Source organism: Cryptomeria japonica, chromosome 5, assembly GCF_030272615.1.
Source record: "Cryptomeria japonica chromosome 5, Sugi_1.0, whole genome shotgun sequence".
Lineage (NCBI taxonomy): Eukaryota > Viridiplantae > Streptophyta > Pinopsida > Cupressales > Cupressaceae > Cryptomeria > Cryptomeria japonica.
Window position 1 is genome coordinate 235,751,843 of NC_081409.1, and position 72,089 is coordinate 235,823,931.

Sequence of the window (72,089 nt, forward strand, 5' to 3'; positions counted from 1 at the left end):
TTCAAATGTTGAAGTGGTATTTTAGATTAATTAATCAAATAAGAAGATTATTTAATTAACCAATGATATGTAGATGTAAGAAATTATCTTAATTGAATAAATGTGATTTATTTAATTAATTAGTGGTAAGGTGATATGTCCATGTGGATATAATTAACTATGATGGTGTTGAAAATATCATCAAAATTGGCAAATTAGTGTGGTGATGATGTTGGCATGGAATTAGAATTGTGTTACAGTGCAATGTTAGGTGTGTTGTTAGGTTGGGAAATTTAAGTATATATTTTTTCTTCTTTAAAATGATATTATGACAAAAAAAAGTAACAACATTTTAAAAAAATCAGATATAAGAATTCAATGGGAAGACGCTAGTGATTTTGATTTTTTTTTTTTTTTAAATTGACTTAATTTAGATTGATTGATTGAATTTGATGAATTGGGTTGATTGAATGATGATTAATGATTGGATTGGATCATTAAGATTGGTTTTGATATTTCTGTTAGAGTATTCGGGTATTTACTTGATTAATTAAACAATATTTGTTTAATTATTTAAGTTCCCTTTATCTCTTTTACACTTAAGCTAACTTTAGGTGCATATAATTAATTATTTTAATTAATTATTATGTGCAAACCTAGGTTTTCCCTTTTAGGGTTTCTTGACCTATTAAAGGTTGAGTTCTTTCTTTTCATTGTATGAAGAAGGATTATTATTGACAATACATTTTGGAGATTATTGAGCTCTCATCTTTTGGAGCATATTTTTCCTATGTTTTTGTTCCTTCTATGATTTGCTTCCTTGCTTCTCCTTGTAACAAGTTTTGCAGCTTGCAAAGATCATTTGGGCTCCTGTGGTGTTGTATTTTCTCAACTCCAATAATTTCAACACTTGGATATATTTTTGATAATTTGGTTTAGAGATGCTCTCTCAAGAGGATGGGGAGGTTTGAAGTACATGGGTGTGCTCTTGAAATGGATGAAATAAATATTAGCAAAGATGTTTAAGGATGCATGGAGAATGTAGGTTATAGATTAATGATGGATGAGAGGATTGGTGATCACATATAGAGTTAGTTGAAATATAAAGGTTAAGGATGAAGATAAATAACAAAGGAATAGAGTGGAGAGATATGTAAATTAAATATTAATGATGGACAAATAGAGGAAATAGATGCATGATGCAAAAGGAAATGATTAAATGTAATGGATATGATGAAGGGTGAATGGTTTTTATTTTTTAGGTACATGTCAATAATCTTGCATGAGGTCTTGCTTGTTTCGAGCAACCTAGTGTTTGTGATAGTATATGACAAAATGTTATTATATAAAATACTTATGATTATACAATTGCTACATGTAGTAGGAATTCCCCTCAAAAAAGAGTCATAAGTAGACATATGGCATAAGGAGGCATGATATGAAATATCATGATGACATTTTTGTGATAGGTTATAAGAATTGATTTAGATAAAAATAATAAAAAATATCATTAAGAAAGAAACATATGAAAGCAAAAATAAAGCAATAAATAAAATAATATTTTTTCTATAGTCAAGCTAAAAACTAGATTTGCATGATGATTATGATGATAACAATGTTAGATTAAGAATGATATATTTTGATGATATTTATTTTGTTGAAAAATTCTATAATGACTGGTCTAAACTTGAACAAGGATCAATTTACAATAAGATTAAGGACAAAATCTATTAATTCTTCTTTGTTTTGGGTTTATTGGGATTGTGTTGCTAGGATAGATTTGTCAAATTGTGTTGTGGATTTGGATTACTTTTGGGTGGTATTTTTTATTTTTCTACTAGATGAGATTATTGTCTCAATGTTTTAATCAATGATAAGAGAACATCAAGTCTAGTGAAAAGTGGTGGATTGGATGAATGAAATGGTCACAAGATTTTGGTATGGAAGATGGAATGGATAGAAGGTATGATCAAAGGATTCTAGGATGGAGGTAGAATGGATGTAGGATTGTAGGATAGACATGGAAGGATTAGAGATGGGATGATTAAAGGATTCCAAGATGTGATCTCTAAGGACTTTTTCAAATAAGTATAGTGTGGGCTCACTCTATTCATATCATACATGATATTGCACTACAATAGTCACTAACAAAGGTATCAACTTGCTCCATAAGTTGTGATAATATACTATAACTTGTGAAACTAAAAAATATTGGTTATATCAAGAAGTCTTGAATAATGTTTTGACATTTCTCTTGTCCTTTTGAAGGGCAAAAATGGTCATAGAAGTTGGGTATGATGGAATGGATACACTGCCTAGAATGTAATGTATATGTAGAGAACTAATTTATGTGTGATTTTTACAAATGAGTTTTAATCATTGTACTTTCGTAAGTACCATATGAAGGGTTTTCTCTATTAGAATTTTTTTTCTCTTCATTCTTTTATTTTTTTATTACTTAGATAAAACTAATAAATTTAAGTAGAAAATTTTTTATAATGCATAACATTCAAGGGTTTTTAGGGTCTAGTCTATTTGGTGTAGCCAACTTATATGCTCCTATCATGAAATGCTAATAGTAACCTGATGGGTTGGTGCTTCGGATAGACTAGCCTAGCCTATGCTCTTGGATCCTTTCCTTGGATCACCTGGTGTTCTCCTCACACCCTAGGGTCTCTAGGAATTCCTTTGCTTGAGGAATCCCCTGACCTTGCCCAATCCACCCACCAATGAGTTGCTATGCTGCTTCTAAAGTCTCACCTACTCATGAGACTCAAAATCCCTTACTATGGCTAATAAGGGCTAAGGCTTGTTCCACACCTTCCAAGGTCTTAGCAAGGTTAAATCAGGTCTTAAACCATGTTTTACATCCCTCCATGTGCCCCCAATAAGTTTCTACCTTCATCCTTTCTACCAATTTCACTGTTTTGCATTTTTGCTTACAAAACAAGGCTACAAGAATTAGGACCAATTAGGCCTCCTACCCGGTCCTTTAGGGCTTTCTCTCACAAACGATACATACACAACCCAAACTCCCAAAATAGACTACCATTCAATTGGAAAGGGCTCAAGGATTTTCTAGGTTTTGGGTCTCTAAGTGGTCGTACAATGCCTTGGGTGAATTTTGGGGTTTTTAAGGGTTTTGTGGTCTACCTGGGTCATATTGAGTCTTTTGTGTTTTAGCCACCTTTTTTGGATTGGTGGAGGCTCCTCCTTCACACCAATGATGCTTTGAAAACTCCTCTACACCTCCTCCAAACGGTGTACTTTCCTCTATCCAACCTTGCTTTCCAAGACCTCTGCAACTTAACCTCTCCTAGTCAGGCACTGTTCAGTCTCACCTAGGATTGGGTCTCTTGATGGCCTCCCTACATTTTCAAGGGCCCTGCTTGTTTTTAAGTATGATAAAAGGTTTAAACTCTCATTCCCCATGGTTTCATGGTGGTTCCACAATGAGGAATGGAGTTTTGCAACCATTTACACAATCTTGTCCAAAACTGGACAGTAAGAAGACAATTTACAAACTATTTACAAACACACTCAATCTGCAAATAAACACCTAAACTAATTGCTTGAAATGAAATTAATTACACCATGAAATACATTCCACATATTTTTGGACGTATCTCAATCCATTAACTTGCTTGGTTGCTTCATTCAAATTGACTAGTAATAGTTTTATAGTCTCAGTCTGGTCTTTTTGCTAGGGTCGTACAATGTTTGACATCCAACCCATTAATTTAGGGTTTGAAAATACTTATACTACCCATACCTCAGTCAATGTGACAAAATTAGGGCTATCCATGCACAACAAGGGTCTATGACCATTTTGGGTGGAAAAGTTGCTTGACAACTTTTAAAAGTTGTCATGCAACTTTTGCATCTTTTGAGAAACTTTGCCATTGTTGCTTTTCATGACTCCTAAGCCTATTTTGGGCTATCCTAAGGACATCAACATGCCAATAAGGCCTAACACACATTCCAAGCACACTCAACCTCTCCTGCACAAGAAATCACAACAAAAACACTAAGGACCTAAAACTAGGACCTAGTCTAGCATACATGAGCGCATGGCTCTTATTCATGTACAATGGCTTCTAAAGAAGAATAACACCAACAAAACAAAGAAAGAGAAAGAGTTTGGAAGGGTTCTCTTGCACCATACTCCCCCTCTGCACACAAATAAGAAATAGAAGAAGAGATGAGAGCCGGGTCTATTCAAAGTGTCTTGAACCTACTCTCCTCCACCCAAGTTGCTTCCGACTCAGGCTGGCCTGCCCACTTCACCAAGTGTTCTATGTAGACCTATTGTCTAGTGGACTTCTTCACCCTTGATTCCAAGATCTCCTCTACTTTAGGCTTCTTCACTTGTTGTAAGACATTAACATCAAGGTCCTGCAGTACCTTGGCTTGGTTCTCAATCTGCCCTGCTATCTCTCCCTTGTACATTACCAGATCAGCAACATTAAAGACTGGTGAAAGGGCTAAGTCTGAAGGTAAATCAACCTTATAGGCATTCTCACCATATTTTTCCATAATTTGACAAGGTTCTACTCTCTTCATCTACAGTTTGGTAGGCTTACCACTTTGCATCCTTGCTTTGCTCAAATGTACCATCACATAGTCACCCACCTTGAACTGAACTTCTCTCCTTCTCTCATCCACTTTGGCCTTCATTTTTTGAGTGGATTCAAGGATGGCTTTCTTAACTTTCTTTTGAACTTCCTTGATGGTTTGAGTGAAGTCCTTTGCTTTCCCGCTCTTCATCTCCAAAGTACTAAGGTCTCTCAACTCACATACTCCCCTTGGATGTCTACCATACACAACCTCAAAAGGGCTTCTACCAGTGGTCCTATTCACACTGTCATTATATGCATACTCTTCTTGAGGAATGATTAGGTCCCATGTCTGACCATATTCCTTAGTTAGAAAGCTCAACAAATTGCCTAACACCCTGTTGATGACTTCAGTTTGACCATCTATTTGTGGATGGTAAGCTGAGCTAAATGACAAGTTAGTTCCTAGTCTCCTCCATAATCTTTGTCAAAAATGACCCATGAACTTGTTGTCCCTCTCTAAAACAATGCTTAAAGGGATTCCATGAATCCTAACAATCTCTTTGAAGAAGAGATGTGCAACATAGCTAGCATCATGTGTAGGCTTACATGGTATGAAGTGACTCATCTTGGAAAATCTATCTACTACCACATAGATGTTGTCCATACCTATTTTAGTCTTGTGAAGTCCTACTGCAAAGTCCATGCTTATACATTCCCAAGGTCTGTTAGGGACCGGTAATGGTTGATAAAGACCAGCATTGCTTGATCCTCCTTTTGCTCTTTGACACACTCCACATTGCTCTACATACCTCTTTACATCTCTTGGCAACTTTGGCCAATAGTAGTACCTCTGTACTAAATCCAAGGTTTTGTTGACTCCAAAGTGTCCACTTAAACTTCCATTATGTTTTTCTTGGATGAGGTTCTCCCTCATGGATCCTCTAGGTACACACAATTGGTTACCCTTGAACAAAAGACCATTTTGGAGAGTGTAATCTGCATACTCACCATGGAAATGGTTCTCAAATTCTTTACAAACCTTGTAAGCTGATGAGAAGTCTTCATCTCCTTCATAGAGGTCTTTGAAACCTTCTATTCCTATGCTCTGCATATGTAGTTCTTGAACTGTCAACAACTTCCTGCTTAAGGTATCTGCCACCTTATTTAGCTGCCCCTTCTTATGCTTGATTGTGAAGGTGAAGGATTGGAGCTATTCCATCAATTTCAGATGTCTATTGCTGAGGTTCTCTTGAGTGTTAATGTAACTCAATGTCTAGTTGTCTGTGAACACTACAAATTCCTTTGGGAGTAGGTAATGCCTCCATTTCTTTAGTGACTGCACTAATGCATACAACTCTAGGTCATAGGCTGAGTACTTCTTCTTTGCTTCATTAAGCTTCTCACTGAAAAATGCCACAGGTCTTCCCTCTTGACTCAACACACCACCTACTGCAATTCCACTTGCATCACACTCCAAAGTGAATAGCTTATCAAACATAGGTAGGAGAAGGATAGGTTTTGTGGCTACTTCATGTTTCAATAATTGAAATGCTTTGTCAGCCTGCTCAGTCCATTTAAACTTAGTTTTAAGGCCTCCTTTTATGGTGTCAAGGACTGGTGCACATATGCCACTGAAGTTCCTCACAAACTTCCTATAGAATTGAGCTAATCCATGGAAACTTCTAACCTTAGTCCCTGTTTTAGGTGCAAGCTAGTTTAAGATTGCCTCCACTTTGCTTGGATCCATCTTCAAGGTTCCTTTAGACACCACAAAACCTAAGTAGACCAGCTCTTGCTTCAAGAAGTTACACTTCTCTAGGTTGATGGATAGCTTCTCCTCATGCAACCTCTCTAAGACTAACCTCAAATGCTCAAGATGCTCCTCTTTGGTTCTACTATAGATGAGAATGTCATCTAGGTACACCACCACAAATCTGCCTATGAAATCCTTCAACACTTCATTCATCAACCTCATAAAGGTGCTCAGATCATTGGTGAGTCCAAATGGCATCACAAGCCATTCATACAATCCTTCTGTGGTTTTAAAAGCAGTCTTCCACTCATCACCCTCCTTAATTCTTATCTAGTGATAACCACTTTTAAGGCCTAGCTTGGTGAAATACATAGCCCCTCCTAAACAGTCCATTAGATCCTCTATTCTAGGAATAGGAAACCTATACCTTATGGTAATCCTATTGATTTCTCTTGAGTCAGTGCAAAGTCTCCACTTACCTCCTTTTTTTTATGCTAGCACTACCTGGACTGCACATGGGCTAATGCTCTTCTTAATCAGTCCTTGTTCCAATAACTCCTGCACTTGCCTTACTACCTCCTTATTCTGATCAGGTGTGAGCTTATATGCAGCCTTGTTAGGTAAGGAAGCACCGGGAACAAAGTCTATTTGATGACTTATAGACCTTCTTGGTGGGAGTGTTGCAGGTGCTCCATCACTCACTATGTCCTTATACTCTTGTAACATGCGCTTCACCTCCTTGGGTATCTTTGCCTGCAACTTGTCTTCTTCCTCCTTTGGCTTCACAAAGATGGCACACTTCACTATCTCCTCCTCATGTAGCAAGTTTAAAAACTCTTTACCGGTAGCCAATAAAACACTAGGTGTTCTTGAAGTTCCCTCTTCATTCTCTGTCAAAGACTGAATCTTGAAGGTCTTGTTGTCCTTCTTAAAGGAAATGGAGTTCTCCTCTCCATCATAGATCACCTTCCTATCAAATTTCCAGGGTCTTCCTAGCAATAAGTGACATGCATCCATAGGCAACACATCACAAAGGATCTTATCCTTGTATCCTCCAATAGAAAACTCTACCCAAGTTTGCTCATTGACTAGCACACTCTGCTCATGATTCAACCATGTCACCTTGTATGGGTTAGTGTGGGGTATCCTTGTGAGTTTCAACTTCTTGACTGCCTCTTCTATTATGATATTGTCAGTTGAGCCTGAATCAACTATCACCTTGCAAACTTTACCAAGAATCTTGCACCTCACCCTAAACAATGCTCTCCTATGCTTAGGTTCATTCTTCTCTGGCTATCTTATCAAGACCCTATTGAACATCAAATTTTCTCCAATCTCTAATTCAATATGGTCCACCTCAGGTGTCTTGCTGCTTGAAGAGTATTTATGTGCATATGCAACCCTCTTTCCACTGTTTGATGATGTAGGCTTGTCATGGCATCTATATGTTGGGTGTCCCAATTGTCCACAATTGTAACACTTGATTGTTGCAAAATAAGAGTTACCTCTGCCGGTACCTCTACCCCTATTTGGACCACCTTGTGCACCTCTTCCTCTAGAATGTCCTCCTCTAAGATTGGCTTCACTGCCATGCTCAGTCAACTTGGTTTCTCCTTGGTTCCTTGGCTCATTTGCCTTGCTTTGATAACCACCTCGGTGATTCACTTGATCTCTACCTCTGCCTCTACCCCTATTATTGGAGTCTCCTTTCCTCTTGTTCCTCTCTTCTACCTTGGTAGCAAGCTGATGACATTTTTGAACAGTATTAGGAGTCCATAGGCTTATCTCCTCTTGAATGTTCCACTTTAGGCTGCTTAGATACCTAGCCACCTTAATAGATTCATCTTCTTGGACTTTGGATGTAAGACATAGTTTTTGAAACTCTTTGATGTAGGAGGTCACATCAAGATCCTTCTACTTCAATCCTTGTCTCTTTTATGAATTTGGACTTCATAATCCTCTAGTAAGTAGTTCTCCTTAATCTTACTCACCATAGCTTTCCAATTTGCAATAGGTAGCTTTCCCATACTAACTCTTTCTTCTTGCAGGTACTTCCACCATGTCAAAGCTGCTCCCCTTAATCTTGATTTGGCAACTTTAACCTTTTGAGCCTCTATCACTCCTTCACACTCAAAGTGGTTTTCCATGCCCTGAATCCATTCCATAATAGTGTCTATGTCCATTCTTCCACTGAAATGTGGCAATCCTCAAAGGCTTTGGTGTTCAAGGCCTTAATAGCCTTCACAAAAGGTTCTTCATTGAACAAGGGATCTGGTTCAAGGATAATGTCATCTATGTCTATAGTCTTCTTGCCTTTACCCTTGGTGTCTTCATCCCAAGGTCCTTGTGTCCTCTGATCCACCACTTCCTATAGTTTATCCCTTATCTTGCTCATAGCTTCTTCAAGGAGTCTATTATTCTCCTTCTATTCTTCTACCTCTCTAGCCAGCTCTGCATTAGTGACCATTCTTCTCTCCCCTACTAATTCACCAGTATATAGAGACATACACAGTCCAACAAGTCTTTTACTTGCTCTGATACCAATCTGATGGGTTGGTGCTTGGGATAGACTAGCCTAGCCTATGCTCTTGGATCCTTTCCTTGGATCACCTGGTGTTCTCCTCACACCCTAGGGTCTCTAGGACTTCATTTGCTTGAGTAATCCCCTGACCTTGCCCAATCCACCCACCAATGAGTTGCTATGTTGTTTCTAAGGTCTCACTTACTCATGAGACTCAAAATCCCTTACTATGGCTAATAAGGTCTAAGGATTTTTCCACACCTTCCAAGGTCTTAGCAAGGTTAAATCAGGTCTTAAACCATGTTTTACATCCCTCCATGTGCCCCCAAGAAGTTGCTACCTTCATCCTTTCTACCGATTTCACTGTTTTGTGTTTTTGCTTACAAAACAGGGCTACAAGGATTAGGACCAATTAGGCCTCCTACCCGGTCCTTTAGGGCTTTCTCTCACAAATGATGCATACACAACCTGAACTCCCAAAATATACTACCATTCAATTGGCAAGGGCTCAAGGATTTTCTAGGTTTTGGGCCTCCAAGTGGCCGTACAGTGCCTTGGGCGAATTTTGGGGTTTTTAAGGGTTTTGTGAGGGTTTTGTGGTCTGCCTGGGTCACAGTGAGTGTTTTGTGTTTTAGACACCTTGTCTAGATTGGTGAAGGCTCCTCCTTCACACCAATGATGCTTTGAAAACTCCTCTACACCTCCTCCAAAGGGTGTACTTTCCTCTATCCAACCTTGCTCTCCAAGACCTTTGCAACTTAACCTCTCCTAGCCGGGCACTGTTCAGTCTCACCTAGGATTGGGTCTCTTGATGGCCTCCCTACATTTTCAAGGGCCCTACTTGTTTTGTAGTATGGTACAAGGTCTGCACTCTCATTCCCCATGGTTTCATGGTGGTTCCACAATGGGGAATGGAGTTATGCAGCCATTTACACAATCCTGTCCAAAACTGGATAGTAAGAAGACAATTTACAAACTATTTACAAACACACTCAATCTACAAATAAACACCTAAACTAATTGCTTGAAATGAAATTAATTACACCATGAAAGACATTCCACACAGTTTTGGATGTATCTCAATCCATTAACTTGCTTGGTTGCTTCATTCAAACTGACTGGTAACAGTTTTACAGTCTTAGTCTAGTCTTTTTGCTAGGGTCGTACAATGTCTGACATCCAACCCATTAATTCAGGGTTTGCAAATACTTATACTACCCATACCTCATTCAGTGTGCCAAAATTAGGGCTCTCCATGCACAACAAGGGTCTATGACCATTTTGGGTGGAAAAGTTGCTTGACAACTTTTAAAAGTTGTCATGCAACTTTTGCATCTTTTGAGCAACTTTGCCATTGTTTCTTTTCATGAATCCTAAGCCTATTTTGGGCTATCCTAAGGACATCAACATGCCAATAAGGCCTAACACACACTCTAGGCACACTCAACCTCTCCTGCACAAGAAATCACAACAAAAACACTAAGGACCTAAAACTAGGACCTAGTCTAGCACACATGAGCGCATGGCTCTTATTCATGTACAATGGCTTCTAAAGAAGCATAACACCAACAAAATAAAGAAAGAGAAAGAGTTTGGAAGGGTGCTCCTTCACCATAACCTAAATTTAGTAATTACTTTTCTAATAGCATGCCATTGGTATAAAACTAATAAATGTTGTTGTAATCCTCATTGATAACTAAGTTGTCTTATTTGAATGTGAACATCTAATCCATAAAGTATCATCACAACCACTATGGTAGACTGTTGCTAGAAACATAGGTTGGATTTTAGATTTTTAAAATTTGGATTTAATTCTCAATATGGACTTATGGTTGTGCAATGTGGATTCAAGAGTTTTGAATATAGGATCTCAATATTTGAATTGTGATGGGGGATTTTTGGATTTAAAGGTGGAGATGGATTTTGGATATGTGACTTTGGACTATGATTGGGACCAACAATCTTATAAACTATATTGGATAATACAAATTCACATATTGGGATTGATAATAGTTTCAAATCTAGCACACGCCCTTTTTCTGAAAAGTGATTATTTTAATATTGCATTATCTTTTGATTTATTTCTTTCTTTTGACATTTTTCTCTACTTGAATTTGTTGTTTCTCTTTCCTTCGAGATCCACTTCATTTTTTTTTTCCTTCCTTTTGATTTGTGGACTTGTGTTTCCCATCAGACCCATTTTGATTTTTTTACATGATTTTAATTTTGTGTTTTATTTTGATGCTTTTCTTTGTGGTGATTCTTGGACTTTTGGAATATTTTATTCATATGATGGTGCATATAATTAATTTCAAATCCTTTGTGATGATCCATTGGTATTATTTTATTTTTAGGTTTCATGATTTTTGTGATTGTTTTATCATTTTGAAATAATTTAAATGATGCAAATTATTGTTGTCCTAGTTCATGGGTTTAGGATTTTAGAAGTTAAGATTGATGGCATAGATAGTGGTATCAATGATAGGATTGATGGCATCAATAGTTTTTACTAGGATATGGATATTTTTGTTATGCCCTGCATATCTAACCCCATAAATTCCTTGTCTTGAAAATATGGGTCCCCTTTCCTTTGCTTTTTTTAGTTTTGTTTTTTTTTTAGTTTTTGCCTTTTGCACCTCAGAACCCCAAAGTTCCAAGGTGTTCTTTGTTTTGTTTTCAGTTCTACCCCAGAACCCTAGAACCCTAGAGTTCCAAGGTAGGCTCTTTGTTTCTTGTCTTTGGTCTAGACTTCAGAATTTCAGAACCCTGGGATCTCGAGATCTTGCCTTGTTCTTTTCGTTGAAGCCTTGGAATCCCAAAATCCCAAAATTATGAGTTCTTCATGTTTTGTCACATGTTTGTTTGTGAACATCGGAATTCTGGAACCTCAGAATCTCGAAGTTGTTTCATGGTTTACCTTGGGACTTCGAAATTTCAGAATCTTGAGGTGCCCTACTTGTTGTTGAAACACACCCTAGAGTCCTGAGGTGTGTTCATGTTTTTTTTCGTCATCTCAGAATTCTGAAACCTCGGACCACCAAGGTCGTGTTTAAGGCAGTTGTACGGATGACTTATGGGGGCATAAATAGGGAAAATGAAATTTTCAAGGTTCATTTATGCATTCAAGCTTCTAGTTTTTAGCTTTGACCTCCTGAGTTTGTGCCTTTGTGTTACTTGGTTTCGTGCATTTTCTTCCACCAGGTTGGTGGATTTCTTTCATCTTGTGTTTCTTGTTTAGATTTTCTAGTTTTTCTAGTTTAGATTTTATTTTTCTTTTCTTTTTCTTTTCATTTTACGTGTTTGTGTTCTTTTCATGGGCCCTAGGCTCAGGATTTCGGGTCTTTTGTTTTGCCCAAACTAACCTTGGAACTTCGGATGTCTAGGATTTTGAAGTTTTTCCCTTTAGCCACCTTTTCACCTCGTAACCCCAGAGTTCCGGACCACCTTTTGGACCTTCAACTGAGCCACCCCTGAACTTTAGAAATCTGGAGTTCCATGAACCATTCTAACCACTCAACCTCAAAACCCCAGAGTTTTGAAGTTGGTTGTTTTTGAAGGAGTTTTCCACCCTCAGAATCCTAAAACCCTGGAGTCCTGAAGTGGGTGATAAAATTTGATGTTTTGACTATATGATAGGCTAATTTTTTGGATCTTTCTTGCAGATTAGAGAAATTAAATGGAGCCAACATCCAACAAGAAGGTTAAAGATTTGGATAAGCTACCTGTAACAATGAAGTGCCACTACCAGGGAAAGACTTATGCTTCTAAATTAGAAGACCAGATCAAATGGGTGACTGATACTAAAGTAGGTCATATTGAGTTGGAAGATATTAGAACACAGTTGGACAAACCAAGGTTGGATGCTCCTTATAGGAGGATCAAGAGGTCGAGGCTGGTAGAGGCAAAAATTTTCCATAATTTGTACAAGCCCCGGAGTTCATTATGACTATTGCACAACTCTATGATGCAGAGACCAGAAAATGCGTAGATGATAAAGGCCGAATAGTGATAGAATTATCAATAGACATGCTAGGTTTTGTATTTGGTATTCCTTCAAGTGATGAAGTGTTGCTAACTACTGAGGAAGAGGTTGTAGAAGTTTGGGATAAGTATATCGCTTCCTGTAAGAGACACTTGAATGAACATTGGTTGGAAGAAGAGAGAAAGATAGGGTTAAAGGCAAGTGATATTCTGAGAGTTGATTTCAAAGAGCCACAATGAGACCTGATAATCAAGTTGAGAACGGTCTTTGGTAAACTGGATTGCCAATATTTTCACCCATGGATGTTCTAGTTTATGACCACTATTTTGATTGTGAAACAATATTATGACTGGGCCCAAATACTATCAGATAACATACATAAACAATTGATGTATGTGCTTAAAACAAAAAAGTTCTTCTTTATTTCTTATGTTATCTGGGTATCTGCTCGAGCAAGTAAGTTTCTAGGACTACAAATAGAAGGTCAACTTGGGGATAAAGAAGGGTAGAAGAAGGTTTGGGAGTATTACACTCAACTCCCTCTGAGTAAGGCAAAAGCACATTTTAAGAGGATAAATGATGCCTTCTTCCTTGTTATCATCAATCTCACAGGCAATGAAGGGTATAGAATAAGCCCAGAGGCGATGACAATAATAAAGGAATGGGGATGTTGGTTCCTCCAGAATCAATGTTCTACATATATCAGAGTTAGTGGCTTCACAGGAAATCCCATGTTGTTGCCTAGATATTGTAATAACAAGGAGATACTTCTGGAGTATGTCAAGCAGATGGTTGGATTGCAATCATTACTATCTTCAAAGCACAACATAGGTGTTGATTTCTCCATGACAATTGGTTATTTTTCTTGTTCAAGAATTCAAGTGGCTAAGGTAGCTAAGCAAGAGTTATAGGACCTACATTTGAAAAAATTTAATTATGCTCGAGATTACTATGATCCATATAGAAAATTGAAGTAAATGATGCCAAAAGCATATGATGGATAGAAACCTAAGTTGGAAGACTTCTAGGCTATCCTTCAGGACAATTTTGAAGTTAGGGAGAAGAGTTATTCTCGGCTCACAGTACCACAAATAAGAGATTTTGAAATAGAGATGAATCTTCCTTAAGAATTAAGGGATGATGGTGAGTTATTACACCTAACATATAAAGAGAAAGGAATTGATAAGAAGCCCCTTTCCTCAATAAGATGGTCAGGATAGGAAGAAGTAGATGTATATTTAATAACACAAAATATTATAAAAAGAACTAAACAATGGTTGAGTTTGAGGATTAGGCCTAGTTCTTCAAAAGGAAAACAGAAAGAATCAATCCTCAGTCAAAGGTACACAGGGAATACTCTCAAAGAATGAGGTCTGGTTCTAGAAAGAACACATCTATAGAACCTAAGGAATTTGTTGGACCTATGCCATCCATAGAGGAGCTCATGGAACAAGTAAAGAAACAAATGAAAAAAATTTAGTTGTTAAAGAAAGCAGTAGATTTTTGAATAAGGGAGGGATTAGGAGTTGTGCCACTTGTAGAAATACATCTTGTTAGGGTTGCTATTGGGAAAATTCTAGGAGAAGGAGCCATGGAGAAAGATGAGCAAGAAAAGGATAATGAAGGAATGTCTACATCAACTCAACCTCCTCATGACACAACAACAACATCAACTCAACCTCCACCTACTGCAATAACACAAGATCCTATTTTTACATCGTCAACTACTACAATTCCTGTGAAAGCGTCAGTGTCTACACCGATTGATACATTTGCTACAACATCAGTAACGTCACCCCCATTCATATAAAAGACTGCACCTATAATGACTCCTACTACTGAAAGGGTGACCATTCATAATATTGAGTTTGATTCTGATCAAGAGGATCAACAACCTATTATACAATTGGCATGAAGGAAGATTGAGAAAAAAGAAAAGAAAGAAATATGTTCGACTTGAGAAACACTCACAGGTGCCTGAACAAGAACAAATGGATCATATGGATGTGGATGAGCAGAATCTACAAGAGAAGTAGATGGCTAAAGGGGGAAAATAACAAGATGAACTTGATGATGAACATGATGAAAGATTTGTTTTAACTCCTTCGGACCAAGAAAATTTGTTTAAGGAAATAGCAACTGAAGGAGGATTGAAAGAGACAGATAAAGTCAATAAAGGGCTTGAAGAAGAAGTGAGCGAAAGGTTAGGAGAGTTGCATAAAGAGAAATAGTTGAATATTTATTTTGCTCTCCAAACAAACCAAGCTCAATAGATTACTTCAACCCAAAATGTTCAGATTCTTGAGCGAGAAGAGGATAAAGGTAAGAATCAAGAGAAAGAGAAAGATGAAGGAGAAGAGTAGTTATGAAAGGTACACAAGGTGACTACGGAGATCATAGCACACGAAGGTGATAAGGATGAAGACACACCACAGTGGTTAAGTTTCACCTTTGAGAAGAAGAAGAAAGTGATATTTCCAAACATCACCTTGCAGCAAACAATCACTGAAGAGCCAAGGAAAACAAAGAAAGTGAAGACAATACATCATTTGTCTAGAACCGGTTCTGGTGAGATGATTGCTGATGTCACAACTCCTATACAAGTTGAAGGGGAAAGCTCCCCGAAATACCAAGTTTCATAGGTTAGATTGGGTAAAAAGACCGAGGGGGGAGTTAGATAATTTGGAACTTGCTACCAGTGTGGTAAGGAGCAGAATGGAGAAAGAACACATTTCTCGGTCAAAAGTTAAGGCACAATTGGAACAATATAAGTAGCTTCTTGTATAAATGGGAAAACCAATGGATGCATGTGTAGATGACAGTTTACCTTCAACTTCATCACTTTTGTAAGGTGATGTGAGAACACTCATTGAAGTGAGAAAGGTGTCGCAACAACAAAAACATGGGCACAAAATAATGCTTCTAAAATTAGATTGCTTTTGTAGAATACTATGGAGATATATAAGAAAGCCTCACAGATAGAAGGAGCTTTGGCTTCATGTTCTCAATAGTGGGAGTGAAAGCTCAACATTTTTACTAAACAATATGAGATATTGAATAAGATTTTGAATCTGGGAGAAGAGATCATAATGGAGGAAGATCTCTTGGGAGGAGATAGTATTGAAAACTTGCAGTCTTATATATACATTTTAGAATTAAATATTGAGATTCTTAAGCACTATGGAAAGAGCATAACAGATATACATCTTCCTCTCCTTGGTTCGATAAAGAAATGTGAAAATTTTGTAGAAAAGTTGTTAGGTATTTTTAGACTTGTTATTCTTAGTACTAGACATTTGGAGGAGGAGAATGTACTCCATCAGTGGGACTCATATGTAGCACATTATTTTACAATTTATGTTGAATTTAGTGTTGAGTTGATGGATAGATATACATACTTTGTGACTCAATATCAACAGACTACAAGGATAATAGAGAAGTTAGAGGATAAAAGTAAGGATGCAGAGGAGATTTTGAAGAATTTCAAGTTCAGAATCAAATATGTTGCTGATCCTCCTACTAAGGTAGTTGCATGCTTTATTAGCAACTACAAGAGCTATAAAAAGAAGTAAAAGATAAACATACAATTGCTAATGATAGCATGATATTTTTGAAGAATTTTGCATGTCACTAGTACTGGGACTTCAACTGCTGCTCCAGCATGTACCTTAATTATTGAGCAAGTTTTTCATGATTATAAAGTGTTGGTTCATACAACACTATTTTCATAATGCTCACCCAATCACAGTTTCATAGTAGTTAACTGGAGTTCAAGGTAGAAACTTGCATGTCAACTGCAACTCCTTGCATGACTTTGAATTTTTATTGGAGGTCTATTACTAAATGTTGGTTTGAATGATATTGATGATATTTAGATTATAGGGTGCTAATTGCATAGTTCATTAAGTTGTTATTGTATTGGTTTCATTGTTATTTTCTTGTACCCCTAATCTATATTTTGTTGTTTATTTTGAGAGAGATCTAATATTATAAAATAAATAAATAAGTTAAGCTATTGGAAGTTGTTTCAACAAGCAGGGCCCCTTGATAGGTACAATCGCATCAACCACTGAGCTACCCATCACCGTCGAGACACGACTATAGAGACCTTGGAGTAATTAGTCTTTCGAGATTGATTTCTTTTCAAGAGAGGTGGTGAGTGTTCACATAAACTACCTGACTGTTGGAGAGTGTGTCAAAACACCCATCAATAGGTATCTATTTAATTATTTACATTGGATTAATTTTCCCCAATAGTCGTTGAAGTATTACTAACATCATTAAAGTGATTATTGAAAAAAGAAATTGACATGCCTTTATGGGCATGATTTAAACAAAATTGTACATTTCCTAAGATTTATTACTTATAAAGATTCAATCCTTTTCCTATATAGCTCATAATTTGACAAATTTTCTTTGGAATTTTTTTTTGTTGAAACTTGATTTTAGGTCATCATATAAAGAGTCAATCATTTTCCTTTATAGTTCATAATTTGACATATTTTCCTTGGAATTTTTTGTTTTTGTTGAAACATGATTTCAAGTCATCATTATATTGTTTGGAAGTTTTGGAAGAAGAAGCTAATGTATGATAAGCTTTATGACTCAATCAAAATTAGCCTTGATGCTAACAATTGTAGATACTTTGAATTTGAATTGGCTCTTTATTCTGAAGTCCTCAAGCCCCAAATAGTCGTAAGATTCTTATTTGTTTTCTATAGTCTTCTTCACTTGATGAACCATAAATTGCATATAGTGAAAGAAATTCATCTAAAATCTAAAGATGATAGCTCTCAAAGACAAATAGGAAGGATTTTGGCAAATTAGAGCAAGGATAAAGAAATTGTGTTTGTGAAGGATGGGGATGAAGAAGTGGGGGACTATTCCCCTAAGTTGAATTAATTATGTCTTGTCATTGTAATTAGTGTTTAGTTTTCCATATTTTTCTTCTGGTTATTGGGCTTTTCATGTATCTTCTTCCTATAATAGGGCTTCTTTATAGTGGGCATAAGTAAATGTAAATGCCTCCTTTTTCATAGGCATTTTGTTGTTTGCCCTTATCTCGGCTTATCTCTGGGGTCTCTTTCTAGTTATGTAGTTCGGTTATATATCTCTTGTGCCTCTATGTAATACTCTTTTATATATTAATATGATTCAAGCCTATGTCTTTTACCCTAAAAAAAAAAAATTGTGTAATTTAATTCTTGCCTTGGCATTGTGCCTATGGATGCTTGGTTGCTACATGTTTCTCTTGGGTTTTTATTCTATTATTTTCTTTTTTATGTGTTATGTGCTCATTTTGGCTAAGTGATGTGTATGAATTGCTTCAAAGTGATCACTATTGTGTCATTGCATTGAGATGTGTGCATTCCTTCTTACGCCTAGTTGTGGGAACTTAATGTACTATAACCAATTTTAATCATGAGATCAATGAGATGTGATATTCTACATAATTAAATATTATATCTATTAATATTGGTGTAATGATTTAATGTGAACCAATTGTGCTTTTGGTATTAAAATAGCATTTGAGATGGATTGATGTTGTGATTTGGAATTATTGTATTTGAGATACCAATATGAATGTTCTAATGTACCCTATTAATGGGGTTCATAGGGTAAATCCTATTGATAAGAGAAGACAAAGCACTAAATGGAACCAGCCTAATTCAGAGTGGATAAAAATTAATTTTGATGGAGTAACCAGGGGTAATCCAAGTAGATTAGGGATAGGTTGTATTGCTAGAGACCATAAGGGAGCCATTCTTGCTAAATGCAGTAGTGGATTGGGAACCTCAACCAATAATTTGGTGAAAGCCAACGCAGCCCTCTTAATTGTACTTTTAGCTAAGAGACTCATAATAAATAAGTGTCATCTAGAAGGAGATTCAAAGATTATCACTCAAGCCATTTTAAAGGAGATGCTATGTATTGGTAGATTGATTAAATAATTAAGGAGATTAGGAAAATTCTTAGTGAATTTCCCCAATTCAAAGGATCTCATATACTTCATGAGGGCAACTCAGAGGCAGATCAATTAGCCAAGGATGTGGTCAGCCATAATTAAGGCATGATGCAATAGACAATGATGACTTAAATGGTCCAATGTTTAAATTATGCTCATGCTTGCTGAAATGAATCAACGGGAGTATAATCTACAAAGGATTGTAAATGTACGACAAAGACATAGGTTGGGTACGTTGGAGGCAGTAGGATGTACAATGTCAGGTGGGAATGAAGATAAATATGCAGAAAGGTGGAGTAACTAGCTATTGGAATGGCATGATGATAGCTTTATTAATGCCGAGCTTGGGAAATCTTGCGATCATGATTTCGCCCAATCTCGAGGTGCATATCGCATTGAATGCCTGACCTCATTTAAAATGAGTGTTAATTATTTTTCTTAACTTCAGCTTCTATATGAAGAGAGATGGAATGTTCAGTCGACTTATATCTAGTGTGCTCAGGAAGATTGGTGTGAGTGTAGAAATGAAGTATGGAGGCCAATGTCACACTTTATTCGAGCAAAATGCAAGTGGCATTCTAGGGAGGAATTATGGATGATAGATTGATAAACCTATTCATCTATGAATAAAGTTAATTCAGCTCCCATGTGAAGTTGATTCTTGGAGCTGAGTATTTGGAAGGTAGATGGAGATACAAAACAAACTCAGACATAGTGGCTATGTCCATGGCTTGGTCTTTGGAGCTCCTCCTTGGTGTCAAATCCTAAGAAATCATGAACAGATGTATGAAGAAGGAATGGTTGGGGGGATGGAGGATATGTCAGCCTTGGTGAGTGACATGGAGGGTTTTTCTAGTCAGGATGGAACTTGGCTCCATATGAGTGAATTGATTCCTCCCATGTGTTCGTTCGTGCTATAGAGTGCGACATGCAACAAAGAGGTAAGAAGAGTGGTTGCGTAGATAGGTATTCAAGGTATTCTACAATACCTTGACTCAGTTGATGCTTGGGAAGCTAGAGTAGAAGAGGCAAAATGCCCGGACCCTAGGGTGAATACAAAGCACTTAGGGAGCGTACGGTCCCTGCACCCAAAAAACGTGGTCGTCTAGAAGGAGGAGGAAGAACGGAGAAGGGTCGTGTGTTACAGTGGGGAAAGGCTCGAGCAGAGAAATGGATGTGGAGGAATTAATGAACTAGGAGGCGAGGGGAGTGGTAAATGATGACATGGACATGACATTGATTATGATGGAGTAGTCTATTGTGGGTACCTTTTGCTACAGAAGATGGCAAGCATGAAGATGAAATGAGCAGGTTTTTTTTCTTTGGAGGCAATGAGCACAATGATGACTATATTGTATTTAATAGATGTATTGGTGTTTTGTAATCTTTTTGGATTTGTTATGTATACTGGTCTAATTAATCTACTACTTCATTGGAGGATACTCAATGTACATAGTTTCAGAATTACTAAAATATAGCTTTACTAATTTAAAAAAAAAAGAGAATGTTCTAATCTAAAGTTGATTTGATTAGTTGGTAAAATGTAGCAAGTGACATTTTATGATATTTTATTATATTTAGGATATTAAATGCTTATAGTTGCAATTGATGATATACATGTTAGATTTTAGTAGTTTATTATATTCAGTTGGTATGATCATGTTATGATGTACTAATGATGTTTATTATGTTTATGATGATAAATTGATTAGGTCATGGTGATTTGATAATGAATTGTGTACTAACCATGTTATTATGTTGACCTTGATTGGGGAATGTGTGTGTGTCTGTGTGTGTGTGTTTTGACTATGATATACATATAAAAGTACCCATAATGTTTGTTGAGTGGTTGCAAGTAATGGGTATTAACTCCACTTGGCTCCATAGATCTAAGTGTACCCTTCTCCAATGGTGGTTAACAAGAGATAGAACACTAGCTAAAATATCCCAAACCATACCTAGCATGCTTGAATAAGGATGATTTTCACTTGTTTATTGGTCTGAGCCTTAGTTACCATAGTTGGTATTGTCTAAAAAATATAAGTGTATTGTGTGGTTGGTCCATGAAGTTTGTATCTACATATAGGCTTAAGCTTCATTTTATCATTGATTTTATTACATAAATGCATTTAAATGACTTTAATTATGAATTTAATATTTTAATGGAAGTGCCCTATGTGTATTCAAAGTGAAGGTAATTTTTTGATTTGTCGAGTAATGGGGTCTTTTGGGAGATTTAATTATGATTTAAGTTATTATTATTTCTATCTTATTTTTCAAAAGAGCAAAAAGTGAGTTTTATAATGTGGAATTAGAAGCCATTTTTACACTTTTATTTGTATTTTTCTCTTCAAAAATACTACTATACTCGAAAATTAATTTGCTTGTTGGGTGAGATTGAATTGGAGGAATTTCATGGGTATAGGCTCTTTGGAATTGTCTTGGGGAGAATGTTCTATTGTCCAAAGGAAACAATCATCCATTGAGTGTGTGAAGTTTTCTTCATGCTTAAATTTTTGTTGAAGTTAAGGTAGGCAAATCTTAATTTCTCATTATTTTCTCAATTCAATTATTGCAAATTGGTTTCATTTGTTTGGTGTGATGTATTGGAACAATTCTTTAATTTGAACTTAGTGGTTTTGTGGATTGTAGCAATTGTTTTGGTTAAATTTCCAAAAATCTGCCCTAGGTAGGGTTATGCTATCAAAATTGAGATTGAATGCATGAAATGTAGATTTTATTGTGAAAATATAATGTTGTACATATATTAGATTCAAAAGGGTATTTTCATAATTTTGGTTTTGGTATTTTGAAAATTGAATTCTTTTGAAGGTCATTTAATGGTGGAAAGCCATGGACCTAGTTATTGGTCATTTTATGAATTGAGCCAAAAGAGGAATTTGATTATTTTTGTAAGAAAGTCAAGTAGCGAAACAACTTCCTACACTAACCTTGAGAGGAGAGTAATACAAAAAAAATTATAGATCATCACAACAGTTACAAAAAATAGAAATTGATATAATAACATCCAAACCATAACACAATGATGTATGTGGGGAAAACCCTTTTGGGAGAAAACCCCCACACTCCAAAAGCTGCCCAATATATTATTCAGCAATCAAAACAGATTACAATATACTTGCAGAGCAAGCTCTTCATAAGAGTACCACTAATCAAAGATCTAGAGGTAACTTGATAGCCATAAGACACTTACACCCAACCTCTATCTCACACACCTCATATATAGGAGATACAATACAAGAAACCATCAAATAGTATTACAAAACCATGGGCTAAAACCACCCAATAAGGTGTAGCCGACCTTATATCCCTTCTAGATGCCTTATAATGTGTCCCTCCCTTTTTACAGCTGATTTATGTGTCCGGTGTATTTTATATTTCCTATTTCAATAGTACAAACTTTCGGAGGCCATAACTTGTGAATCGTGTGTTTGATTGATGAACCGTTTGAAGCATCAGAATGCTTGTGAAGTTCTCTATTGCCTCACAACCCGTTATGCCATTTATGTCCACTTTTTAGGGCATTTTGGGGCCTCTAAAGTCCTCAAAATCAAATTTAAACCTTTCATTAGACCCCTCCAAAATGGAAAGTTTAATATCTTCAAAACTAGTCGTGATCTTGCGACGTAACTTTACCAGAACACATATCTAGCCAACTAGAAGCTTTGAGGAGAATTTTGCACCATTTCATGCTCAAATGAAAATTTACTACAAATAGTAACCTCATGAAAATGCAAGGTTGAACATCATTTTCCCAATAATTTTGAGATGATATTATAATATGGAATGATGGATATTATATGTGAAATATCAATAATGGATCAAATGGGTCCCTTCTCATGTAGAAGTGGCTAATTGGGAAAATGTGATATATTTGGAAATGGCAATATATTGGGCAATTGTGCCTTGAGTTGGAAATAGGAATTCGTGTGAAATTAATCATTGATTGAATTTTATTTGTTTTTTCATTCATTGTGAATGGGATGAGACCTAAGATTAGGTACTAGAGTGGGTTAGGGAGGTTGTTTTTAATGAAGGTTGGGGCTCAAAGTGGCTTCTAGGGTAACTCATTGGAGAGTGAAAGTTAAGGCAAGTGAAAAATAACTAAAAATTGGAAGGGATAAAACATTAATAGGATAATTGGATGCCCCTTTCATACCTTTAGCATTATTATAAGGCTAAGGATGTATTGGGAAGGCCTAGCCATCCTCAAGGTGTTTATTTGGCATGACTAAGTATCCTCATCTATATGAGAGGACTACTTGGTTTTGTGTGGTGCCATACCTTTGAGAACACATGATGACACTCCCTCATTAGTACATTCGAGGCTAATTTCCAGTGGCCTATCATCGGAATTTTGACTATTTTTTGTCGGACTATCGACAAATGAAGCCATTGAAAAATCATTGTCAAATTTACCAACGATGCCATTTAACGTTGGAATTCTGACGACATCATGAACTCTTATGACGGCAGCCATGATTGATCCTCTAGCCAAAAATGTCATCACATGGATGTCAGAATTCCGATGCTCCCCCACTAATATACATCGACAATCGTCTGACAAGGAAGTATCGTCGGACATACAATATCCTTGTCAGATGTTTCTTTAGTTGGCGTCAGAATTTCGATGGCTACCAGAAACTTTGCACCGACAAGAATGTTGTTTTGTCCGATGGTTTGGCCGTTGGTGTAAAGTTTAGTTATCGTCAGAATTTCGATGACTATTTATTTTAAAAATAAAAAATAAATTTGATTATTCTGTACTGTGACTGCAGTAGGGGGTAAGCCACCTGTCAATTTGATTATTCTGTACTATGACTATAGCAGGGTAAGGTAGGTGGTATTAGCCAAGTGTTTACTTAATGTAGTCTGACTTACTGGAGTGGAGGTGTTTTCCATAGTATAGATCTTCCTGAATAGTAGTGTATCAAACTGGAGGGTGGGTGTTCTCTATGGTCTATTTCAGGTGGTGTCCTCTTCGATCTATGCATACCTTTATTGGGGCAGCCAGGAGTGCTATTCAAATATATATATATGGTTACCAACTATCTCTATACATACACCATCTCTCTGAAGTATATCCAGGAGTGGTTCTCCTTATCTAAACGTAAAGCACACCTCATTGATATGTACAATGAATGGTATTCTATCCCCATCAGCTACCAATAGGGGGCATAGGTTTCAAGCTAATATGAGGGGCACTCGTTTCAAGCTAATATGAGGTGCACCATGGTTGAGATGGTCCAACTCCTAAGAGGACTGTATGAACCATTGAGTATTGGTAAACCTATTAAAAATGGGATCAAAGGGAGCAGCTCTGGTGCTGATAAGGAATTAGCTAACCCAAATACAAGAGCCTTTAAAGCCAACTTTATGGAAAAGGAAGGGACAACACCAATGGAAGAAGAGCAACCCAATCAGGGAGATGAAATGAAAAGACTTCATGATAAATACAATGCCCTAAGTGTTGGCATATGAAGAGACACTTCCTTTACAAAATAGTATGAGATGAAGACAAGGATTGGGCATAGGAGGAGAAGATGTGATGAGAAGCCCCAAAAGGACATTCAACACTGCTTTGGAAAGATCACCATTCCCACCTTTACTGTATCCAATAGCTCTTCAGTAAGAACTTGGTTGCAAAAATTGGATGCATGTTTCCTTTTGAATCCTTAGTTTGAAGAAGAGGCCATCAAGTTTGCCAACTTGCATCTTGAGGGGATGACTCACAAATGGCGGTATCATGTCATGATGGCCCAAGGGAAAGATCTAATCACTACCTTAGAAGATTTCAGCAAGACATTGATAAAGTGATTCGATAGAAAGGATAGAGAAATTCATTTCAAAAAGATAGCACAACTGAATCAAGAGGGCATAGATAAATAGAGAATACATAAGATTTTGAAGGAGTGGCAATACTAAACCAAACTTAGAATTGCAAAACCCAAGGGCCAGACCTAGTGTCTCGGGGGATCATCACAGATGGCCTTGCCTATGTGAAGGCGCAGAGACTTTGTAATTCTTGAAACTATTTAAAACCCATCTAACATGATGGTATATAAAGGAGTGGGTATGCAACCCTTTCTAGGGTCCCTTTACCCCAGACAGTTTTCTCATCGGCTGCCACCCACTTAGGTGAAACAGAGACGATGACCTACCTAAAACAAAAGGTCTATCTATAACCCATAAACCAATGTTGATTGTAAAATAGTGATAAAAGTAAAACCAGTCTATAGGCTTCATCAATGGATTATCTCTACCACACTTATGTGATCTCCCAAGAGTTATAAACACAATTTTGATCCTTACAACTCTCATGATAAGAATGACTCTCAAATGATACAATTTTCAAGTGATATAAAGTACATGATTATGCTCATATCTATAAAAGATGATCATTAACCAGTACTAGTTACCCCTTAATGAATACCCCACTCAATTTGCATCATGGCATCATATAATAATATTGATAATCAAAACAAGATCAATATAATATACCTAAATTTGACATCATTTCAATCATCTAGTACGAAGAAATGGTCCTAAAACCATCATAATAAATCAACATATGACATTATGGATCTTCTACTTAGGAACCTTGAGAAGAATGAGAATTATTAAGGATCTCAAACTTGGAATCTTTGAATATGGACCTGACGGCTCCAAATTCCTGTTTTGTTTGAAATATTTGAATATGGACCTGAATGCTACACCAACACCAGATGACCAACACCAGATGACACTCTCAACGTACCCACTCCTAAAACTCATAGTTGTTGTCACCTCATGAAACGTTACGATTGCAAGATAAGCATAGGATGGGTTTGTTACTTTAGAATCTTTCAAGAAAATGTGATTGGCATGGTGAAACCCTTGTGAGAAAAAAACCACACCAAAGAGAACAATGATTGTGTTATTCCTTCAAATGACAAGAATACTTCTCTCTAAATTCCTCTATCACTTTATTACTGCTACAACCTACAAAACAACTTGTCTAACCTCCTAGACCAAGCTCCAATTGACAAAATAAATAAAGGTGAAAACATGGGATGGTTTTGCAAAAAAATTTACAAGCCCAATTTCACATCTCACCAATGTAAAAGGTATGCATTTTTATTTCACAGTATATAATGGTTTCTCAACTTGTCTATTATGTTTGTCACTTGAGGATAGGCCAATGGGGAGATTGTTAAATTTATTTGTTGAAGGGTTTGGGAGAACTCTATGAATCAATGAACACTTTCTTATCAATAATGAGATTTATGGTATTTTTTTCTTTATTAAGAGGTATAAATCTTTATATCTTCTCTCATTAAAACTTCCAAAACACATTTGTTTTTCCTAGTTCACATGGTTTGATGGTGCAAGAGAACCCTAGGGACCTAGGTTTGGCCAAAACGGTCAAAATTTGAGATTTTTGTTTTTTTGGTGTTATTTCATGTAAATAAGGTCATTATGATGTATTTGGACCAAATTGGGAAAGTTTGAGGTCCATTGGGCAAAAATTGTAAAAAATGTAAAAAGTCATTATTGTCATGATAACTTTTTAAAATTTGGTTGGGAGGTTGGTTTTTCGTGGTTTGAGATTGTAACCCACTTGGATGGGCATAAATAGGCCTTTGTCACACCACCCAAGTTTGTCTTGTTGAATTTTGAAAGTTTTACTAAATGAAGTTGGAGATTTTTGTTCATACAAAAATGTTTCAATCTGATTCACATTATTTGTAATTATGAAATTCATCATATTTTCATTAGAAGTCAACTGGATATGGTAGAGAAGTGAATTACCTTCATTTCATCTTTTGTAGCATTGAGATCCTTTGAAATTTGAAGATATCACTATTTTTCTAAAAACTATCAAAACCCTCACTAGGGTTTCGAATGAGTGGGAAAAAAAATATTTTTGGCCTTTTCACCATTAAAAGCTCACACCACTAGTTGGAAAGGCTCTTGTAAATATGTATTTTCATTTCTCTTTCTTGCAAGTCTCCAAAACCTCTAAGACACATGATAGATTTGATTGATTGGTCTAATATTCATCATGTATCGGACCTCTGGGAGAGCAGCATAGAGAAAGTGGAATATAAGATAGGTGAGAGTGAAGTGCCTTGGATGGAATGTTGGAAGAGATGTGTGGGACCCCTGCACACCCTATAGAAGCATTTAGAAGCCATAAAAAGTGTCATAGACCAAATATTAATGACTTTCCTAAGGGTACCAATTGTGACAATCACAATTTTGCCAGTGATACTACCTACTCAAACAAGCTGTGTTTGGAAACCCCGGGTGTGGATATGTAATGATAATGAAATGTCCTAAGAGTATCCTAGGGTAACCTGAGGCAAACTAAAATGCATTAGAGGTCATTTCTAGGTTGATAAATCCATTTCAAGGCATGGGATGACCCATAAAATCATGGATTTTGTTTTCTTAATCATTGCAGGGTCTCATGAGCATTTTGGCACATGCAAATATGTAGAAGGTGTTGATTTTTGTGTCTTAATCTAGCAACACAGCGTATGCATGGAGTTTGGATGGTGTAATTGACTCAAGGGTCCTTGAATGGTCTTGTTAAGGGATTGGGGAATTTGTGAGGGAGTTATAAACATAATCCAAGTGTTTGGTGACCAAAAAAGCCCATCAATCCATGAGGGTGTATGATTGTCCTAAACGTTGCATTGACTGTCATAATTTGATAGTGAGTTGAGATAGTCCATTAGCAAGATTGGGAAAGAGTTTGGTATTGAGTTTGGTATTGGTGGAAGGTTTAAGGAGGTACACTATCATTATAATTAATGTTAGATAGTGTTGTGAAGAAGAATGGCCATAAAAGGAGTGATTGTCCTAAGTGCTTGTGATTGTCACAAAAAGTGAGTGTTGCAACAGTTAATCTTCCATTTACCTTTGGGTGGTTGGGAGGGTAAAGACCCATGGTGGTGTATCTTGAGTGTTTGGGAGGGTAAAGACCCACATATCAACTATCTACTTTGACATCCTAGGATGGTGTCCACCTAATCTAAAACCTTGTGGGCACTCTCTGTCTGATACTAACATATATATAACATGTGCCTCTCATATAACCCTATTTTGGCTAGGCCCCACCATAATTAGAAGATCCTAACTACTATCCTAAACCTTGCATTGACTGTCACAATTTGACAGTGAGTTGATTTAGTCCATTAGCGAGATTGGGAAAGAGTTTGGTATTGAGTTTGGTGTTGGTGGAAGGTTTAAGGAGGTACACTATCATCATAATTAATGTTAGAGAGTGTTGTGAAGAAGAATGGCTATGAAAGGCATGATTTTCCTAAGTACTTGAGATTGTCACAAAAAGTGAGTGTTGTAGCAATGAATCTTCCTTTGACCTTTGGGTGGTTGGGAGGGTAAAGACCCATGGTGGTATATGTTGAGTGGTTGAGAGGGTAAAGACCCACATATCAACTATCTACTTTGACATCCTAGGATGATGTCCACCTACTCTAAAACCTTGTGGGTACTCTCTCTTTGATACTAACATATACATAACATGTGCCTCTCATATCACCCTATGTTGGCTAGGCCCCACCATAATTATAAGATCCTAACTATTGTCCTAAACCTTGCATTAACTGTCACAATTTGATAGTGAGTTGAGTTAGTCCATTAGAGATATTGGGAAAGAGTTTGGTATTGAGTTTGGTGTTGGTGAAAGGTTTAAGGAGGTACACTATCATCATAATTAATGTTAGAGAGTGTTGTGAAGAAGAATGGCCATGAAAGGAGTGACTATCCTAAGTGCTTGAGACTGTCACAAAAAGTGAGTGTTGCAGTAGTGAATCTTCCTTTGACCTTTGGGTGGTTGGGAGGGTAAAGACCCATTGTGGTATATGTTGAGTGGTTGGGAGGGTAAAGACCCACATATCAACTATCTACTTTGACATCCTAGGATGGTGTCCACCTACTCTAAAACCTTGTGGGCACTCTCTGTCTGATACTAACATATACATAACATGTACCTCTCATATAACCCTATGTTGCCTAGGCCCCACCATAATTAGAAGATCCTAACTACTAAAAACACTAGATTCTCCCCTAAAAGATTGTTGAGTCATAGAAGGCCTAGCTTGATAGCCTTATAGTCTGTCATACCTAAAATATCCTTTTGTTGATGATGGTCATATGTGACTACTCTATGGCCCCTACTATGCTCTAGACCTTTGTCCCTAATATTGATACTATTGGCTTTTTCTTTGAAATCCTATAGTAAGTCTAAAGTATCATTTGAAGGATTTGGAGGCCTATGGACACTTTAGTCTCTTGATCAAGGTTAAAAACTTCTCTCATACCTCTTGTGTCCTCCCATGTGCCTCATTTTCCATAAGAGACTTTTCCATAGCAACCCTAAAGTCATTTGGATTGGCCATGTGTAGGAAAACTAAAATTTTGGGCTTTCCACCCCTAATGAAATAATTAACAAGTAACTTGTCTTGAATGTAATCTACAAACTACAAGAACTCCAAAAAATAACTCTCATGTTGATCCACTACAAAACCTCATTATGTAAATTGTGAAACTCATCTATGCATCTCTATCAAAAATATTTTGAAATAGAACACACTTTGAAGCACTCCAAAATGGTATCCCATGAGAGGGTTTCCAATGTGAGTGGGCACATTTTATCCTCCTAGTACCACAAGGTGGAAGCAAGTCCTCTCAAAAATTTCATTTCAAATTATGCATTTAGGTTGCTCACATATAGATGCAACCCAAAGCATAAGTCCAAGCTAATTATCCAAGACTTAGCCTCAACCCCCTTTGTGGATCTTAAAAATGTAGAGGATTGAGATGAAGCAACTCTCGAATATGATCCTTTGGCTCATGATATGTGCTTGCTATAGTCTATACCTCTTGTATTTATGCATGATGAGGCTAGGTAGTGTGTATTGATCAATATTCTATCTCATCTATGTGTATTTCCCAAATTCAAGGTGAACTCCTAATAAGCTCCCAAGATGCAAGTATATGCTCCTCTACTACAAGTGGATCCTCATGAGGTGTCTCTGTTGTGGGTGAACTCTCAAAGTGATATGACTCTTCTTGTCCCTCATGTGAATGTGCTCCTCTTGAACCACTAGGGGATGGATGATCCATCCTCATTGTGTGTGGCATCATATAATCCCAAATTAAGTTTAATTAGTGCATGTGAAATTCAACCCAAATTTTCTAGTGTACGAAACCAATCTTTGATACCAATATCATGCTCTCATTTTGTGATTTTTTTTTAAAAGTGTTTCTTTCAAAACTTCAACCATTCAAATGTAAGGCTCTTAATATTTTGAGGGCTTCAAGAAAGTAAGCATTAAACTATTGAACTTCCGCATCCACAAGAAACTTAAAAGAAAACCTAGCTCAAAATTTAAATTGACTAAAACATAGACAACAAATTAAAGAAATTAAAACATCTTATATAATTTGGCGGATAATCAAATGAGACATGTGAATGAATTGGTTGATTACCTTGAAGTTTTTAGAGCTACAAATATACTAGTTGCTACACTTGCATAGAAAGAGACAAGTTGACATTCACATCTTTAAGTTGGTCTATGCCCCACACCCCTACCTTTTTTTTTCAACTAGATCTTGGCGGCACCCCCCACCCCCAGCTATGGAGGCCCTATCTACCTATCATGGGTGACCTCAATCCAGATCATTCTGTTTCCCTCCTTTTAATGTCAACGGGATGAAGTTTAGGTGGGATTAATGATTTATCAAATGACTTGCTCTTTTGTTTTGTTTTTTAAGTAATGCCCGTAGCCATTGGAATTTGACGAACGTGGGCACTTTTTTTCAAAAAACACAAATTTCATTGCTAATTCCTTCTCCATCGAAACCAAATATGGAATTATCATCATAATTCTGACGAATTCGAGCATTTTTCCAAAATAAAATTAAAAAAATTTGGTCACAATATACCTTCTCTGTCGGAAACCTCCATCAAAATTTTAGGCCAAATGTATTAGTGCCTATACTTAGCACTCTAGTATCTAAGCCCTGGTATTTAAGTACCACCTAAGAGATTTATTATTTCTTGCTCATTTTGGTTATTGTGTTGTGATATTGTGCCTTATGACAATTTTGGTTTTTCTCCTTGATGGTGACTCGTTTTCTTTTAGTGTTGCTAATCTATGATGCTTCTTCTTCCAATTGATAATGACTCATTTTTTATTTAGAACATTTATATTTTATGCTACACAATGATCATTTATTTAACTTGTGTGATTCATGTATGACAAGTGTCATCCATGTAATGAGTGTATGCTTCGTAGTTATCATTTGTGTAAAATTTATCTCCATGTGTCTTATTTGTTTGAGTGCTTGGGCCATTTAACTATCTACATGAGTGTGATGGGTAGGACCTAATGGTTCCACATGGTAGGGTGACATTGCAAACCATTATTGGGGATAGGTGGACATGGATTCAAAGATTGACTTCAAGAGCACATCTCTCCTTATCTTCTTATGTACTTCTTCTTCATTTCTCATAAAGATGTAAACTATATATCTTAATTCAAGCCAATGTAACAATGTATTTCTATATTGAACACTCAATTCAGAGGTTGATGTATTTTCATGATATAGATATGGATTAGATTATTTTATGTGTGCCAATGATGGATTCGAGCATGATTGTTGAAGTTATTGTATGTGTTGAGTAAATGATGTATATTGTCATTATCATAGGGAAAATTCATTTTGTGCTTAAAAATAATCTAATTGGCATCATGTGATGTCTTGAGTGTTTCTTAATCCCCTCTCAATGTTTTCTTATGAATTTCATTGAATTTGCATGAATTTGGGTAGGATTCAAGTGCATCGGAATCAATTTGGGTCTATTTAGGACAATCCAAAAAGACTTGTAAAGTGTACCGATGTGGTATAGATATAATTTGGACTTGTCTCGGAGTTTTGGTAGTGAATTAGTGAAATTTAGGGTGGATTGGATATGTTTAGGGTCTAATTTATTCTCACCTATTCTTGTAGGTGTCACTTGGTGATTTTAAGTATACATTGACACTCATATCCTCACCCTTTTGTATTTTCCTCAATCCTTGGTTGTTGTCAACATATTTGGACTTTACCAATGTGTTTTTGGTGTTCAAGACTCCAATATGTCCAATTAAGAAGCTTACTACCTTGTAAAAATGCACAAACAAAGGAAAATAATATGGTTTTACCAGTCTTAGAGGACACTAGCATGGATTTAGAATACTACCATGAGTTTGGGACACTTAAACACCATGCATTAGTCCTTTTTGAGTACCATAGTCAAAAGTTAGCACCATAGTCTAGTGGGATAATATGGAATGTCATTTTGACCATATTGGAGGTGTTGTTTATGGTTTGTAGTATCGAATAACCTTTGAGGTTTCTCTAAGGTGTTTGGGTTGAGTTAAAATTGTGTTGATGGCATTTAGGTTTGATTTGATACCTTTCAAAGCCCATCAATGTCACCTAGGACCTTGTAGGAAGTCTTGTCTTCTTAATCGAGTCTTGTAGATTTTGGAAGGGTCTTGTATGTGTCCAATTACCTCATTGAACTTGTCTTAGGTGTATGGAGACCTTTCCCTATGTTTAGTTGATATGCAATTTGTTAAGCCTTCTACTTGTACAATATTGTAAGTCAACATGTTGCTTTCTTGAGGGTTGAGATTTAGTACTTGATTGTGTGGCATATATATTATACTTAATTATTTCAAAAAATATATCCACGTATTTTTATGTGTATTTCACTCATATCCTCAAGAGTTCCTTGGTGGGGCATTATAGCTTGCAAACCAAGTAGACTTAATTACTTACTTTTCCAAGATAAAATCTTTTTGGTAATAGAAGAAGACACACCTTCCCAAAAGGAGTTTTTTTTTCTTTTATTAGGAAGAATGAAATACCAAGATACTTGTAAGGGATATTTTGTAAAGGAAATCCACATAAATTTAATAAGATCTATATTGGACATAAGAGGGCACATTCAAGAATAATATTTATGATTGATCCTTGTTGATAGATTGACCTGGGACCTAAGTAAGATAGGTGTTAATAATATTTTTAATAGATACAACTTATTCAAAATTTTCTCTACCAAATTAAAGAGTATCATATATAAAATGGCAATGATTAAAAGAGTAAGAGACAATAGAAATAGAAATGTCCTACCAAAGGTTTGAAGATTAGTTGCCCTTATCGATCTACTAAGTCCTTCTACCATCAAAATGAAAAGAATGGGAGAGAGAGAATCCCCTTAATGAATTCCTTGAGAAGAGGAGAAGAATCCACAAGGAGAACCATTAAATAAAATAGAAAACTTATCTAGAAATTCAAGAGAAAATTCGCTAACACTAGCTTTGGAAAAAGCCAAAAAATTTAAGAATTTCCATCAAGAATGTCCAATTGACCTTGTCATATATGTTTTTTACATTTATAATTTCAGTATAATGGATGGGATTTTTTCTAAACTATTGGAATGTTAGACCTTATGAGAAACTATCGCCCCATTTGAAGTTTCCCATCTTGAAATAAAACCTCCCCACTCTTCAGAAATAATAAGAGTGATCACTTTAGCCAATCTTATTGAAATAGCCTTTGTAAAAAAAATTATAAATAGTTTAATAAAGGGCAGTAGGGTCGAAATATGAAAAAGAAGAAGGGTCAACTCTTTTTAGAATGATAGAAATGAAGGTTGAGTTTAATTATTTGAGGATGGACCTATTCCATCTAGATTCTTGAAGAGCTAAAACAACTTTACGACACACAAAATCCAAACAATTTTGAAAAAATTGAATTGTAAACCCATTAGGCCCAAGGACTTTGTTAGGGTCCATGGAGAAGACTACACCTTGACTTCTTTTCTAGAAAAATTTTCCACTAGAATTTTGTTGTGCTCAGAATCAACCAAAGTAGGAATATTATCTATGACTACAAAAGAAGAAGCATTTGGGTGAGGGGCAGGAGAAGACAATCATTTATAAAGAGTTCAATAGCCTCTTCCTAATCTCCCTTTGAGTAAAAATAAGGAAACCACTCTTGGACTTAATAGACTCAATTTTATTAGTCCATCTTCTAAACTTAGTAGAATCATGCAAAACTTTATCTTTTTATCACTTGCTTTAAGCCACGTCCCCCTAGATTTTTACTTCCAATATTGTTCTTCTCCAAGTGAAATTTCTTCAAGTTAAAGTTTTGAGAGTTTTTTCCTTATCAAAAGAGATCATATCCATGCCCCTAGAGATGACTATATCATATGAAGAAAAAATTATTGTTCTATCCTTTCTTTTTCTATAAAAATATTTTTAAAATGTGTCTTGTTCCATTATATAATCTTTCCCTTCAAAAAAATAAATTTCTTACACAACTAAAAATATCTTGATCCATCAATGAAGGGAGGTTTCTTCCACCAAATTTCAATCATGGGGATTAAGGTATTGTGTCTGAGCTACATAGATTAAAATCTAAAATAAATATTAGCATAGGAACTTTCCAAAGGGATTTTTAGTAATATTACAGTGGTTGGGGATCACCCTACACAGTGTGATGGTTAAGTAGTCGCATTGTTAATGGTGCAACCAAGGTTTAAATCCTTGCTTGGCTAACACATGCATTCATGCTTGGGTGGTCCCATCAATGTGGACATGTAGGAGGCTAGAGAGATAAGGAGACCAAGGAGTAATAAGGTGGTTGTACAGAGATCGGCTAATAAACCCTCTTCCAAAGATTCAGTTGTGCATTACCGAGCAAAAAACAAATATTGTAAAGTGGTTAGACTAAGAATCAAAAACCAAGAACCGGTCCAAATATTCTGCAATTTGGTTAAAATATTTTCTCCTATTAGTCAAAGTGAATGAACCATTGGATGAAGCACATTCAATAAGAGAGTTACTATTTACAAAATTCTCAAAATTATCTGTGGCTTTTTTGGGGGTGATTATGCCACCCATTTTCTCTCCTTCATCAAGTAAAGCATTAAAATCACCCCCCAATATGACCATTTTACTACCAAAGTGCCCAAAACTTGAAGACAATTGATCTCAAAGAGTTTTTTTTTAAATGTACGTAAAGGACTATATACATTGAAAATCCAAAAAATATGATTTGAACAAAGACAACAAACTAAAACTAGAATTCACTAATCTGTATAAGCAAACCAATTCCAAAGAACCAAGTTGTCAAAATATAGCGAAACCCTCAAAGGCTCCTTTAGCTAGAGAAAAAAAACTTTTCCACTTGGTCTAAGAGTCAAAAATCACTTTTGTAGTTGGATCAAGCAATTTAGTTTCTTAAAGGAGAACAAAATTAGAAGAATCAGTATCCAATTGACACTTGATTAAGCATATTTTGTTAGGGGAATGTAAGCCCTTAACATTCCAAGAAATGATCCTCATTGGCTCCAAGGAGAGTATTCAACTCTCTTTAATCTGAGATCTATCCCAAGGGTAGCTTGCCTCTTAGGAGTCATCTCAAAGCGTGAGAATGGAGATTTAGGTTGAGAACCTTAAACTTCTAAAGATGCAGATCCTCCAATATCTAATTTAGAAGGAATGGATTTGGTTCCCTTATCTTTGAAACTAACACCTTTCTTCTTGTTATGACTGTTTGAAGGTCTACCCCAACAACAATTTCTAGCTAAATGTTATGACTATTTGGAGGTTTACCCCTTTTGGGCTTTGATGGGTGTCGATCATTTCCAAAAACCCTTTAGTTTGGGCTAGAGGAAGGGGTCGATAGGAATACCTTCATCATTTTATAGCATGATGTGATCAACAATTTTCTCTATTAGTTCATCATGGGTATTTTATACCATCTAGCAAATTCCATCATTATAGAGTTTGGCATATGAGAAGCTTCGTTGAGAGAAACAAGGGGGACAATGGGAACCTCCAGGGTTGTACCATTATCCATTTGATGTGTCAAAACATCTAAATATTTTCCATTTTGAATCTAATAATATTGAGAAACTGAAACAACAGTATTACCCTGATTCTAAATAGGAACCTCTACTTGGGTAATGTCAAAAACCTCCTTGATTGGGACCTCATTATGAGCCTCATTTTCCAAAGAGGAAGGAGAAGTAATTACAAAGGCAACGGGCTTAGTAGATTTCTCCTCATCAGAGCCTTGTAATTGGGAAGGACTTTTTAATTCACAATCTAATGCATTGTTTACAAGATTCTGGACAACCCTATCGTGACTTGTTTTAGTTGTGATTCCCTCAAATGGCTTAGGAAGTGGGACCCTATGTGATCTAAGTCTAGAAAATAATTGTTATTCATGTACTCTAATTTGATTGCCCCATCTTTTAATTAATTATATCTATTAAATATTTCATTAATCAAGTCTTTTCTTTCCATTTATTTTTTCCATTTACTTGGTATTAATTACAAAATTTAAAAAGTTGAATTATGTGATAAATATTTTATTTGGTAATAGTTTTTTTTTGGTAAATGTAAATAACTATTACTTTAAAAATTGATTTTTTTCGATTTATATCTTTTATTGGTCATTAATGTTGTGTACTTATAGTTTTTAAATGATTTTTCATAAAATATTGTTTCACTTCGAAAAATTTAAATTTTATAAAATGATGAGAATATTATATTATATCTTTATTCATATGATATATCTATGTCAATAATGATATTTTTTTCCAAATCAACTCAAACATTAAAACCTTGATGTATTTTCTTTTATACAATTAAATAGATCAAATGATGAACACTTGCATGTTTTGTAAAGAATATGTGTATTAATGAGGAGCAAGAATAAATAAAGCAAATATCCATTAACAATTAATTGATATTAGATTTGATTGTATTTAAAACAATTAATTGATATTAGATTTAAGTGTTTTTTCTATTTTTTATCTTTATTTTAATGAAGAATTTTAGAATGTAATTATAAATATTGATGTAAAAAGAAATATTATTTTTTTTGTTAAAAAGTAATAATTACATAAATCATTAAAATATTATTTTAAAATATTTATTTAAATTTAAATTAAAAAAATCACTTAAAATTAATTCTTTTGTTCTTTTCTCCACCTTGCTTTCTTTTGATGGACATGAATGAAAGGCCTTTTTAAGAGATAATCCATTATGCTTTCCCACTTTTAAAATATTGTAATATGATAAATATGTTTAATTGTTAATAGTTAAATTATTTTATAGTAAGCATAAATAAATAAATAAAATTTGGAAATTGACTCTTTTTAATTTATATCTTTTATTTGAGTAGGTGATTAGACTTTGTCTAATTGGTTAATATGATTTTTTTCTATATATTTTAATTTTTTAATATCATTTCAAATTTAAAATATAATTTTATAAAATGATGAGAATTTTATGTTATATCATCATTCATATGATATGTCTTGTCAATAACGATATTATTTTCTTATCAATTCAAGCATTACACTTCCTAATAAAATAGTTTTTAATATATTATAATACATTTAAATTTGTATAATATTGATGTCATTTTTTGTACAATTGAATAGGCCCAATGATGAAGACATGCATGTTCTATTAAAAATACAAACGTTCAATTTTGAAAAATTAAGATATGAGTATCCATTGGACAACTAAAAGAAATTGGAAAAATTATCATAGCTTTATATATTTACTACAAATTTGAATAAAATTTCTATTAATGGTGATTTTTTTTTCTCTTTCTCTACTTTGCTTTCTTTGATGGGTATTTAAGATTTTTTTCAAAATGAAAAAACTTTTTAAGAGACAATTCATTATGGTTTCTCGCTTTTAAAGGTCTTAATTATTTTGATGAAGTAATATAATTATGCCTTAATTGGTGATTCTTTTGTTCTCTTTCCCCACCTTTCTTTGATGGGAATATGGATTTTATTTTCAAAGTGAAAAGATTTTTTAAGAATTAACTCATTATACTTTATTTGATGAGAATACAAAATTTATTTTTAGTGAAAAGATTTTTTAAGAACTAATTCATTATACTTTGATGAAGTAATGGAATTATATGCCTTCTCACTTTAAAAAAAAAATACTTTAAATGAGATCCATGAAAATTATACCAACTTTTGTTTAAAGGAACACCTAGAAATTTAAGGGAAATAAGCATTTGTGCATGCATATATTGTATATATTTTTTAAGTTAACAATTTTTTAAGGTGAATGGGTCAATTTTATAAAAGAGGGTTTCAATCATAAGATTATACACCTCATTGATCAATATATAAGTTGAATATTATTTTAGAAGAAATATATCATTTTATAGTGGTTTGAAAAATTAATTTTACTTTAATCTTTTCAAATATGTGATAATTTAATAATAATTAAGATGTCTCTGCAATTAGGTGACAAGAGGCGGCTTGGTGCTTGGGCAGATGTGGCATGGGAGGATCCACCACATGTGCCCCAATGGGTTTTCTCCAAAGGGAGATGGGAAGACAGGGCTCTGCACTTAGGCAGGCATTATAGGGGCTTTCGTCCGGTTTTGAAATATTTTCAGGGATTTTTTAAAAAAAGTTCGCGTCGTCACATGGGGAGCTTAAACCTATGAGGTCAGAGTGGAAATGGGAGAAATCATAACATTGGGAAGCAGGCGGGCATTTATGGTTGTGATAAGCTATCTTTTGCTGAAGTGGTGGTCGCAGGAGCCAAGGACACCTCTAGGGCATCTAGGCCTATCAAACACGCGGGTGCTTCTACTATCTATGGCAAGGACGCAAAAATCTCAAGCAATAAAGCCCTTTTTGTTTCAGGTCTGGAAAAAGGTAACATGGTGGATGTAGCCCCGATGAAAGAGGTATGGTTCCCGCAGCCGTGTTTTGATTTTAGAGGTTTTTTGTGGCAAAAAGGGCCTCCAAGTTACACTATGTTGCTCTTTTGGGGGAATTCTGGGGCCCTCAAACCAATTTGTCTAAGTTGCATTCTAAATTGAGAAAACGTTGGCCTACACTAATTTGTTTTTAGTTATTATCATTGAATTCATGCGTATTTATTTTTGAATCCCCCCATTTTAGGGATGATGCTCTTGTGAATTCGTTTCATTGGTTTGGTAATATTTTGATTAGGGTTTCTACTTGGAAACCCTTTTTTGTCCCAGATTGGGTCAAGCCTAAAACTCTCCCTGTTTGGTTTGGATTGCCTCAGATTCCCTTTGAATTCATGGACCCAGAAGTGCTGAAATATTTAGGAGACAATTTTTGGAAGTTTTTAACATCTAAATCTGTTTTTGAGGAAGGGAAGGTTCTGGTAAAAATCTATGTGTTGGTTCCCCCTACTTCTGTATGCCTGATTTCATGTAATCTCAAATCAAATGAGGGTATATGGAAACAATCTATTGTGAGGATGGATAATGATCTTGCTCAAAATTTGATTGTTGTGGATGCCCCCTTGTTCTTGGACTTTCATAATTATAACTCCAAAGTTGTTACAAACAATAAGGAAGGTTTGGATGTTCCTCTGAATCCCATCCCTGTTAAAGCCCCTCCTATTTATGTCTCGGTTGAGTCTGATTATGGAGGGTCCCAATAATGTCATTCAATCTCTCCATAAAGCCTCCACTGACAAATTGGAGAGTGTTGTGAACACTTTAAATTAGGTTGGTTTGGAAGGGTTTATTAATTCTAAGCCTGGCGGTCAGGCTCAAGGTGGCAATGCTAACCTAGTTAGCCAGACATGTCCTCCCCCCCACAAAGCCCCAATCATTGTTATGCTCAGAAGGGGGGGGCTAGATGGCAATTTAGGTGATGAGGTCTTTTGTTCTTTAGAAGGGTCGGGTGGTCATATGGATATTCCACATAATATTGTAGGTACAGGGGAGAATGCCCCGGTTGAGTCTATTCCCTTTAGTCTTGATGATGTTGTCCTAATTCAAAAGGTAAAAGAGTTAGCATATAGTGAGCCTATCAAGGAGTTTGGCATGCCTCAAGAGTCTCTAGATATTTCTCCAGATGAACACACGATTCAGCAAGTTGAGCATTTGCTCAAGTCTAACAAGGATCATTTAGAGGAGGAGGTCTCGGATAAGATTATGTGTTCTATTGAGAATGATTTGGATTTAATTCATAGGAGTTTGCCTCTATCCCCTTCCTTTAATCCCTTTGAGGTCCCTATTAATGTTACCTAGGATGCTTCAAATCGAGTGGCTCCCCAGGAATTGGTGGATTCTCCTTAGTTGACTTCAGTTAAAATTCCTATTGGTCCTCCTATTGCCCAAGTTGATTTGAAATTCCCTATCTTTGTTGTGTCTTTGGGCAGGGGTAGACCTCCAAAAAATCATAAAACCCAATTGGAAATTGATGCAAGCATTCAACAAGTTCTTTTTGCTTCCCCTGGGGTTAAGAAGGCTTCAACCTTGTCTTTGAGTAAAGGGAAAAATAGTGGCCATGGCTCGACCTCCATCAAAAAGAAAAAGAAGTGTGTAATTAGTCCTCCGGTCACTAGATCTGTGGTAGTTAAGAGGAGCTTACATAAAAGCTTTGGGGAGAACATTTCTTCCCCTAAGGATGAAAACAGGGGAGTGTTGACCTCCCCTCGAGGGCAATGAGGATCATCTCATGGAATGTTAGGGGCTTAAATGCCACTAACAAGAGATGCTTGATCAAGTCTCAATTAGACTTGGTTAAGTGGGATATATGCGTGCTCCAAGAGACTAAGCTCTCTTTGGAGAATTCAAAGTTTGTATTTTCTTCTTGGAAGAGGTGGAAGTTTATGTCTTGCCCGGCCTCTGGGGCATCAGAAGGCTTGGCATTGTTATGGAATGATTTTGTGGTTGATGTAGAATTGGTCGCTTATGCTCCTAATTGGATGTTGTCATTAGTGTCATACAAATATTCTAGGTTTAAAGTATGGGTGTTTAATATTTATGCCCCCTTAGGTGTCTTGGCTAAATACAACCTTTGGCGAGAACTCATTAGGGTTTCATCCCCCCTTAGGAATCATTCCTTTGTTATTTTGGGGGGGGATTTTAATGCAATTCTAGATTTAGGCAAAAAATCAGGGGGTATTTGTCCTAATAAGAAGTCTATGGATGACTTTAATGCATTCACTTCTGATATGTCTCTTTTTGATTGTAAGCCAAATAATGGTCTTTTCACATGAACAAATATGAGGAAGAATTTCTCTCAAATTGTGGAAAGATTGGGTAGATTTTTACTTTCCTCCAATTGGTTCGATTCAGATATTGAGTTTTTTTCTTCTATCCTTCCCCTGACTGGGTCTAATCATTTCCTGGTTTCCTTTTCTATTGTAAGAGATAGACCTTCCCACAAATTGCCTTTTAAGTTTGAACCCATGTGGTTTAGGGATCCTTCTTTTCTTTCCCTCCTGCGACAATGGTGGGGAGAGGCTCCATTCATTAGAGGATCTAGAATATTTTTAAAAAAATATCAAAGAGTGGAATTCTCTGCATTTCAAGAATATCTTTGAAGAAAAGAAAAGGGTCTTGGATATGATTGATGTTTTTAATAGGCATGTAATGCTTCATGGTATGGGTTCTAGGGTGTTTGATGAAATTGAGTCTCTTAGGAGTGAGTTAGAAGAAATTTTGGCAAGAGAGGAGGTATATTGGAGAAAAAAATCTCAAGAGCTTTGATTAGCAGATGGGGATAAAAATACAAAAAAAATCCATGCTACCACTAAAATGAAAAGGGTCAGGAGTAGGATTTCTTGTATTTAGGATTGTCATGGGAATATTCTCTCTGAGGCAGTGGACATTTCTAGGGAAGTGGTAAAGTTTTTTAAGAATCTTCTTTCATCTAAGAATATCAATGTCTCTAACAATATCTCTTCTCACATTCCCTCTCTAGTTTCTCCTGATGACAATAGAATGTTAATGTCTCCTTTTTCATTAGATGAGGTTAAGGGGGTTGTTTTTGCTATGAATTCGGATAAGGCACCCGCGCTTGATGGATTCACTCCTTTATTCTTCCAAAAATGTTGGGATTTTGTGGGCTCGGATGTTCTTTTGGCTCTTGAGGAAGCTACGCGAAATAGGCCAATCCTTAAAGAAATGAATACTACTTTGATAGTTATTTTACCTAAGAAGGAGGACCCTAAAACTTTTGCAGATTTTTCATCCTATAGCTTTATGTAACACCCTCTAAAAGATCTTTGGCAAAGTGATTTCTATGAGATTGGCCAAACTTTTACCAAAAATAATCTCCCTTGAGCAAGGAGGTTTTGTTCCACAAAGGAAAACTTATGAGGGGGCTATAGTTGCTCATGAGGTTTTACATTTGATTTCAGTTTAGAAATATCCTACCATGATCCTTAAGCTAGATATGATTAAGGCTTATGACAAGGTCGAATGGAATGCGTTAAAAGTTGTTTTGTCAAGGTTGGGTTTCTCTTTGGCTTTGATAAAATGGATCATGTCTTGTATCTCCTTGGCTAGATTCTTGGTTCTTGTTAATGGATCCCCTTGTGGTTTCTTCCACTCTTCTAGGGGTCTGAGGCAAGAGGATCCATTGTCCCCTTTATTGTTTATATTATTAGCTAAAGCTTTGAGTTGGGCAATCAGATCAGTTCGAGTGAATGGTTTATGGAAGGGTATCAAACTTCAAAACTTTGATCAAAGGATTTCCCATTGTCTTTTTGTCGATGACACCCTTTTGTTTGGTAGTGCATCTTTGAAGGAGGCTAAAGTCATAGATCAAGTGGTTAGGAATTATGTTTCATTTTTGGGTCAAAAGGTCAACAAGGACAAATCTAAGATATTCTTCTTAAACACTCACTCTTTGATTCAGGATAAGCTTCAGAAGTTTTGGGGTTTCCAACTTGGGGATTTCCCTTGCAACTACCTTGGGATCCCATTTTTTGTTAAAAAGGATAAGGTGGGTTTTTGGGACAAAGTAATTTCAGGGGTTTCAAAGAAAATCTTGTCATGGAACCATAAACGGCTCACCATGGCTGGGAAAATTGTTCTGATTAAGTCTGTGTTGAATGCGGTACCTATCTATTTAATGTCAATTCTAAAAGCTCCCAAAGTTGTCCTTGTCAGTTTAAAGGATACTCTGAGATCTTGTCTTTGGAATAATAATAAGGATGGGAAATCTAGGATCCCCTTGTTAGCCTGGGATAAGGTTTGTCTTCCTGAAGAGCTTGGGGGGTCTAGAATTTGAAGTTTGGAGAATCAGAATCTAGCTTTGCGGGCTAAGCTAGTGTGGAAATTGTATGATAAACCAGATTCCCTTTGGGCTAAGATCATGTTTGCTATGTATCTTCATAATGGAGTTAGAGAGTCTATTTTTCGTGCCTTGAATTTTCCCCTAAGGTCGGCTATTTGGAATTTTTTGGTGAAATGTAGAAGTGTCTTATTGCCGCATCTTTCTTGGGTTGTGCATAATGGTAGTAAAGTTAGATTTTGGGATGATGCTTGGAATGGCTACTATCCTTTGGATTCCATTAGGTATTGGACCCCATTAAAATCAATCCTTCTCGACCGATGGGTGGTTTTTTTGTCTGATTATTTTGATGTTGTACATAATGGGTAAGTGAAGATGGTTAAATGGAAATCAATTGATTGTCTGAATGTTATTCCCAGCTTGAAAGCAGATTTTTGTACTATCCTCAAAGATAGAATTATCATATTGTCTAAGAGGGAAGATGAGCTTATTTGGACTAAGAGCACATCTGGCAAGTACTCAGTGAAAGATGGATATAATTCCCTTATGTCAGCTAAGGACTTTTCTTCTTGGCCTTATAAATTATTCTGGTATCCAGCTTGCCTCCCGAAGGCTAGAGCATTTGCTTGGCTTGTTGTAAAAGATAGGGTTCTTACTGGGATGAGACTGGATAGGATGGGTTTGTCTGTTGTTTTCCCTTGTGTTTTGTGCAATAAGAATTTGGAATCATCCTCTCACTTGTTCCTTCATTGTGATTTTGCCTTTGGATATTGGCAATGGCTATTTGAGAAACTAGGTCTGTCCTTTGTTATTGGCAATGACCTTCTCTCCCAATTTAGAGCCTAGCCTATCTTGTTCTCCTCATCCTTTTATGCCTGTCTCTGGCTCATCTCTCCATTGATTATCATTTGGAACATATGGTTAGAAAGAAACAATAGGATTTTTAGAAAGTTGTCTTCTTTGCTTTCTGACATTTTAGTCAAGATAGAGGCTTCTATCTCGGAGGTGGCTTTGTCATATATTCATAAGAATTTGGAAAATCTGACATCATTCTCTCATTGGGATGGTAGGATTACAAGGACATGGAAATCTCTTTCTACCATCCCTTCTCATGGGTCTATTGCAAGAGGTCTGGCTATTAGTAATAAGAGACTTGTTGCTAGATGGGATCCTCCTCCTCAGGGTCATTTCAAGTTTCATTTTGATGAGGCTTCTAGGGGTAACCCAGGTTTGGCTGGGGCCGGTATGGCCATTTTTTACCACAATGTAGTCCTAATAGTTGCTCAATGTCATGCCCTTGGTTCTCAGTCAAACAATTTTGTTGAATGTCAAGCTTTGTCCCTTGGGATTGATTTGGTTATTTCTTTAGGGATTAAAAATCTATTAATTCAGGGGGATTCGATGGTTATCATTCAAAGTGTCTTGAGCTATAAGAGTAATTACTGGCACTTGAAGTACATTATAGATCATATTTTGGATAAGTTGTCCTTCTTTGATACTTTCTCATTATCTCATTGTTTTAGAGAATTGAATAAGCTGGCAGATTTTCTAGCTAATATGGCAATTGACATTGGTGCTCATCGTAAGATTGTGGAGGTGTGTGGTATTCCTCAAGACATTATTCTTGGGTATTTGATCTAACCCCAAGATTTAAGGTAATTGTCTTGAGCTATTTTTCCATTATCTTTTGAGGTATACATATTATCCTCTTCTCTAATCAGATTGTATTTGTACCACATGTATAGATAGGAGGTTTTATGTTTTTGTTCACATATGGTGTATTCTTACAATTCTACATTTGGGTTAGATGTTGGTGTGTGTATCTCATGAGGTGTGGGCAGGTAAACTATAGTTTGCATCTCATCCTAAAATCTAAATTATAATTTGTTGAGGTATGGGCTCTAGGCTTCTTGTTCTAACTATGGGTTTATGGCAATTCATTTCAATTTATCTGGCTCTATTACTTCTTGAGGTACGCATGTTATCTTCTTCTTGATTCAGATTCTATTTGCACCACATGTGTAGATAGGTGGATTAGTTTACATATGGTGTGTTCTTAAAATTTGCTTTCTGGGCTAGATGATGGGGTGTATATCCCATGAGGTATGGTTAGCAAGTAATTTGCAATTTCTGTTATATGCATGTTAATCTAAAGGTATAGTTGGATTTCTATCAAGGGTCAAGGAGAGGGTTATTCCTCGAGGTTATGTACAAGGCAGTGGGATGCATTCTATAGGCCAATTTCTAATATTGGTACCGCAGTTTGTCTTTGTATATTTGGCATTGATAAAGACATTTATAGGGTGGTGGCATGTGTGATTTGTGCGGTCTTTATTTTCAGTCCTTTATAGGATTTGGCATGCTTGTAACTTTTTAACATTTGGTACGATCCTGGGTATTTATTACTTGATGTAAGTACTATATCGTTGGCCGCCTTGTGTGCATTTCGGCCTTGACAGAATTGGCTTATGGGATAATCATTGTTGAGGGTGGCGTCCTTGCTTGCTGGAGATGCATTTATGGGTTTTAGTGTAAGGGTTGTTAATTCATGTGAATTGTTCTAATCAAGTAAGCTTGCAATGGATATTTTGTATTATCATTATGAAATGTTAAGGGTAGTTTTTTCATTTATGTTATCTCATGCTATTGTCAAAGCAGTTTTTATGTTACGTTTTCTGTGGCTTTTTGGGTGCCTTTCCTTCTGCAAATGTCTTCTTCTCTATCCATTGGTGTTTACAGAGTGGTATTAGAAGCCCGAATATTGGGGAAGAAAATGAGGACAATTTTGTCAAGCTTGGTAAGGTTTTTAACTTGTTTACTCTTGTGGTGGATTTTGAATTCCGTAGGCTTTTGGGGTGTCGATGGTTGCAAGTTTGTCCTCAAGTTTCTTATGTTGAGCTTCTCTCTCACTTTGTTACTGTTTGCTTTGATGTTTTACTTGATGTGGACTTGGTCCACCTCTTGGTTTCCACGTTTATTTTTTCATCAGCATGCAATTGGGCACTAATTTCTCCTGCATTAGCTGGTTATCGTTTTGATATGGGGTCTTTTTACTATGGTGGTTTTCTTCCTTGTCACGAGCTTATGGCTAATGGTTGGTCTAGCCAATTATTGCATGAATTACGAATGGGTTTGATATGTGATTCCATGGAAGACACTCGAGCCTCCATGGATTTTTTGTTGTATTTGGATCCTGATCAGTATGTGGATAGAGCTTGGGTTGTCTTTTAGGAATTACATTCGTTAATCGCTTTGGGCTCTTTGTGCTCTACTCCTGCTTGTTTGGCTTTTCCTCTAAGGGTTATTCTGCCTCTGACCTCACCTCATGAACCTCCAGAGGAGCTCTAGTTCCTGGTTTTTGGATATCTAACTATTTTCTTTTTGTAGCTGGTGGAATGGTTTTTGTTGTTGCAGGCTTGAAGGTTCTTCAGCTTCTATTATGCTTGGTTGATTATCTACAGCTTTGGCAGGGAATTTTATCTCATGTATCTTCTTGGTCGTCCTTCATGGCAATTTTGATCTGCCCTTCATTTGGTGATAAGTCTGGTTTTTTGGAATTGTCCTATGGGACCCTTGTAAAAATTGTAGAGATAGGGGGTTGGGGGGTCTGACTGGATAGAACATATGATGTAAGGGTAGTGCCTATTTTTATCTTTTTGAAGGCTACGACCGGAGGTTTTCTTGCGGGTTCTTTCCTGTCGGCGTGCCTTTTTTTGAACCCAATGTAAACATTTTATTATTAATATATAAGTTTAGTGGATTTTCCACTTTTAATTAAAAAAAATATGATAATTTAAACTCGCTATTTAATATAATGGTCATTGTTAGAAAAAATGTCCATCTTTTTTAGTCAATACTATATTACTATCTTTAATTTTGTTGTAAACCATCATTTTTTATACATATCATTTCTTTGCTTATATGAATATTTATTATATATTACCATTTATTATATTAACTTCACCTCCTTTTTTATTTATTCTTAATTATTTGTTTTCATGTTTTTTATTAAAAAGTAGCGATATATAGGGCATTGACCCTTAACATAGTCTATGATTATCAACAACACATTATCAGCAAAAAACCAAATGAGAGTTCAAATGAAGATCAACAAAAAAAACCAAATACTAGTTTAGTAGAAATTAACAACAACATGGGCATACCCTAGATTAAACTAAGCATCAATAAAAACCTAAAAACTAAGGGGCCAAATTACGAGCCCCTATCATACATATGACCTTCTCTCGGTCCTCGAAGAGAAATTTGAAGAGATCCATGGCTGCTTGTTTGTCATTCTCATCTTCAACTATTTTGTCACGGAGCATGGAGAGTGTCAAAGCTAAGCTATATAGGACCCTGATGCAAAACTTATTGATACTAACCTATTGATTGTCTTTTATGTTCAGCCTATTATTGATAACCCTGATTTCCTCTTTCAGTTTTTAGATTTCATGCTCTAGGTCGAGCTTGTGGGTGTCGAGGTTATGTAGCTCCTCCTTCATGGAATAAGTGGGTTTTGTATTCCCAATACCCTTGGGGTCCCTATCCTTGTCTTTTTTTCTTTTTAGTCTTGAATTTCCTCTCTTTGCCAGTTTCTTCCAGGAAGTCCACATCATTCTTTAGGATCTTGAGTTTAGAGAGCAACCCTGAATCCAACCCCTCAATAATATTATCCAAGTTCACATTCATTTGGGTCTCTAAAATTTTAGGGGAATCAGGTCCCATTAAGGGGCCAGGGTAGTCCATGTTGGCAGCAAGATTCTCTTCGTTTTTGTATCCTCTATGGGGTTTTCCTCTTTGGACCCTTTAGAGCTAGAATTATCTATGATAAGTCTTTTTTGTTTCCTTAATTTTCCTTTTCTTTTAGGGCTTGAAGAAGTCTTTTCCTATCCCAAAATGGACAAGCGAGAAGGAGAGGTTAATTCTATGATGGTGACAAATGATGAAGGCACTACACGGGATGTAAAAGTCTCACTAGAAAGATGGAAAATCTGGGGGTGGATAAAACTAAAAGCAAAAGCCACCAAGGGGAGGGAAGTGGGAAGGGGTGGATAAACCAACATTATGTTCCTGAGAGGGCAAAGAGATAGATGCTAGACATACAACCTGTAGACTAAACCCTGGTGAAGGGGAACTGGGGGTTTTCCTTCATTCTTGGGATCAAGGGAATCTTTGATGGATCTCTCCATAGAATAGAGTAAGTAAAATGGAAAACAAAGTAAATCATTATTTCTAAAATGGTTAAGAAGGGGTAGGTAATAATAGTAAATAATTTCATGGTGGCATTCCAAAGTAAAATATTTCATGATGAGAAGACATACCACATTCTAGGGGTAGTTGAGTTGCTCCTTGTCTAATCTGCCTTGGAGTTTAACCAGGATTTCCTTCCCTCTAAAAAATCTTCTCAAACCCTCACTATTAGCAATTTGGCTATTATGTTTCCACCTTCTTCTCTCTAGGGAAAGACCTGTAATGTGTGCTATGACTTCCTCCATAACTTCAAAGGAGATTATTCCCACCACAACTTACCTATTATTCCATGAAGTCACAAATTATATGGAAAGTTTCTCATCGTACCCTTTAAGGCATTCCATAAAATCCGCCACGCATGCCTCAGTGCAATAGTTCCATATAATAGAATCCTTCTTGAAGTCCTCCAGATTGTTTGGCTCATATTGAACCCTATCACCTCCCATTTCAGCCTCCTTAGAATAGATAGCCAAAGTTTTCTCTTTAACTTTTAGCATGGAAACACAGGTAACAGAGAAATGCCCTGGAAAAATAAGATTTCCATTGCCATAAAAAAATTAAGCATCAAGCAACCCTTCAGCGAAATAATTGTCACAGTAATTCACCAAACTAGGAGAAGCATGTGAAGCATGCCCTCAGCCAGCTAAAGGGATGCTAAGGGAAATAATTATTGACATCTCGGAGTCAAAGCGTGAAAAATAATCATTTTCCAAGCTGTCACTTGTTAAAAAATCCTTTCCTTTCCCTTTGGTCACATGATCTTCCATGCAAACCTTATAGCTCTTTACACAAGTGAATTTCAGCATCATGAGGATCAAAAGGCAATGCCAAAAAATGAATAAAAAATGAGTGTATCATTTTGTGGCATGTGTGGCAGTCCACCTCGGATAGTCATTAGTATTAATGGATTGGATGCTAAAATTATTTGAATTCAAAAATTCCCTTGTCCACCCCTTGGCAATGGGAATGTAGGAAGGACTTAGTATATTTGATATCCATTAGGGGTTGTTTTATTAGTCTCTCCTTCAATAAGGAGTCTAATGGAGGGAGGCAGGGAGTTGCGAATTCTCCAAAATCTTAGTCTATGCAAATTGAGACCAAGGGCCGCCGTGGCATCCACCACACCATTGCCTTCCCTGTACATATGGTTCAAAAGGAAGGAGTCAAATGTAAATAAAAGCCTAAATGTGTCTCTAATAATACCATAAATAGACCGGTTTATTCTATTCAGCCCTTTGACAATGTCAATTATCAGCTTTAAGTCACCTTCAATGGTAATTGTCTTGACCCCAATGGAAAGGGCAATGCGAAGACCCCAAATCAAAGCTATAGTTTAAGCTTGATTGCTAGAATGTCCATTCAAATTACCTACATAAGCTGCAACCAACTCCCCAGTATGAGTTCTCAGGATTCCACCCCCAGCTACCAAACCCTATTGAGTACCACCATCAAAATTAAGTTTTATATAGCCCCAATAAAGAGGTTTCCATTTGGTGTTTAACCTCTATATGTTCTTTGAATTATAAAAGGTAGCAAAGGAAACCAAAAGGTTCCACCTGCGAGCAATTTCATAATCAGCAATGGATTTTGGGTTTGTGGGTAGTTTAACTGAAATAATTGAAAGATTTTTGGTTAGTAGGTTAAGAAATCGTTGAAAGACCAAAGCAACAGAGGTTTCAATTCTCCAAAAAAAAAATTGTTCCTTTCTTTCCAAATACACCAAGCAAGGTGTGGTGGTATTTACTTCAAAAGCTGGCCAAGAAGGGGGTTGTGGGATGAGCTGCCCCATTCCTGTAATAATTGTACCAAGAATTCATTCATTGGCCAATGAAGGTCAAATTTCTGACAAACCATATCCCAAAGGGTTCTAGAAAAGTCACAATGTAGAAAAAGATGTGAGGAATTTTTAGCATTCGATTTACAAAGTACACATCTATTGGGAAACTGGAATCCTCTCTTATGGAGGTTATCAAGCATAAGAATTTTATTATGAAGATCCACCCACCAAAATAAGTTGGCTTTGGGGATAAGATGGGGATTTCAAATATGATTCCTCTAATCAGGGGGGTCATCAATCCGTAGGAGACACCGGTAAGCAGATTTGACTGAAAACACCCCATTACGGTTCCATTTCTAGATGAATCTGTCTTTAGAAGTGAAGAGGAGTATCCTGATCAATTTTAGCATCCCCTATATAACTCATGATAAAAAAGGGAGAATATGTGGTTGGTCTTGATAATGGGTAGAAATATCCTTCCAAGAATTGGTATAAAAGAATTCTGACACATGCAAGCCAAAGAACTCCTTAGTTGAACGAAGGATCCTTCATAGGGAAGGGGAGGAAGCCAAAGGTTTATTCCACAACCAACAATCTTCCCAGAACTGTATGTTTGACCCATTACCAATAAGCTGCCTCATATCATGACTAACAATATCTCTACATTTTATGATGTTATTCTAGATTTTGGATCCCTTAGGGACCCCCTCCACATCAAAGAACTTGTGAAAGTTATCATGGGCCAAGTATTTAGTGTGCATTATGCAACCCCACTCAATGTTATGGTAATTAATCACCAAAGAAGTTTTGGCCAAGAGATCTTTATTAAAATGAGAAATTCTTGTAGTCCCCATCCACCATAGGCTTTAGGAACAAAAACCTTATCCCATCCAATTAGAGAAAGTATTTTGTTCTCCTCCATGTATGTCCAAAGGAAGATCCTTTGGATACTTTCAAGCTTTTTCATCATCATTGTTGAAAAATAGGGAGAGGAAATAAACTGGCATCCCCTAAAGTGGATGATGAGGTGAAATAATAGCTCTTTTATGTCTATGACTGATAAGATTATCTTATGTTTTAAGTTGCATAATGGGACAATGTGAAGGTCATAGGATATATTAGATTTTTGACTATGTGCATATTGAATTTTAATCAGACCTGTGGAACCTTGTATTATTTTGGCAAATTATTCATGTAGCTATGTGAATTACTATGATAATTTCATGTATGGATGTATAAATGTTATGTTTGATAGGAAATGGATCCGTATGTGTTTGCATGTACTAGCATTTGATGCAGGCATAAATAAGTAGCTACAGAAGCAGTCAAGCTATGCCAATTGGAGGATCGCACCATGCAAACAATTAGAGATACTTCAAGGTGGTTGAGAGCATTAAAGACAATAAGGGAGATGGTGTTCAAATGGAGTAGCTGAAGCATAGTGAGGTAGTACCAGATCTATTTATGAGTGTCTTCAGTAGGTGGCAATCTAGTAGAAACCATCATGCTATATTCCTGGTCATGTAGTGATGAAAGTTCCACAATCTCTATGGTTGACTTCTTCCTTGTTGTAATAAAAGTTTCTACCTAATCTCATGGGCGAGGTCTAGGTAGTTAAGATTTTGTTATAATTTTCTTATAAATAAAGTTTTGAACCTCTTCACAGAGGTTAGACAGAGTTTTCAGAGTCAAGAGGTATTTTCCATGTTTTATGTATTGTAACAACTTTTGGAGATAATGAATAAAGTTATGTTGTTATGAGGATATAGAATCATTTAAAATTTGGGTATGCTCATCCAAGGGGCCCACTTGGTAAGTAATCTTATGTAACTATTAAATTAAGTTTTCTTTTGTTGTAGTAGTTGTTCTGGCAGTTGATTGTTCCTATAGCCACTAGAACCAGATCCTATGATTGTTCCTGCAGCCAAAGCAGACATTGTAGTTCCTATTTGCTAGCTTTGAACTTGGATAATAGTTGTTCATTTAAAATCTTTTAGTGTTAATATTTCCTGTAGCCAGTTAGTTGTTGCATTTTTACATGTTTATTTTAGTAACTTTATTTGTTGTAGTAGCATAGAATGACTCCTACCGGAACTTAGTGCACAAACAGTGCTGACCCATTTCAATTAATATGTCCTTGGGTTGACAAGTAAATGAACCTTAGTTATAGGAATAATAGCTATTTAGAATGGATGTCCAAGTTTTTAGAGTCAAGAGGTATTTTCCATGTTTTTTGTATTGTAACAACTTTTGGAGATAATGAATAAAGTTATGTTGTTATGAGGATATAGAATCATTTAAAATTTGGGTATGCTCATCCAAGGGGCCCACTTGGTAAGTAATCTTATGTAACTATTAAATTAAGTTTTCTTTTGTTGTAGTAGTTGTTCTGGCAGTTGATTGTTCTTGTAGCCACTGGAACTAGATCCTATGATTGTTCCTGCAACCAAAGCAGACAGTGTAGTTCCTATTTGCTAGCTTTGAACTTGGATAATAGTTGTTCATTTAAAATCTTTTAGTGTTAATATTTCCTATAGCCATTTAGTTGTTGCATTTTTACATGTTTATTTTAGTAACTTTATTTGTTGTAGTAGCATAGAATGACTCCTACCGGAACTTAGTGCACAAACAGTGCTGACCCATTTCAATTAATATGTCCTTGGGTTGACAAGTAAATGAACCTTAGTTATAGGAATGATAGCTATTTAGAATGGATGTCCAAGTTTTCAGAGTCAAGAGGTATTTTCCATGTTTTACGTATTGTAACAACTTTTGGAGATAATGAATAAAGTTATGTTGTTATGAGGATATAGAATCATTTAAAATTTGGGTATGCTCATCCAAGGGGCCCACTTGGTAAGTAATCTTATGTAACTATTAAATTAAGTTTTCTTTTGTTGTAGTAGTTGTTCTGGCAGTTGATTGTTCCTGTAGCCACTGGAACCAGATCCTATGATTGTTCCTGCAGCCAAAGCAGACAGTGTAGTTCCTATTTGCTAGCTTTGAACTTGGATAATAGTTGTTCATTTAAAATCTTTTAGTGTTAATATTTCCTGTAGCCAGTTAGTTGTTGCATTTTTACATGTTTATTTTAGTAACTTTATTTGTTGTAGTAGCATAGAATGACTCCTACTGGAACTTAGTGCACAAACAGTGCTGACCCATTTCAATTAATATGTCCTTGGGTTGACAAGTAAATGAACCTTAGTTATAGGAATGATAGCTATTTAGAATGGATGTCCAAGTTTTTAGAGTCAAGAGGTATTTTCCATGTTTTCTGTATTGTAACAACTTTTGGAGATAATGAATAAAGTTATGTTGTTATGAGGATATAGAATCATTTAAAATTTGGGTATGCTCATCCAAGGGGCCCACTTGGTAAGTAATCTTATGTAACTATTAAATTAAGTTTTCTTTTGTTGTAGTAGTTGTTCTGGCAGTTGATTGTTCTTGTAGCCACTGGAACAAGATCCTATGATTGTTCCTGCAGCCAAAGCAGACAGTGTAGTTCCTATTTGCTAGCTTTGAACTTGGATAATAGTTGTTCATTTAAAATCTTTTAGTTTTAATATTTCCTGTAGCCATTTAGTTGTTGCATTTTTACATGTTTATTTTAGTAACTTTATTTGTTGTAGTAGCATAGAATGACTCCTACCGGAACTTAGTGCACAAACAGTGCTGACCCATTTCAATTAATATGTCCTTGGGTTGACAAGTAAATGAACCTTAGTTATAGGAATGATAGCTATTTAGAATGGATGTCCAATCCTTGAATTCAGGCTTCAAGTCTAGTTATTATCCTAATTAGCAAGGAAGACATTTTTGGCGTCGTTGTTGGGGATGGTACCAAACCAAGAACTTGTTATAGTCATGAGTTTTCCAGTTTTCATGTGAATTTTGTTTTGTTAGTTAAGATAATTTGTTAAGTATTTCTCATGACTATGCATGCTTAGATGAAGAAGAGATTCTTGTGGTAGATTCCTTTCTAATCATCCTAATCATAGAGGACTCAATCCATATGAAGCACCAGATGTAAATCCTTTTGCTGCACTTTATCAAGCCCCATATAATTCGGACTATCCTACATTTGAACTTCCAAAAAATAGCCTTCATTTTCTTTTTGGACCACCTGAAGAGGATCATCACCCTTGAGTTGTTCACCAAGAACCAATGGTGGGACAAGGAGGTGGAGCTAATCCACCATGGGGTGGAGGTAATCCCCCACCTCCAAGTATCAGCAATCCACCTGTTAACTCAACATTTGAATTTCTCATTTCTGATCTCCATCATAATGCTAACCTCAAGAACATCCCAGCTTATTTTTTGCCTAAATTTTATGGGCTAATCATGGAAGACCCTGATACTTTCTTGTTTGAATTTTATGTCCTCTGTAGGAGCTATGATTATACTATAGATGCCACTAGACTTAAAATATTCCCTGATACTTTGAAAGAGTCTACCTTGAGATGGTTTATGAGTTCAAGGAATAGCTCAATCAATACATGGGATGAAATGAAATGATTGTTTCTTGAAAAATATAAAGATTATTGTAGGGGAACTGACTGCAATGAAGATGATATCTTTAGAAAGACACAGAAGGAGGATGAGAGTCTACAAGACTATCTTGAGAGATTTGTATTTTGTGTTAAGTCTAAACATAGTACCCTAAATGAAGAATCTCTCAAGATGATATTTCTGAGAGGAATCAGTGAAGAATGCATGGATGCCCTAGACCTTGTGGGAGGTGGATATATAACTCAATCATCATTGAATGACATCGGCCAAATTTTTCAAAAGTATTTCAGGTCCACTACTAAGAAGAATAGGTGTTATAAGCCTGGAATGTCTTCATCAACATCAAGTAATGGAGTTTCTCGAATGGAATTAATTCATTTGTTGAAAGATTTTAAGGTGGATATCTTAAACAATGTGGCCACTCAATTATATACACTTCAATCCAAGAAGAAGCACAAAGAAGCTAAAGTAATGCTTGCAAAATTCTGCCCTCATTGTAGGCAAAAGAAGAAGGACTACAAATGTAACTTGGCTGCAAATCTTGATGTTCCAGAGTTTAAGCCAATACATGGAGATAATGAACAACTCTTCTATGTTGCTCAAAGAAGGCCATGGATCCCAAGACAAGGTATGCCTCCTGGTCCATTATCTTTTGCTGGTTATAATGGGAATTATTATGCACACAATAATCAGTGGCAACCTCCATATGTTCAAAATTTTGGAAACTTTCCACATCAAAACTGGTATAATTCCCAAAGTTCATGGCCAAATATTTCAGACCCATCTTCATAGTGGCAACAACCACAAGTAAATTCATTTCAAACTCAAGGACCATGACAACCATCACAAGGGAGTTGGCAACCCACTCCTCAATGGAGAGGAGGCCAGTAGTGATCAAATCAGTATTCTAGATATCAGCAACCACTACAACAGCCTCAATATCCTACTATAATTCCACCTCTTGCTCCTAATGCTACTCCATCTAAACCTACCTAGCTACCAACTCAACCTATGCCAAATCCTAATAGAAAGCCCCAACAGCAACAACAAGTATATTTCACTGATTCTAATTAGTATCCTACATATTCTCTCAATATCAACAACATTCATCTTAGATCTGGGACAACCTTGCCTAATCCATCTCCTCTGGTTATAACTAAAGTATCATAGGAAAAGAAAGTATTGAGTCCAACAACTCAAGTTTCTTAGGTTCAGCAGCCTATCAGTTCACCTTCAGCTAATAAAGTGCCCCCATTCCCTCAAAGGTTGCAAGCCGAGGAGATTAAACAACATGAGGATGCAACCTTTGATCTTATTGATCAGCTGAAACACATATGTGTTAAGATTCCATTATTCCAAGCTATTAAGGATGTCCCCATCTATGGTAAAGTAATTTAAGGAAGCATGTTTGAAGAAACTATTGGAAATTGACACTCAATTGGTTGGTTTCTCTATGTTGTCATTAATGGCAACATGATATTTTGGTTCAGCTGTGTATCAGCAGGCACTTCACAGACACTACACCAGTACCGGCACTAGTAGGATAGAAGGATTTCTTTGGTTATTGACAATGCAAGCCGATATGGTTTAGAATATGGTTATCAGTATTGGAGGTCGACATCTCTTGGATCCGACATTGGCAATTTTTTTTTATATTTATGCATTTACGTTATCTAGACGACATGCAATTTAATATCGTAATTATCTTTGTAAGCTGACATAAGGTATGATAAGTTGGATAGGATATATAGGTTGTTAGGATTAATGACAGTCCCAAAGATACTGAGAGGGGGGTGAATTGGTGTATTACTGGTTAGCAGAATATTTAAACTTATTAAGAACTTTGCATCCCAAAATAGTGTACCGGTAAATAAGAATTAATACAGTAAACATGAACAATAGAGACAACATAGAAAACACACCATAACAAAAGATATTTAATGAGTAAACCTAGTGTGGGAAAAACCTCGGTGGGATTTGTGACCCACAATATTCACTCACTGGCCAAAGAATAAATATTACCTACAATGAGGGGCATGCACATGCAGGAAGGCCAATTGCCTAGAGCTCACTGCTCAATCACAAAATAGAAGTCTCACTAACTTACAAAATGGATTATCAAAATCCAATATAATGTACTACTTCAAATCAGCATCAACTATGCTAGGTTCAGTACCGATTTAAGCTCAATCTATTACCAAAACCTTCGCTATCAACTATATCATAATATCATCTTCTCTTACTTACAAAATGACCTATAATATTTCATACATATATATGAGTCTTTTGCAATATGCCATGTCAACTTTACAAAAGATAATTCCATTAAAATACAATAAACAAAAGTTTATTCCTTTTCGGTTGGAGTGTCGGTATGCATTGTTGTCGCTGTCGGTGAAGTGTCTATCGGTGTATGTAGAAGTCTATTGCTGGTGTCAGTAACTATTGGTGACTTACCAGATGAATGCTAGTTGGTTGCCATATGGTTGCCATCAATGACAACATCAACTATTCTCATAAGAGTGTAGAATGTCAATAATCTCCCCCTTTGGCATTAATGGCAACACTCATGAGAAAAATCCAAAAACTGTTCCAAAAACTGAAGTCCAAAAAGTTTCCAAAAAGATGTGCTCCCCTTGAGCAAATGATCTCCTCTGAAGAAGTATTTTTCTCTCCACTACTCCCCCTTTGACATCAATGACAAAGGTTGTCAAAAATAGTCAAATGAGTGCAAAACTTTTGCCTCAAGGTCTGTAACCGGTTGGTTACAATCTGAAAGATATCTGCTAAAACTAAATTAAGACTTTGCATAAACCTTTTGTTGTCATTTAAGGTTGCCTTAGTCTGTTGGACCCTTGTTGGTGAGATGATGCATGTGCTCTTCTGGTGATTGTTCTCCTTGAAGTAATGCCTTAGAGATTTCATTTCTTAGAGAGATAAGATTGTCCAATTTAGGACCAAGTTTATATTTAAGTTCTTGGGCATTAAACTTAATCCTTTCCTTCTCTTTCTCGAGTTTCTCTAATTTCTCCTCAAAACCTGCTATTTCCTACTCAATAACTGATATAGGTTTGGATGAACCAATTATGTTATCATCTATGTCATCTATTTCTTTCTGTACTTTGTTGGTCTCCTTTTCTAAGTCCTTTGTCAAAAGATGGGGTTTGCATGTTTCCCTGTAAAGTTCCTTGTATTCCAAAATTGTAGAGTTCAGTGCCGATAATAATTTATTCATGTGTTCGTTTCACTTCTTTATTGTATCTTCAAATAATTTATCCTTCTCCTTTTCAACTTTCTCCCTGAAGTTGTCCTCTTTCACCTTGTCAATGGTTATTACATTATCAGTGATAAATTTTGATAGTGTGTCCAATTTTCCTATAGAATCTTTGATGTGATCAGTGTTACATTTTGGTTCAATCAACCATAGAACTGGTAAAGTGTCATCAATTGCCTTGTAGGCCAAAGCATTGCAATCCGTTATCTTTTTGATTGAATCCAAGAGTACTTCAGTAACATTAGTAGGTCTAAATTCACTTGATGATGTGTCGGATGTCTGACCAGCTACCTTTATTATCTTTGTGCTTCTATCAGTTGTAGCCATTTTTCTTATGTTTACCTTTGGTGGATCAGTATGTGTTTGCATCTCAACTAGAAAGGGTTTCTCAAACTACTTTGATGTCACAGTGATTGTCGGTTTTTCTGCCATGGTATGTACCTATGGCTTAGTAGGTTTCTTTGTATGCTCAACTATCGATATCTCAGTCTCTGATGACCTTGTACTAGCATCTATACCTTCAATATTCTTCCTAGTATCCAATGGTTGCTCTATTTGTAATGATTTCTCTATTTGGGTTGGGATCTCAACCTCAATAGTCTCTACTGGTTTCTTAGCCATGTTGCCACAGTCAAGATTGTCATCCTTAACCTCTGCACTATCCTTATCCACAAAAATATTTACTTCTAGAGTATCCATATTCATGGTAAAAAGTATTTCAAATTCAGAATTTGTATCATCATGTGTGACACCTTCAGTGTTAATAACTGGTGGATCATCAATATGTACCGGTGCAGTATCTGAAGGTGGTGGTGATATATTATCAGTAATCTTGATGCTCGGTATTTCACCAATCTTTCCTTTGCCCTTATCCTTATCCTTCTAATAAAATTTGAATGTTTTCTTTGATCGGTTCATTTCCTCTTGTTTTTCCTTCTCCACAAAGAATATATCCCAGTTATCAACAGTTTCATCTGCAGTCTCTTTTACTCTACCTACCATTAAACTTACTTGTCAGTGACCACTAGCAAAAATAGATCAGTTAGCCTCTGAGATTAGTTCATTAATTTCCTCTTTTGAATTTACCAAATGTACATCTAGAAGTTTTTCAATTTTTAGTTTCTTATCCAATTCCATCACTGCAATCCTTTTTGCCTCCAATCTCCTATACAGATTATTGGGTAAGTCATCCACTACTTCAATTAAAACCTTTTTGTATATATCCAAATGTAAAATTATACTCTTCTCAATGCTTTCCTTGTCTGAATCATTGAATGTGTTATACAGTTGGTGTACATTTGCCAAATTCTCATCATCAGTTATTTCATTTAGTAAATCATTTAAGGAAGGGGTGATAGGTTGTTGTTTCTTCTTTGGTGTTAATTTCTTTGGTGGTCCCCTTACTGCTTGTTGTTTCTTCCTTAAAGTCCTTGTTCTTTTGGGTGAAGGAGAGGGTTCTAGTGAAGGTTTTCTCTTCCTCTCAACTCTCTTGAACTTTGCTGGTTTCTCATTGTCAGAAGATGTGCCAACTGGTGAAATGTGTACCTCTATTTGTAGTCCTTCCATCTCACTAGCCGATATCCCACTGATGTTCATTATATTTTCTTTGATTTCTTGTACCTTCTTTGATGCATCCCTAATATATTTTTCTCTTTTCTTCCTTTGCTTCAATATTTTAACATCACTTTCAATTGTTTTAGCACTACCAAAAACTTGTTTTGTTGGTTCTCTTGGTGCATCTAACAAAGCTTTTGCATAAGTCTTAATAATGTTGAGATCTACCTCATATCCCATTTCAGTCACCCATACAATCCTAGGGAGTACAACTTCCATCCATGTCTCATCCTTCTTGATGACAAAACATATTTCTTTGTTATATTTGTCCACTACACTCTGCAGTAGTCTTTCTCTAGTTTTCATTCTAGCTTGAAAAGCTTTAAAGTATTCAGTTATGTTGTTTTCCTTTGTAGTTCCCATGCTAGTAAAAGCTTCCTGTAATTGTTTTCCTACCAGTATGTCATATCCAAAGTCTTTTGGTCCTATATTGAGGATTTCCTTAGTGAAATACAACATTAAGCATACTAAAAGATTACCAAAGCAAAATGTCCCTTTCTTATCTCCTTTAATCTTTTTCAAATTATCTATGAGTTCATCTTTCAGCCATTCACACACATCGATAATTGCATTGTTGTTAACCATCTCATAAGCATTGTTAATGCAAAGACTAGAAACTGAATTAAGCATGTTTTCTTGTGTAGTCTTGTAACCTAGCACCATACTTATGAATCTCACATTGATGTATTTGATATCATTCACTCTTAGTGATCTACTGTTAGATGTTGCTCCGGTTAGGGTCATTATTTTATTGTTAGGAACTTTCTTTGTTTTGTCAGGTCTACTGTCGGTTGAGGGTAAACCAGTTACTACCCTAATTGCTTATTGGGTTATTTTGAAGACAAAATCCAACCATAGAAATTATCCATGTGCTCTACTTAGGACAATTCTCACTACTTCTTCCAGAAATTGGGGAATGTTCAGTATTTCCACAAAACCTAGAGTTTCTATAATCTTGTGCTCAAGTTTAACCATGTCATGTTCATCACAAATTACATTGGTAAACATTTTCATCAAATCTTCAGAACCTAGTTCTTCTATATTGCAATGTGTATATATCCTAGGGTCTTCAGCATAAGCTACACCTTTAAGAATTTTTGAAAATGCTCCTGTGGAATCATCTTGCTTAGCTACTTCAGGAATTATTTTAAACATGGGCCTAGGGCGTTTTATGTTTTCCACAATAGTAGGGTTCACAATAAACTCGGGAGCAGAAGAAGAAGCCATTGAAAAATACCTTTAGATGCCTTAAAGTATTCTGAATACTTGAAAAGATCACTTCACACCTTCACCTTGAATGCCTTTTCTCTTTTCACGCTCTCTGCTAATTTGAATGCATGGTGAATCAAAAATGAGGGAAATCTGATGATTTATAATGACTTTTCTCTTACCAACTGCATTAAATGCTCATCGGTTAAGTGAAAACTTAACACATCTGTTGGTAAAGAAGAAATCTACCTTCTCACCATCAACTGAGGGTAATCTGCATGATATTCAATTTGTTGCAATATCCCCAAACGGTTACTTCTCAATTGGATGAAGAATCTCTTGCCAGTGGAGGGTTACTCTGTCCTACTGGTATAGAGATAGTCTCATCAACATTTTGATCTCTTTTCCTAATCCATTGTTTTGAAAGTTCTTGCTTTACCTCATCTACCTTTTCTTTGCCTTTCAAACTGGATCCTTTATTATTTGTCGGTGAAGTCTTGCTTCTACAAAATTTTGCAATATGTCCAATTTTGTTACAAGCATAAAAATTCACATTATTCCTTTGAATAGTTTTTCAATATACTATGCTGGTTTGTGTTCTGGATTGATTAGATAAGTGTCCATATCTTCCACAAACATAACATTTCATATTCATTCTGCAGTTTTCTGAATTATGACCAACTTTGTTGCATTTGGAACATTGACCAGCGAGTGCATTAATATTCTGATTATTTGTAAATCTACACTAATTTTCTCTTTGACCATACTTGTTACAGTTAAAGCATTTCCCATTAAATTTATAAGCACTAGGTTTTCTTACCAGTTTGTTCTGATCTAGATTGTTTGAAGTATCGGAACTTTCTCCAACTTCAAATCCAAGTCCATTTGTATCTCCATTAGGTTTATGACTTTTTAGCATTTTATCAAGTTCCTCTGAACTTTTCTTGAATTTCTCTGTGTTGATTTACAGTAGCCAACTCATTTTCCAGAATTCCCTTATGTCTCATAAGCTCAGTTTTATCATGTCGCATGTGAATCAGATCTGTCTTCAACATATCATTTTCATGACTAAGTCTTATATTTTCATTTCCAGCATCATTAAGTCTTCTATTCAAGTCTTCTTCATTCTTCTTTTTGTCTTCAATATCTTTACATAACCTCATAGTCATATCTTGCATTTCATTCTTCATGTTATAGTTCTCTAATCTCAACTTGTTCACAAGTTCATTAAGAGTTTCCTTTTCATCATTATCATTCTGCATCTTCTCATGAAGCTATTTTCTTTTATTTCAAGCTATAGTAAGATTCTCCTGAAATCCTTGAATGAATTCTTGTGCAGTCCTCAGATCATCTTCAAGTTTGATATTCTTCACTTTCTCTGCATCATAATCTACAAGAGCCTCTTCCAATTGTTTTCTTAAGTTCTCCATCTGTATTGGTGTCAGAATCTTCTTCAAGTTGTTAGGCTTTTGAAAATAGAGGACCAGGCTCTTATACTAATTGTTAGGATTAATGATAGTCCCAAAGATACTGAGAGGGGGGGTGAATCAGTATCTTACTGGTTAGCAAAATATTTAAACTTATTAAGAACTTTGCATCCCAAAATAGTGTACTGATAAATAAGAATCAATACAGTAAACAGGAACAATAGAGACAACATACAAAACACACCATAACACAAGATATTTAATGAGGAAACTCAGTGTGGGAAAAACCTCGGTGGGATTTGTGACCCACAATATTCACGCACTGGCCAATGAATAAATATTACTTACAATGAGGGGCTTGCACATGTAGGAAGGCCAACTGCCTAGAGCTCACTGCTCAATCACAAAACAAAAGTCTCACTGACTTACAAAATGGATTATCAAAATCCAATACAATGTACTGCTTCAAATCATCATCAACTATGTCAGGTTCAATACTGGTTTAAGCTCAGTCTATTACCAAAACCTTCACTATCAACTATATCATAATATCATCTTCTCTTACTTACAAAATGACCTATAAGATCTCATACATATATATGAGTCTTTTACAATATGCCATGTCATCTTTACAAAAGATAATTACATTAAAATACAATAAACAAAAGTTTATTCCCTATCAGTTGGAGTGTCGGTATGCATTGTTTTGGATTAGATCATTTTGATATAGATATGGTGATGGATGTGTGAATGTGATATAATGTGAAATATATCAAAGAGATTATGTATGTGAGGATATTTATGTAAGGGTTATTTTGGTAAAGGGTTTAGGGTTTCAGACAGGAACATACAGAGCTTAAACCAGAACTATATTCTGGCATAGAAGATGATATCTTAGGAGTTCAACACTTCTCTGGATTGTAGTCTTGATTTATATGTAGTCAGTGAATCTCCATTTGTGATTGAGCAGTGTGCTCTAGGTTGTAAGCCTTCCTGCAAGTGCAAGCCCCTTACCCTTATATTAATATCTCTTCATATGGCTAGTGGATTGATATTGTGGGTCACAAATCCTACCGTAGTTTTTCCTCTTTGAGGTTTTCCACGTATAATTATGTCTATTATAATTCTCATTTATGTGATTGGCTTATTGGTTGCTTTACTTCTTTCAATTTTGTATGTACTGGTATACCAGTTGGTGTATGCTTGTTTTAATAAGGCTAAAATTAATTCATCTAGTATAACATTGATTCACCCCCCCCCCCCTCTCAGTGTTATTGGATTCCAACAGAAATCTAGTAGGAAGAAAAAGGCTCCACAAATAGTCCATGTAATGGGTCAACTGGTTGATAATATGTTGGGCAAAGTGACAATACCTAAATACTCTGATCCTAGTAGCCCTATTATGAAAATAGTCATTAATGGCACTCAGATAAAGAATGCTCTAGTAGATTTATGAGTAGCCATCGATGTTATGACTAAGAATATCATGCAACAACTTAACATAACCAATCTTAGACCCACTCCTATGGTCCTATAGCTTGTTGATAGTTCCACAGTCCGACCTGATGGTATGATTGAAAATGTTGTGGTTACTCTGGATTCTTAGGAATATCCAACAGAATTCATGATATTATCTCCCAAAGATACATTGGGAGGATATCTTGTCATTTTAGGAAGACCTTGTCTTGCTATGATTGATGCATACATTGGGTATCGGTCAGGGGACATGAATATTTCCAATGGGAAATCCTACATTCTAGTATGCACTGATTATGTCACAAAATGGGTAGAAGCAAAAGCAATGACGCATGCTAGAGATAATAAGGTAGTTGAGTTTCTCTATGAGGAAATATTTACAAGATATGGAGTGCCTAGAGAAATTGTTACAGATCAAGGAGCACAATTTACTTCCATACTAATCACAACCTTGGTTAATGAATATAATATCAGGCATAGGAAGTCCACTCCATACCATCCTCAAGGAAATTGTAAAGTAGAAGTGACTAACAAGGAACTAGAGGCTATTCTCAGAAAGACGGTAGCTCTTCATAAGAAAGACTAGTCAAGTAGACTGCCAGAAGCCATTTGGGCATACATAGCTACATGTAAAACAACTACTAGTTTTACACCTTTTGAAATGGTGTATGGGAAGGGAACCTAGCCATGATGTCCATTGAGTTTGAGCACAAAACTCTCAAGATAGCTCTACAGTTGAATATGAACCTATCTAAAGTACAAAGAACTTGAATCATGCAACTGAATGCTCTAGATGAAGAAAGAAAAATAGCTCTCCAACACATGCAAGTTGTTAAAAATTAGCATACCAAATGGCATGACAAATACATTAAAGAGAGGAAATTCAAATCTAGAGATTGTGCACTTTTATATCATTCAAGGTATAAAGATACAATGGGGAAGCTATAGACTCATTGGTTGGGTCCATATGAAATTATTGAATTTTTTCAAAATGGAGCAGTTCGGTTAGCAACCATAGACCCTATTAAATTTAAACTTATGGTGAATGGTCATAGATTGCATCTTTATCATAAACCAACCACAAAAGAAGGCTTCCTGTAGTAGTTTGACATCCAAGCAAAATCCATAGTTCTTGCAACTTTTGCAGGGGGACTTCTTGTCCCATAGTCCTAAATCACTCTTTGCATGCAACCATAATAAATATTTCCACATTTTGTGGGAATACCATTCTCTCTTAATAAATTTTCTCGCTCCACATTATCCCATCTCATCTCTTTTCCTGCCACATCACCCACTTCACTTCACTCCACCTCATGTTATAATTTAATAACTATTTGTTGTGGTATTAATTTGCATGATTGTAGGTACGCATGTTATCTATTTTTCTTTAATAATGCATTTATTTATTAATTATGATGATTATTAATGTGATTCACATAACCTTATTTAATTACCAGTTTAGTCTTTTTCCACATGTGTGGAGACATGTGTCATCTTCAGTTGGGGTGTGTTATAATTAAATCTGCGGTATATGATTTTCTGTAAGTGATGTGTTGTTTCAATGATATCTTAGAGTGAGTCCATGTCACTAAAGGCTTGTGTTACATTTTAAAAAAAAATTGAAATCATTTTAGAATGAATTCGGCATTGATGTGACAAGCCTATAGCAAGTGTGAGTATACTTCTCCTACCGTAATTTTTGTTACAAGGTACTGAGAGATAAATTGAGATAAAAGAAATGATAGGTGCATGATTTTTAAGTTTCACAAAGCATCTCGGCACTCTGTATTTTACTATAGCAGTGTAACAAGAACTTTATTTTGCCCAAGTAACCATGGGAGGTGTGCCTATCCACCATGAGCCTATAACTCATGATGCCTTGTTGTAGGATAACCAGTGTGAACCATATTTTCAAAATGATGGATGGATTGATTATATCCTGAAAATAATAGATTTTAATGAAGATATTGCATAGGAATTCATGCAAACATTCAGTGATGATGAAGCTATCGTGAAGGGTTTATAGGTTGTAGCTACAAAAGAAAGGATAGCGGAGGTTACAAGGTTGCCAAAGGATGGATAATTGTTTCCTAAAGCCAAGGATGCAAGGAGTGTGCTGGCAGAATTCACTCATCCAAATTATGGATCATTTAGCTTGGATAAGAAAAGGATAAGGAGGATGTCTCTTCCAAGAGAATGGTGGCAAGTATCATATAATGTGATGAAGTATTTGACATGTGATGGAAAGTATTTCAATATGCATTCTATTCAAGTCAATTTATTGAGCAATTTAAGGCATGGGTGGAGAATGAATGTCCCAAATTGTTTATATCACCTTATTTCTATCAGTGCAAAAGAGATGTAGAAGGGTAGTACATGGTTTGTGAGTCATCATGGGTTAATAAAATTGTTAGTGGAGCGTTCTTTGAGGGATGTCTCTCAAATGACATGGGGAGAGTTTGAAGATATCAGGAGATTTGGAGAAGGAAATGCCCCTCTTGTGGAGGAAATTGCAGCTCAAGAAGGAACCACTAAGGAAGCCTCATCCTCTAGGGCTTCCATGGTTGTTAAACCTCCTATTGTTGTTGAGAAGGATTGATTCAAGATTGTTGCATTTAATGCAGTATGATTCAACGGTCAGGATTGAACCGCTTGAATTGCTTAACCTAATAGGTTTAGGGTTTAGCATTTTTGCTACCAACCTATATGTTTCCTATAAGGTCGATGTTGTGTTTCTTTCTAAGGTTGTTGGCAAAAGTTGTGTGTGTGTATCCTAGGGAAGAGATACGTGATTCTTGCCAGACCAAAGGAGAGAAGAGATACCTACAAAGTGAATGTGCAGAAGGTAAAGAGGAGCTTAAAAGGATCTGCATTAGCATTGAGTGTTGTTAATAGATCATTATATTTCCTGTTGATCTCTAACCACTTCAATAGTTGTAAAATCCCCTAGTAGGGTAGCCTTAATTGGCTTGATTCAAAATCCCTTAACAAGGTGGTCTTAACAGGTTGATTCAAATCCCTTAACTAGGTAACTCAAGGTTAATGAGTTCTGAGAAGCTATAGAGCTTAGGAGATCCTTTCAGCTATTGAGTTCTTGAAATCCTCTAACAAGGTGACCCTATCGGGTTTAACCCTTAACCGGGTGATCCCTAACAGGACCGGTTCCTAGCAGAACCTATTGTAATGTCTTTAACCAAACAAGGCTCCTAACAAAGTGGACTTCTAAAGAGTTCAAAAAGTAGCTTGTGGGAATTCATTCCCACCGTGGTTTTTCCCAATTGGGTTTCCACGTGAAAAATATGTGTGTCATGTGAAATGCTTTTGTCTTGTGATGCTTTGTTTTACCTGTTAAGTATATGAAGGTTCTATGTTTTATGCCTATCTATAAAACATATTGAACTCACTGTTGTGAAGATCTGATGATTAAGTTTACCTATCTATGCATGAGAATATAATGATACTGTAGTATTGAGCTAAGAGGGAAGCTTATTGAGTGACTGGTTCATGACTGATTGAGTTGTACTGGATGTTACCGATTGCACTCTATTTTACCAGTATCCTTGTTTGTCAGTCATTTGGAGTATTTGCTATCAAACTAGTTTTGGACTGTACTTGTGTTTGTACTGATTCAACCCCCCCCCCTCTCAGTATCGATTTGGTACTAGTGGTTCATCATTGAGTTATCAATTGGTATCAGAGCATTCCAGGTCCTCTGTGTTGTAAGCTTAACTGCTTGAGGAAAAGATCCTAGTCATATGATGAAAAGGGAAGGTCCAAAGTTTAACAGGGAAAATTTTGGTATATGGAAAGACAAGATGAAGATATTCATCAAAAGCATGGGTGTTCAACATTGGAGTTATGTTGAAAATGTATATGTTGTTCCTACCGATACTCTCACCGATGACCAAAAGAGAGAGGGCAAGTCATGGAAGCCCTCATCAGTAGTCTATCTGACATAGAGTTTATTGATGTTCAAGACAAGGCAAACCCCAAAGAGGTATGGGATGCTCTTGAAAATATCTATGGTGGTGATAAGCATGTAAAATAGGATAAGGAAAAAAGCCTAAGAGGGAAGTTTGAAGACATGCAGATGGTTGAAGGAGAGACCATTCAGCAGTATGGAATAAGAATCAAAATAGTTGTTGGAGAAATAAAGAGTGCAGGTGGTAAAATAGAAGATTCCACTGTGGTAAGCAAAGTCCTGAGATCCTTGTTGCTGGTCTATGCAATAAGGATCACTGCTATTCAGGAGATAAGATCAATAGACAAGTCTAAGGTGTCCTTGGACTTCATCATAGCCAAGCTGATAACCTATGAGCTAAATAGTTTTGATGGCAGTGTTCAAAAGACAGAATCAGCTTTTAAAGCCTCTGCTATACCATCTAGAAAAGGAAAAGAGGCTAGCACTAGTTTGGAACCTAATCAGAATAGAGAAATGAATGATGAAGAGTTTCTAATGGAATTTGAAGCTCTTCTTGCCAGGAAATTTTCAAAAGGAACTGGTAAATACAAAGGTAGGCTCCCTTTGAAATGCTTTTCCTGTAACTGGATAGGACATATTGCTATGAACTGTCCTAATAGTGACAACGAGGATAAACCAGAAAGGTTCAACAAATTCAAAGGAGGAAACTAGAGAAACTATTTTGTGGCAGTTGATGAAGGTGTCACAGATGAGGAATCAAAAGATGAAGAGAATGAAGACATTGTGTTTGTTGCTGTAAAGGAAGATGTGGCAGACAAGAAGGCTCTTGTCTTCCAGTTTGATGATTCCAATGAGTGGATCACTGATAGTTGTTGTTCTCACCATATGACTGCTGACCGGAGTAAGCTTCTATCCTTAGAGGAGTATGATGATGGTGTGATTCGCTTTGGCAATGATGCACCATGCATGGTCAAAGGCAGAGGGTCCATCTCTTTGAATGGAAAGAGTAGTGCTGACAATGTGTACTAGGTTGATGGTCTCAAACACAACCTTCTAAGTGTTGCCCAGCTAAATGGCAGTGGCCTCACTCTGTAATTCAAGAATGGAGTTTGCAGAATCAAAGGAAAAGATGGTAAATTGGTGGCCATCGGCATGCAGACTAAAGGTAACCTATTTCATCTGAATGCAAATATAAGTACATGTCTTATGGCTAAGCTTGATGATAGTTGGATATGGCATAGGAGGCTCTACCATGTGAACTTTGATAATATTGTGAAGGCTAGTAAGATCAAGGTAGTTAGAGGGTTGTCGGTGCTGAGTAAACCAGATTATACCTTATGCTGAGAGTGTCAATTGGGGAAAATGTCTTCCTCAACCTTTAAAGAAGTGTGCAGGGTGATAGGTACTTCATGATCCTCACTGATGACTGCTCAAGAATGATGTGGGTCACATTCTTGAAAGACAAGTCTAAAGCTTTTGGGAAATTCAAAGCTTTCAGAGCATTAGTGGAGAAGGAAAGCGGTAAAAGGATCAAGTGTCTCAGAACTGATCAAGGAGGGGAATTCACTTTCGGTGAATTCAACAAGTATTGTGAAGAATTTGGCATCAAAAGATAGTTGTCTGCCCCTCAGACTCCATAGCAGAATGGCCTAGTATAGACGAATAACCAGACTATGGTTGAAGTAGCTAGAACCATGTTGATTCAAGGAAAGGTAGCTCACACCTTTTGGAGAGAAGTGGTGAGCACTGCAGTCTACACTATGAACCAGGTACTCATCAAAAAGGGTAAGGACAAAACTCCTTATGAGTATTAGACCAGTAAGACACCTGTGGTTAGCTACTTTAAGGTATCTGGTAGCAAATGTTACATCAAGAGGAGTGAACATCAGGGCAAATTTGAAGCTAAATGTGATGAGGGAATATTTCTAGGATATTCCACCAAGAGTAAAGATTTCAAGTGCTACAACAATAGGACTCAGAGAATTATGGAAAGCGTCAATGTAAGAGTTGATGAATCCTTTGAGAAGACTGAGGAAACTACCAGTGAGCAAGCTATAAATGAACCGGTTGCAACCTTCTAGGAACTGGTTGTTAGCCAACCAAGTACCAGTAACAGTGTCCCTGAACCAGTGAATGCTAATACTGATGAAGATGAGAATGAAGAAGAAAAGCAAGAAGAACTAGTTAAGACCATTCCTGGGTATGTCAAGTTGAATCATGATCCCAAGCAGATCATAGGTGATAAGGATGCAGGAATCCTTACAAGAAGAAAGATCAAAGAGAACTCATGTATGATCTCTGGATTTGAGCCTGAATCATTCAAAGAGGCTCATAAAGATGGAGACTAGATCAAGGCAATGGAAGAGGAACTTGATCAGATAGAGAAAAATGGTACATGGTCCTTGGTACCCAGACCAGAGCATAAAAATGTCATTGGCACCAAATGGGTGTTCATAAATAAGTTGAATGAAGATGGCACAGTGATTAGGAATAAAGCCAGATTGGTATCCAAAGGATATGCTCAAGAAGAAGGAGAAGACTATGGAGAAACCTTTGCTCCTATAGCTAGATTGGAAAGAGTTCGTATGCTTCTTGCATATGCAGTTTTTAAAAGGTTCAAAGTATATCAAATGGATGTAAAATCTGCATTCCTAAATGGTGTACTTAAAGAGGAGGTATATATTGAGCAACCAGATGAGTTTGCCCTATCTGAAGACACTGACATGGTATGTAGGCTACATAAAGCATTATATGGTCTAAAGCAAGCACCTAGGACATGGTATGAGTGCCTACATTCCCATCTTGTGAAGATTGGATTTGAGAGAACAAGTGAAGATAGCAATATCTACTTGAAGTCTGAAGGAGATCAGATCCTGATCTGTGAGGTTTTTGTTGATGGCATTATCTTTGGAGGAGATGACAAGATGAGTCATGAGTTTGTTGATGAGATGAAGAAAGAGTTTGAGATGTCACTCATAGGGAGATTAAGTTCTTCACTAGACTACAGATCCAGTAGATGAAAGATGGAATCTTCATCACTCAGTCCAAATATGTCAAAGAGGTATTGAAGACTTTTGGCATGGAAGATAGAAAATTGGTTGGTACACCAATGGTGATCGGTTGCAAATTGACAAAAGAGGATGATTCCGCACTAGTTGATGAGAAGGAATACCGATCAATGATTGGTAAGTTGCATTGTGTAGTGCATAGAAGACCGGATATTGCACATGCAGTTGGCATTACTACAAGGTTCCAAAAGAGTCCAAGAGAATCTCACTTGATTGCAATCAAGTGGATTCTTAGGTATCTGAAGGGAATAGTTGACTATGGATTGTGGTACCCATACAGCAATAATTTCAATCTGAAAGTGTTCACAGATACTGATTGGGCAGGTAATGTGGATGACTGAAAGAGCACAACTGGTGTTGCATTCTATCTCGGTGGTAGACTGGTCTCATGGATGAATAAAAAGCAGAGTTGTATCTCTCAGTCTATAGCAGAAGCAGAGTATGTTGCAGCTTTCATGAACTGCACTCAGACAATTTGGATGAAGCATGTACTGGAAGGCTTCAAGATCCCTGTGTCTGAACCGATAAGTATATTCTGTGATAACACAAGTGCTATCAATATATCAAAGAATCCAATTTTACATTCTAGAACCAAGCATTTTGAGCTTAAGTATCATTTCTTGAGGGAAAAGGTTCCGAATAAAGAGATTGCACTGGAGCATGTGTCCAGTAAGGAGCAGTTAGCAGACATATTCACCAAGCCTCTCCCAAAGACAACATTTGTGCATTTGAGAGGTGAATTAGGGGTATTGCCCCTTCAGGAGGTGAACTAAAATTATTTGTTCCACATCAATCAGGTATTGGAAAGACAAATTTTTGGTTGATTGGTGTGTTGAAGGATGCTACTCCTCAGGGGGAGCAGCATGATGAAACAGAGTTGATTGTACCTCCACTTTGGCATTATTGTCAAAGGGGGAGAAGATGTGAAGTGGAGAAGATATCTTTGTATATTGCCATCAATGCCAAAGGGGGAGATTGTTGGCATTATGTGAACTGGCATGAAGACATATATTGTATGTTGTCATTGATGTCAATATGAGACATGGTGTGAACTGGCACATGTGATAGGTGAAAAGAGAGAGGAATTGACATATGTATGAACTGGTTTATATGCCAAAGTGAAGTGGCATATTTGTTCAAGGTGAACCGGCATGTAGTTATGGGAACCGGCACATATGACTACCGGTTGGTAGGTAGCTTCCACTTCAGGATTTTCAGTTGGAGTACCTCAAGTGTGTGCGACTCAATCGGTGATCTTCGTGTAATGAGTTAGCAGTATAATGGAGGATAGATCATGTTTCCACGTAAGCTCTATGCGCATGAAGGGTCTTGCATGAAGAATACTATTCCTATCTACCTCAAGAATGAGTGAAGTCTGTCAAATGGTGATAACGCGTGATGGGTTATCAACCGCCATGAAATTAGTGGATAATGGATGATGGAGAATGTTACAAGGTTCTGTCAAATGGTGATAACGCGTGATGGGTTATCAACCGCCATGAAATTAGTGGATAATGGATGATGGAGAATGTTACAAGGTTACAAGGTTGCCAAGGGATGGATAATTGTTTCCTAAAGCCAAGGATGCAAGGAGTGTGCTGGCAGAATTCACTCATCCAAATTATGGATCATTTAGCTTGGATA